Source organism: Natator depressus, chromosome 14, assembly GCF_965152275.1.
Source record: "Natator depressus isolate rNatDep1 chromosome 14, rNatDep2.hap1, whole genome shotgun sequence".
In the NCBI taxonomy this organism is placed as follows: domain Eukaryota; kingdom Metazoa; phylum Chordata; order Testudines; family Cheloniidae; genus Natator; species Natator depressus.
Window position 1 is genome coordinate 41,962,455 of NC_134247.1, and position 71,177 is coordinate 42,033,631.

Below are 71,177 nucleotides of genomic sequence, written 5' to 3' on the forward strand. Positions count from 1 at the left end.
GAGCTGCACACTGCGCTACAGATGAAGTGTAAGTTTCTTTGTTTACCCCTTTCTTCCTGTTGGTGGAAATCTCAGAGAATCCTTTAAGACTCAAAATCAGGGGAAGAAATTTACCCATTTTCTTCTCAAGTGGCTAAACCGGCTTCACTTCTTGCCTCATTATTCAGCTGTATTAGTTACAAAAGTTTTAGCATCATCATAGAAGAAAGAGAACGAAAGAGAAAACAACCTTCCCATCTAAAAATGATCTGGACCAAACCTAGAAAAAGCCGGGAAGTAATTTTACCAATAGATGGAAACGGGGCTATAAGATCTGAAGGTCCAACTGTGCTTTGAAGTTCATTGAGATTTCCCTGCCAACTCCAAGTGTCTGTGACACTTCCTTCTCCAGCCCTCCGGAGTTTGACTAAGATCATAGACATCAAAGCTGTGACTCCTAAGCATGGAGAGCCAGGGACAGGGTGGTATGTGACACCGCGGGAGATGGAGGGATAGAACGGAGGCAGGTTAAACTTTCCATGGCTGGGACAGAGGCTGCTGTGTGGAGAGAGGAGCGTGACAGTGAGAGGGGAAGGAGGGAATCTCTCGCACTCACCCCGTTGCCCTGAAATAGCACAGAAGCGAAAACTCCACATTTTACTGTCCCTTCTCCCACCTTTTTAGCATCTGGTTAATTCTGGCCCAGAAGGGATAAAATGTACAAACAGTAAATGCTTGACTATCTGGGAATGAGAGAACCTGGCCCCGAAGGGGGAACTCAGAGACTAGCAATCACTCTGCTAACGGGAGGTCGGGCGTCAGAAACTGTGTTCCCGGCAGGCTACGCAGCTGCACTGCAGGCTATGGAGGGCCGTGGAGGCAGGCAGGGAGAGGAGCCCCTCCCCAGGCTTGGCCCAGGTCCATTGGAGCTGCTGGGGAGAGGAACCCCTCCCTCAGCCCGGCCCAGGACCACAGGAGCCGCCGTGGCTGGGGAGAGCTGCTTCTGACCTGGCCCCAAACTCCTGTGGTGAGAGAGTGCTGGGGGAGTCCTCTCTCCACTGCAGTCTGAACCCCAAACCCCTCATCCCCAGTCCCAACCCCCACATGCCTAGCCAGAGCACTCACCCCTCCGCACCCCATCCCTCTGTCCCAGCCCTGAACCCCCTCTCACACGTCAACCTCCACATCCCCAGCCCCACCCCAGAGCCCGCACCTGAATCCAGAGCCCTCACCCCCCGCATCTCATCCCTGTCCCAGTCCTGAGCCAGTTCCCACACTCCGAATCCCTCGGCCCCACCCCCACCCCATGAATTTTGTTCTGTGCGCCAATATGGAGATGATGGGTCACATACTGGTGCGTAGAACCAAATTCATTCCGCACTTGGACGTAAAAACTGAGGGAACACTGGTCAGAACACATCAGATGCTGAGCGGGGTCCAGCAGAGCCCCCTGCCCCTGGGTGAAATACACAGCCACCTCCTCGAAGATCACCGGCATCTGAAACAACAAGAGTCCCCCGCTCACCACCTGCTGCCCCTGCCACAAGCCCACTAATCATGGCAAAGAAAGAAAAGAGTGAAGGGCCAGAGTAGCAGAATCCCACAGGCACCCTGCTCAGAGCACCCAGGAGGCTCCAGGGGCTGGGAGACGGTGAGAGCTCCTTGTCACCCCAGCACACGGAGAAGGGGAGGGTCTTCTCATTTCCCATACGCCTGCCAGCCACAGGCTGAGTCGGGAAGCAGAGCTCCGAGCTGGGGATGGGGACAGGAATCCCAACAGCTTCCCTTCATATTTCACAGCAACTGTTACGAATTATTCCAGTTAGGACACGCACATTCGTTTCTAGGCTGAGGCAACCAAATAAAGACAGACTGCAGAGTGTCTCAGCGTTTGTAGGTTTATTACGCTCGAGCGTGGCACCGTTCTCTTAAGCAGAGCGGGACCCCGATTACAGGTTACACAAAGATTATATACTGTTGGCAAAACATCCTGCCTGTGTGCCTCGGGGCCGGGGGGGAGGCCTAACCCAATAAACAGGCCTTCTCCTTATCTATCACCAATCCCCTGCAGCCACCTTCCCGCTGCAAAAACGCTGAATTAGCAGCTATTTCAGGCATGTCGGCTGGTTCCTGTCTCCTTTGTTTCCCTTATCTTGAAACTGTCCAGGTGTCCACTCTGAAGGATCCTCCTTCCTTGGTACGTGATGTGCTCACTTCTAGTTAATGGCCGACAGGAAACCCAAAATGGAGTCACATATGCTAACTAGGTTAATTTCCCCTAACAATTATGAACAGGAGACTGCCAGGCAACTTTCCTACAACTTTCCTATGACAAGATAACTGGTTCTGTGGATGAAGGGAAAGCAGTGGACGTGGTGTTCCTTGACTTTAGCAAAGCTTTTGACACTGTCTCCCACAGTCTTCTTGTCAGCAAGTTAAAGAAGTATGGGCTGGACGAATGCACTATAACGTGGGTAGAAAATTGGCTAGATTGTTGGGCTCGACGGGTAGTGATCAATGGCTCCATGTCTAGTTGGCAGCCAGTCTCAAGCGGAGTGCCCCAAGGGTCGGTCCTGGGGCCAGTTTTGTTCAATATCTTCATTAATGATCTGGAGGATGGTGTGGACTGCACCCTCAGCAAGTTTGCAGACGACACTAAACCGGGGGGAGTGGTAGATACGCTGGAGGGTAGTGATAGGATACAGAGGGACCTAGACAAATTGGCGGATTGGGCCAAAAGAAATCTGATGAGGTTCAACAAGGACAAGTGCAGAGTCCTGCACTTAGGACGGAAGAATGCAATGCACCGCTACAGACTAGGGTCCGAATGGCTAGGCAGCAGTTCTGCAGAAAAGGACCTAGGGGTTACAGTGGACGAGAAGCTGGATATGAGTCAACAGTGTGCCCTTGTAGCCAAGAAGGCCAATGGCATTTTGGGATGTATAAGTAGGGGCACTGCCAGCAGATCGAGGGACGTGATCGTTCCCCTCTATTCGACATTGGTGAGGCCTCATCTGGAGTACTGTGTCCAGTTTTGGGCCCCACACTACAAGAAGGATGTGGAAATATTGGAGAGAGTCCAGCGGAGGGCAACAAAAATGATTAGGGGACTGGAACACATGACTTACGAAGAGAGGCTGAGGGATCTGGGATTATTTAGTCTACAGAAGAGAAGAATGAGGGGAGATTTGATAGCTGCTTTCAACTACCTGACAGGTGGTTCCAAAGAGGATGGATCTAGACTATTCTCAGTGGTAGCGGATGACAGGACAAGGAGTAATGGTCTCAAGTTGCAGTGGGGGAGATTTAGGTTGGATATTAGGAAAAACTTTTTCACTAGGAGGGTGGTGAAACACTGGAATGCGTTACCTAGGGAGGTGGTGGAATCTCCTTCCTTAGAAGTTTGTAAGGTCAGGCTTGACAAAGCCCTCGCTGGGATGATGTAATTAGGGATCGGTCCTGCTTTGAGCAGGGGGTTGGACTAGATGACCTCCTGAGGTCCCTTCCAACCCTCATATTCTAGGATTCTATGATCTATTAAGATTATAAAAACCAAGAATGCGCTTTTCTGTAGAATACCATGATTAAATCGAGTCTTCCAGACGAGTGATTTAAATCATGATTTAAATCAAATCCACCCTGCTGCATCGCTGTGTGAACAACAAACCCCTCCACGCTCTGCTCACACACAGCCACTAGCATTCAAACTCACTCCTGGCTGCACTGTACTGAGTGTGACTAGCCAGACACTCATGAAGTTACTCAGCAACATCAGCCACTTTTCTACTCCCAGCCTTGCACCCCGGGAATCTGCATCTTGGACTGCTCAGTCTGTTCACTGTGCTGGACAAACTCAATAATTAGTGGGTCATCCCCCCACACAAAGGGGTCGGATTAGGTCATAGCCTTGTTCTCTCAAGTCTAATCCCCCAAACACTTCAAGGAAAACACACAGCTCCAGACAAAACACTAAAATCAGTTTATTAACTGGAACAAGGAGGTTTTCAGGGATCACAAGGGAGAAAGATGTGAAAGGTCAGAACTAGTTAAATCTATACAATTAAAACATGCATTTTAAATCCTAAATTTTACCAATCTAAGGAAAATGCGAAGCAAGCAGGTTTTCACACCCCGCCCGCTATTGCAAGCGGTTCACAGTTCTTCGTATCCGCCTTGGTGCGTCCTCCCCAGTCCAAGGCCTCTGTGGCCTTTCAAGGCATATCCTTGACTTCTGTAAAGATGGGAGAGGAGAGGTGAAAATGGAGGCAATTCTCCCTTCTGCTTTGGTACCATTCTCTTCTTTGAGATTCAAGCTCCAGCCAGGGGGCAGGCAACAATCAGTCTGTGGCCAAGGTGAGCATCCAGCCGTCCTTCTGGTGAATTGTAACTCTCTTGTTCACAGCTCCACAGCTGGTGAATGGCCAGCTAAGCAATTAATGGCCACTTAGCACCTAGCTGGTCTGCAGGTACCACTGTCTCTAAAGAGCTAGTCTGTGGGCGTTTTCCAGCTTTCCAGCATGTAACAAACATACAGCAAACTCTCAGAGCTCCATGGACAGCGCTGAGAGACACATTTTAACAGGACAATAATATTCAGCAGATGATAACTTTTCCTAGGATACTTCACAAGACATACTTTGGAGAAGATTTATCCTTCTCTAAACGTGGTGACCATAAGAGTGTAGACCAGTGGTTCTTAAAAGTGTTTCATTGGCCCCCCCTTCTTTGTGTGTGTGGTCATTTACGCCCCCGCCCTCACAAGCACATATATGGCCACCCAGCTCTAAAGGCAGAGTCGTTGCTGGCGATGCGCCCAGCTCTGAAGGCCTCCAGTAGCAGCACAGAAGTAAGGGTGACCAAGTGAAAAGTGATATTCCTCAATATCACTGTTCACAGCAGACTTATCACCCCATTGCCACCCTGACTTCTGCCCTGCTGCTCCACCTGGGTTTTGAGAGCCTGAGCATTTATCCCCACCTCCCAGATAGGCCAGTTCCTTCTTCAAGAGTCCCAGACAGAGGTCACGCCTCCCTTGACATATTCCTGTGCCTCCATTGGGAGGACGTGCCCCACAGTTTGAGAATTACTAGTGTAGACAGTCACCGTTGTGATCGGAACCCAAGATGGTAACAGCTGCTCCTTTTTGTCTGCGGGATCCCCAGAGAAAATGTCCGAGCAGGAGAGAGGAACAGATCTCACTGATATTAACCTTGCAAATCACATTTCGGTGATTTCTGCTATAAACATTCCCTCCATCCTTCAGCCCCTAACCCCAGTGATTTCAAGGAGAGGGAGCTGGAACTGGGCAGGTGACATGGGCGATGGGTATAATCTCTGAATACAGGAACCCTTTGCATAAATTGTTAAGCTCTAAAAAGATATAGCTAAACATAGACCAAGACAGTTACCCCTCTTCCAAGTCTTTAACATGTTTACATTTCAAACTCTAGCTTCATGAAGGTGGAAACACTTTTAAAATCTCATTCTAAAAGTTGAATCTGAGTCAATTACATACAAGTTGCTTAACCCTTTCTTACCATGTGTCACAGAAATTTACATCTTGTGTGGATTCTTCCATGTTTAACGAGGTCTGACGTCCGTATGAAACTTTTCCCACAGTCCAAGCACTTGTGGGGTCTCTCTCCTGTATGGATTTTCTGATGATAACCAAGGGCTGATTTCCAAGTGAAACTTTTCCCACAGTCCAAGCACTTGTGGGGTCTTTCTCCTGTGTGGATTGCCTGATGTTGAACAAGGTGTGACCTCTGTATGAAACTTTTCCCACAGTCCAAGCACTTTTGGGGTTTTTCTCCTTTGTGAATTGTTTTATGTTTAAGAAGGCTTGATTTCTGCATGAAACTTTTCCCACAGTCCAAGCACTTATGGGGCCTCTTTCCTGTGTGGACTGCCTGATGTTCAACAAGGGTTGACCTTAGTATGAAACTTTTCCCACAGTCCAAGCACTTGTGGGGTCTCTCTCCTGTGTGGCTTTTCTGATGATAACCAAGGTCTGACCTCTGCTTGAAACTTTTCCCACAGTGCAAGCACTTGTGGGGTCTCTCTCCTGTGTGGACTGCCTGATGACGAACAAGGCCTGATTTCCCCTTGAAACTTTTCCCACAGTCCAAGCACTTGTGGGGTCTCTCTCCTGTGTGGCTTTTCTGGTGATAACTAAGGGCTGATCTCGAAGTGAAACTTTTCCCACAGTCCAAGCACATGTGGGGTCTTTCTCCACTGTGGATTCTCTGATGATTAACAAGGTTTGACCTCACTGTGAAACTTTTCCCACACTCCAAACACTTATGGGACCTTTCTCCTTTGTGAATTGTTTTATGATTAAGAAGGTCTGATTTCCGCTTGAAACATTTCCCACAGTCCAAGCACTTGTGGGGTCTCTCTCCTGTGTGGCTTTTCTGGTGATAACTAAGGGCTGATCTCGAAGTGAAACTTTTCCCACAGTCCAAGCACTTGTGGGGTCTTTCTCCACTGTGGATTCTCTGATGATTAACAAGGTATGACCTCACTGTGAAACTTTTCCCGCACTCCAAACACTTATGGGATCTTTCTCCTTTGTGAATTGTTTTATGTTTAAGAAGGTTTGATTTCCCCTTGAAACATTTCCCACAGTCCAAGCACTTGTGGGGTCTCTCTCCTGTGTGGATTGCCTGATGTCTAACAAGGTCTGACCTGTGTATGAAACTTTTCCCACAATCCAAGCATTTATGGGGTCTCTCTCCTTTGTGGACTGCCTGATGTTTAACAAGGTCTGACCTGTGTATAAAACTTTTCCCACAATCCAAGCATTTATGGGGTTTCTCTCCTGTGTGGATTGCCTGATGATAAAAAAGGCCTGCTCTCCGTATGAAACTTTTCCCACACTCGAAGCATTTATGGGGTCTCTTTCCTGTGTGGACTGCCTGATGACGAAGAAGGTCTGATTTCTGCTTGAAACTTTTCCCACAGTCCAAGCACTTGTGGGGTCTCTCTCCTGTGTGCCTTTTCTCATGTGAATTTAGTGCTGACTTTGAACTGAAACATTTCCCGCATTCAATGCATTGAATGGGCTTGTCTACAGTGTGGCTTCTCCCATGGTCATTAAGATCTGTGCGCTTATTGAAGCTTTCCCCACTGTCCAAGCATTGAAATGGTTTCTCTCCCGTATGGACTGTCTGATGTGTAACAAGTTGTGATCTCACAATGAATCCTTTCCCACACTCAAGGCAGTACCAGGGTGTCTCTTCCTTGGGATTTTTCTGCTCCTCTCTGGGATTCTCGTCTCCTCCCCCACCGTTAGGAGATTCATCCACTTTCTTCCTGGGTTGGTTTATCGGAAGCCTCTCTGACCTGTGCCAATTTCCCCAGGCTTCTCCCTGATTCCAGCAATGGGAAAAATTCCCTTCAGCTCTTCCCAAAAAGGTCCGCTGTGGTTCCACTTCCCCAGGAACTTCCTCATGATGATTCCCCTCCTTGTTCTCACTTGCTCGCTCAGCACCTGCTGGGAGAGACACAATCCAGAGAGGAGTCATTGTGCTGGGGAGAAAGAGGAATAGCACTGAGGGAAAAGCCAACACAAAGACTGAGCAATTGGATTCTGCCTCCACATCCCACCCTAACACTTACAAGGAAGGAGAGACGGGAAGGGTGGAATGGCGTGAGCAATATCTGCTGACCATAGCCCTGCTCTCGGTGAGATGAAGAAGAACTGACGGTGTTACTCACATCATATTTTGGGATTCTCAACTTTTTCCTTCATTCCCTAGATGGTTTCTCTGTCAGGCCTCACCTGTGCTGGTGCATCTCCGAAGCCTTCTGTCCTTGAAATCCTGGAGATCAGACACCCACAGCTCTTCCCCTCGTTCCAGCCGGGCGATAAGCTCAGGTTTGGGAATGGGAAATCCTGTGCAGAAGGTGAAATGAGTCCGGATCAGGGTGCATGGAGCATTGGTGGAGGATCTGTCACAAAGGACATTCCGTGAGTGGAACCTGTCCCTGTACTCTGCTGGAGGAACGTGGAATCCAAGAGGATGGGAACAGGGTCACTGAGCCCCCTTGCGCAGAGGACGTTGTCTGGGGAGGTGAGTTGAATTATTACTACACCCTCACTAGATGTTCTCAGGATCTGTGCGCTCTGGGGGCCTTGCTGACTCACACACAGGTCTGCACTTAAGACCCTGCCTCTTTCTCAACCTGCAGAGCCCAGAGCTCTCCCCATGCCTGGAGCTATTCCCAAGGAGGGAGATGAACAGAGATTGTATGTGCAGCCAAGAAACAACACAGACAAGACAATGCGGATTTATGCCCCTTTGAAAGCTGGAGGGGTGGGGATGGTTTAGCTTGTCCATTGGGTTTTGACTCCCGTGTCCCAGTGGAGAGGGCACCGAAATGCATGTATTTCTCACATGGCAGCTCTGCATTCTGGAACCCATTCGCCTCTGCTCTAACTGACCACGGAAAAACCTGACCACATTAAGACACGTAGACCCCGTAGATTCTAATAACTGAGGGGACGGGAATCCCTTACCCAGCGAGGTCACCGTCTCGTAGTTCTCCTGCATGACGTCCCTGTAGAGGGCTCTCTGAGCGGGGTCCAGCAGAGCCCCCTGACCATGGGTGAAATAAATAGCCACCTCCTCGAAGGTCACCGGCATCTGAAACACCAAGAGTCCCCCACTCAGCACGTGCTGCCCCAGCCACTATCCCACTACTCATGGGAAAGGAAAAAAAAACTTGAAGCTGTGGGAGGGCCAGAGTAGCAGAATCCCACCCACACCCTGCTCAGAGCAGCCAGGAGGCTTCAGGGGGCGGAGGAGGTGAGAGCTCCCTCTCCGCTCCAGCACACGGAGCACGCCAGGATCTTCTCATTTCCCACATGCCTGCCAGCCACAGACTGGTACAGGAAGCACAGCTCTGAGCCGGGGAGAGGGACAGGAATCCCGACAGCTTCCCTTCGTATTTCACAGCAGCCCCGGGCAAGTGGGGTCAGGCTCCAGCACTGGGAGCCTGGAAAATGTTCCCAGCCCTGCCGAGGTGGTTATATCCTGCCTGAGAAATGGGGGAATGTGCCCTCCCCCTTTCCCTACCACAATGGGCCTACTTAGTAAATCAGTAGATTTATCAACCCCTGACTCCTCCCTCCCCCGCCCAGCAGCTCCCTGAAAATCCCCTACCTGAGCTGGCTCCATCACAGCCATTTCCCTTCTCTGTCCCCTGGAAGGCTGGCCGATCTTTAGTGAAACGTGGACCTGATTCCTCAGCCTGTCGGGGCGAGAGGGAGGTTACAGAAGGGGCTTCTGTCCATGTCACACCCCGATTCCCCCCAGACTCTTCAGACCCTCCCAGTAACAGCATCTCTGAGCCAAATGCTAAAAAAAGGCTAGAATCAAAAGGGCCACTTTGGGAGATTTCCACCCATTGCAGTGTAAACCCCTCTCCCTTAGCAATAGCTGGAGGCCTCTGGTGGCATCAGCTGAAGATTGAGCTGCCCTGGACTCCGCCGGCAGCCCCCAGGTACAGGCAGGAAGAGGCTGATCCCATTGGCCCATCCGCGCGCCCCCCTGCCTGAGCCAGCAGTGACTCCGGTCTGACTCTGGTGTGGCTGAGATCTAAACCCTACAGGGAAATCAGACCAGGGCCCTGGGCACCCCCCAACACTCAGGCCACACAGACCCCACCACCACAGGGGTGTCTGACAATAACACACTCAGAGCCGGGTGTGTGTCTCGTGGGGGGGCGGGGGGGTTGAGGGGGGGTTGGGTTTTTTTCCGTGTAGCTTCTGCACCCTGAGGGGTTAGTCCCCTGATCACTCCCAAAGCTGAGAAGAGCTTCTCTCCGCCCGCCTCCCCACATCCCCCCTTTCCCTCGCTGTGCCCCCCACTCACGTCTTCCCCCATTCCCGACCTCGCTCCCCTCAGCCCCACAGTCCCTCGATCCTCCTCCATTGCCCCATCTTCCCTTCAGTGCACCCCTGCCCCCATCCCAGCCTGCCCCCGGCATCCCCTGCACCCGCCTCCGGCCCCTCTTTATCCTCCTCCCCCTGCAGCCCAGATGTGACGAGGGGGGGCCCGCTGCAAGGGGGGGATGGGAGGGTCTCTCTTACCTTCCCTCCGAGCGGGGCCCCCGGGGCAGGGGCCGGGCCGGGAAGGGGCCCTGGCCGGGCTGGGGGCTCTGCCCTGGGAGAGGCTCCGGGGAAGCAGCGGGAAGGGACCGGCTGGAGATTCCCCTCTCCCGGCCGCAGCCCGGGCTCCGGGCTCCCAGCACCAGCCACCGGGGCTCGGGGATCTCGCCGGGAGCCTGGGAGCCTGAGTCCCCGCAGCGGCTGCGAGTCACTTTCTGGGCCGGGCCTGAGCCCCGCGATCGCTACCCCCAGAGCCGCCCCCCAGCCGCTCCTGGGTCCTAGCGATCAACTCAACTAAGGATCAGCATCCCTGTGCCCGGCCCCTGTTACACTCACAGGCTCCAAGGTCACAAGGGACCATCATGAGCATCTTGCCCAGGGGTTTTCACGACCAGATTTGGTGCCCTCAGAGTGTGGCCAGCAACTCTCGCTGGTGCCCGCTCTGACACTTGCCCCTATATTCCCAATTAACTTTACTAGAAACCAATAAATATGCACAGAGGTAAGAGGGGGGAACACTCCTCCTAGTGTGGGGAACTTTTTTGGCTTCTACCAAGCCCCAGAGGAACTGGCAAGCAAAAGGATCTGAGTCCTTTACCCAGAGGCCTGTATGACCTCGAGGACCCCTCCCCACCCGCTTCCACTCTGGAGCCCCGTAACCCTGAGGCTGGTCCCAGGGCTCCTGAGGCGCTCGACCCACAATCTTGTGATCACTCAGGACAGCTGTCCCCATTCTGGGGTGTTCTCTCCACTCTGGATGCTTCCTTCATCATTGCACAGAGTTAAGAACAAATGCAATTTATTAAACAGCAAGTAATATAAAAATAAAGAGAAAAGTGGGAAAGATGAAAGGAAAACATGTCACCCCGCTCTGTGGGGGGGAACCCCAAACAACCCTCTCTGGAATGCCAGGGCACTTCACAGTCTGTCCCTCCAACGTCCCAGGCCTCCTGCCCAGACCCTGACTGTGCTGCAATCATGCCCAGGGTTGGACACTAACTCTGGTGTTGGCCTCAGGCTCTAGGTAGTAGGACCCTTCTTCCTAGCGTCAGCTGCTTCCTGTCAGGGTTATGATCCCCCACCCAATCTGGCCTGCAAGGCCTCTTGGCTGAGGGCCTCTCCTTGCCCTGGGCCCTTTGCCCAGGGTCCCCTTCGCTCACTGCTCCCGGCTGCTCCAGTTTCCCTCTGCATCCAGCCCAGCCCAGCCCTCCTCTCTCCTTAGCCCCTCCTGCTCTGCTCTAGCCCAGCCAGCTCCAGCTGACACAAAGGAGAGGACCCCGGCTGCTGACTCCCCCATTGGCCTGCCTGCCCTGTCAATCAGGCTGACCTACAGCATTGCCCCCCCGCCCCTTGTCAGTGTTAGGGTCTTCATTTCTCATTGGCCCTTCCCCTTTCTTTTGGTGTTATGAGACCACCTAACTAATGGCCAACCCATTAAGTTTCAGTAAGGGCCCATTGGCCCTTCCCCTTACTCCTATAAACATGAAAATCATAATTTCTTTATTGGTAGTTAGTAAATCCGCTGCTGTGAAAAAGGGTATTTCTATGTTTGCTAAAATTTTTCACAACCTCTCAGCTAGCGACTCGGGTTGCCAATTTGGTAATATTTTAAAAATGGACACTCAAGTCGGAGTGCTGCAACCTCCCCTGCCCCGCCTCTTCCCCCCAAGGTCCCATCCTTGCCCCACCTCTTCCCTCCAAGGCCCTGCTCCGACTCCACCTCTTCCTCCAAGGGTCTACCCGCCTTCCACTTCTCTTTCCCCCTTCCCTGCCTAGGTCAGGAAGGGCTTGACTGTGGAGACGGGGCTGGGAGCTGCAGCTGCCCAGTGCAGGTAGGAGGCAGCCCCGGCTGAGTCGGCTCTGATGGGAGTGATGACCCAGTGCCTCCCCACCCGCAGTAACTCGACTTTGGCTGTCCGGTCAGTAGATGTGATCGGACACTGTCAGGTCCCCTTTTCCACTGGACTTCATGGTTGAAAACCGGGCACCTGGCCACCCTAACAGCACCCACAGTGCCAGAAGTGCTGGGAACGCGTCAGGGACAAGTTCTGCTTTCCGATGGTGGAGGAAGGAACCAGAGGGCAGGTGGGTTAGACTCATGTAACCCTTCTGCCCGTCAGAGTTGGCAGCAACAAGGGCCGGGTTCCATATCTAGGGGATCCATTCCAATAACACAATGCAAACCGGCTCGAGCCCCCACCCAGTGACCTGGGACAAATATATACCACCCCTGCTGGGCGCCTCCAAGAGGCAATACTTCCCCTCTCGCAAGCACATAGTCTGAGTGTAGCAAAAAGCCTTTTAATAACAGAGAGAAACAATGTGGCATTATGTTGGGGAAACACCACCAACAGGATTCATAACACAACCCATGAGCAAAAAAACCCACCCCAAGCAAATTGGGGCGTGCCCTTTCCCTTTTCTTCTTGAGTCCAGCAACCCCAAATCACCCAAAGTCCCAAAAGTCCAATGACCCAAAAGTCTCTATCCCTGGTCAGGGGAGCCCCAGAGTTCGAAAGTTTATCCGCAGAGCTTTACCTCCCAACCTGGGTGGAGATGGGCGCGCGGGTAAGAGGCACCTTACATGATCTGAAGCTGAGCGCCCCACAGCTCCATAGGCCTTCGCTCCGCTCCGCTCGCTTGCTGCCCCACGAACTGCTTCGCTCAGCTCCGCTCTGCGGCCCACCAGCAGCTCCCGCCGTCCCACGAACTGCTCCGCATCCCACCAGCAGCTCCCGCCGTCCTATGAACTGCTCCACCAGCCTGTCCACAAGGCACTCCAGCCGTCCCGCAAACTGCTCCACAATATAGCTTCAGGCTCCCCCACTACTTAACACAACACTCAGTGATTTCAGCTCTTAGTCAGTTCACCTCTTTGGCGAATTCAGCTTGTAGTAGGGGAGTCTCAGTGCTGGTGCACCATTAGCCCAAAGTGAGCTCAGCAGCCTGTAACTAGACTTCTAATGAAATCAAAATTAGCTCTGATATTCCACAGTGGAGCGAGGAGGAAGTGCAATTAGCATGTAAGGCCCTCACAAAGGAGCCCATACCACCAAGTATTAATACTTATCCCCAGCCTCTCTCAATTCACAGAGTTTTGGAACCCATGACCCTTGCCTCGTGAGTGCTACTTAGTTGATGGTGAGTCTCTCCATTAGGAGTCTGACTAAGATCATAGACATCAAAGCTGTGACTCCTAAGCATGGAGAGCCGGGGACAGGGTGGTACGTGACACCGTGGGAGATGGAGGGATAGAACGGAGGCAGGTTAAACTTTCCATGGCTGGGACAGAGGCTGCTGTGTGGAGAGAGGAGCGTGACAGTGAGAGGGGAAGGAGGGAATCTCTCGCACTCACCCCATTGCCGAGAAATAGCACAGAAGCGAAAACACCACATTTTACTGTCCCTTCTCCCACCTTTTTAGCATCTGGTTAATTCTGGCCCAGAAGGGATAAAATGTACAAACACTAAATGCTTGATTATCTGGGAATGAGACAACCTGGCCCCGAAGGGGGAACTCAGGGACTAGCAATCACTCTGCTAACGGGAGGTCGGGGGTCAGAAACTGTGTTCCCGGCAGGCTACGCAGCTGCACTGCAGGCTATGGAGAGCCGTGGAGGCAGGCAGGGAGAGGAGCCCTCCCCAGGCTTGGCCCAGGTCCACTGGAGCTGCTGGGGAGAGGAACCCCTCCCTCAGCCCGGCCCAGGACCACAGGAGCCGCCGTGGCTGGGGAGAGCTGCCTCTGACCTGGCCCCAAACTGCTGTGGTGAGAGAGGGCTGGGGGAGTCCTCTCTCCACTGCAGTCTGAACCCCAAACCCCTCATCCCCAGTCCCAACCCCCACATGCCTAGCCCGAGCACTCACCCCTCCGCACCCCATCCCTCTGTCCCAGCCCTGAACCCCCTCTCACACGTCAACCTCCACATCCCCAGCCCCACCCCAGAGCCCGCACCTGAATCCAGAGCCCTCACCCCCCGCACCTCATCCCTGTCCCAGTCCTGAGCCAGTTCCCACACTCCGAATCCCTCGGCCCCACCCCCACCCCATGAATTTTGTTGCGTGCACCAATATGGAGATGATGTGTCACATACTGGTGCGTAGAACCAAATTCATTCCGCACTTGGACGTAAAAACTGAGGGAACACTGGTCAGAACGCATCAGATGCTGAGCGGGGTCCAGTAGAGCCCTCTGCCCCTGGGTGAAATACACAGCCACCTCCTCGAAGGTCACCGGCATCTGAAACAAGAGTCCCCCGCTCAGCACCTGCTGCCCCTGCCACAATCCCACTAATCATGGCAAAGAAAGAAAAGAGTGAAGGGCCAGAGTAGCAGAATCCCACAGGCACCCTGCTCAGAGCGGCCAGGAGACTCCGGGGGCTCGGAGACGGTGAGAGCTCCTTGTCCCACCAGCACACAAAGAATGGGAGGGTCTTCTCATTTCCCACACGCCTGCCAGCCACAGGCTGAGTCGGGAAGCAGAGCTCTGAGCCGGCGACGGGGACAGGAATCCCGACAGCTTCCCTTCATATTTCACAGCAACTGTTACGAATTATTCCAGTTAGGACACGCACATTCGTTTCTAGGCTGAGCAACCAAATAAAGACAGACTGCAGAGTGTCTCAGCGTTTGTAGGTTTATTACGCTCGAGCGTGGTACCGTTCTCTTAAGCAGAGCGGGACCCCGATTAGAGGTTACACAAAGATTATATACTGTTGGCAAAACATCTTGCCTGTGTGCCTCGGGTGGGCGCCTAACTCAATAAACAGGCCGTCTCCTTATCTATCACCAATCCCCTGCAGCCACCTTCCCCCTGCAAAAACGCTGAATTAGCAGCTATTTCAGGCACCTCGGCTGGTTCCTGTCTCCTTTGTTTCCCTTCTCTTGAAACTGTCCAGCTGTCCACCCTGAAGGATCCTCCTCCCTTGGTACGTGATGTGCTCCCTTCTAGTTAATGGACGACAGGAAACCCAAAATGGAGTCACATATGCTAACTAGGTTGATTTCCCCTGACAGTCCTTCCTTTTGTTATGTACGTCAGTAAACTATATCGGGGTAGAATAACCTCGATGCAAGATTAAAATTTGCCGGCAGCACATACTACAGCATTGTAGGCATACAAAAAGTAATACAAAAAGAGAAACAGCCATAAGAATGAGGTACAAAATACGCCTTCCCCAAGCCCCCAAGTCTGGCAGCCAGGAGGTGAGCCAGCTCCAGGCCTCATGGAATCCGGTACTGGTGTCGTCAAGGGTGACACGGTGAAGTGAGGTGGCCTGCTGCATAAGGGTGTGGATATCGACTTCTACCCTGCTGTGTTGATTCACAAAGACACAACACCTTGAGTTAACAAGAGCACAAACCCCCCCCCTGGTTTGCAAGAAGATAGTCTAAGGCTAAGGGGTTCTGCAGTGTGGTCTGACATAACTGAGTCACCTCCATTTGAAGGGTAGACAAGGCGTCTGCAGTGGCATTTGCCCTTAATTCTAAGGCTGCAGAAATATTAACTGTAGCCTTTTCCAATTCACTCACCCCCACCCAGGGCAAAAACCAACGAACAAAGGAGTGAAAGCCTGTAGGCCGTTCAGAGAGAGGATTTAATGGGACATTTCCTCGGTTCCTCCATACCAGGTTCCCAATTTCCCCCTGGGCCAGGGTCTGGTGTACTGTAACAGCGGGTACTAAGGTGCATGGACCACACCAACCTGCCGGGAGGACCTTATAAGCCGTGTGCTTGCACAACCAGAACCAGCCTGATCCCTCAGGGACCGGCCACGGCGCCCTGGAATACCTGGGGGGACTTGCCGCACCAGAGCTAATGCGGGTGGTATCACTGGACCCTACAAAGCGACCCACAAAAACTGTATTTTCAAAATTCTTATGTCGTGACACACATAAAGCATAACTACCCTGGGCCACCATGTCAACAGACCAAGTTTGGATTGTAACACTCCAGTTAAATGGAGTGTCTGTCCATAATCCGACCAGGAGGGTTCGGTTGAGAGGGATAGGCTCCCTTACCAACGGGATTCCCTGACCTATGTACGTGGGGGTATGAATACAGACCCAACACCGCGTTCGGTTAACCCCCTGTGCTATAGCATGGGTTAAATCCAGGAAGCTGTTGCCTTCCCATTTGTGTACCGAACTCGAGAATAGAGAGGGGATTCCACAGGCCACCCATACCAGTATTTGCATCCTCCCGTGTACCACGCACAAAACAGGACAACAAATATAAGTCCAAGTAACAAGAAAACAAGAAGTCCTGATGGAGTCTTGAGACCCCAATAGTTGAATCCAGCAGAATCCGCTCGTATTTGTGGGCCCAGTGCGGAGAGAGCGCTTGCGTTGTATGCTGGTTTAAGAGAACCTCAACTTCGTGGGGGATCCAGACAGTCAAAGGGTGCCCCAGAACAATAGGGCGTGACCGTTCCACCATAAGGGCTGCAGCGGCAATGGACCGCACACAGGAGACCAACCCCCGAATGATCGGGTCTAATTGTACGGAATAGTAAGCGATGGGGCGTGGGCGATCCCCTAGGACACCACTGGCCGACTGGGGAATCAGTGTCAGGACAGTACTTGGATCAGGGACCACTTGGTGGGGGGTTATAACATAACTATTTATCGCACGCAGATCTTGAACGAACCGATAAACTGGGCGCCCATCTGGGCCCGGTTTTGGCTTTTTCACAGGAAGGATAGGAGCATTAGAATCATAGAATCATAGAATATCAGGGTTGGAAGGGACCTCAGGAGGTCAGCTAGTCCAACACCCTGCTCAAAGCAGGGCCGATCCCCAATTAAATCATTCCAGCCAGGGCTTTGTCAAGCCTTACCTTAAAAACTTCTAAGGAAGGAGATTCTACCACCTCCCTAGGTAACGCATTCCAGTGTTTCACCACCCTCCTAGTGAAAAAGTTTTTCCTAATATCCAACCTAAACCTCCCCCACTGCAACTTGAGACCATTACTCCTTGTCCTGTCATCTTCTACCACTGAGAATAGTCTAGAACCATCCTCTTTGGAACCACCTTTCAGGTAGTTGAAAGCACCTATCAAATCTCCCCTCATTCTTCTCTTCTGCAGACTAAATCCCAGTTCCCTCAGCCTCTCCCTCAGCCTCTCCTTCTTGTAGTGTGGGGCCCAAAACTGGACACAGTACTCCAGATGAGGCCTCACCAATGTCGAATAGAGGGGAACGATCACGTCCCTCGATCTGCTGGCTATGCCCCTACTTATACATCCCAAAATGCCATTGGCCTTCTTGGCAACAAGGGCACACTGCTGACTCATATCCAGCTTCTCGTCCACTGTCACCCCTAGGTCCTTTTCTGCAGAACTGCTGCCTAGCCATTCGGTCCCTAGTCTGTAGCGGTGCATTGGATTCTTCCGTCCTAAGTGCAGGACCCTGCACTTATCCTTGTTGAACCACATCAGATTTCTTTTGGCCCAATCCTCCAATTTATCTAGTTCCCTCTGTATCCTATCCCTACCTGCCACCGTATCTACCACTCCTCCTAGTTTAGTATCATCCGCAAATTTGCTGAGAGTGCAATCCACACCATCCTCCAGATCATTTATGAAGATATTGAACAAAACCGGCCCCAGGACTGACCCTTGGGGCACTCCGCTTGATACCGGCTGCCAACTAGACATGGAGCCATTGATCACTACCCGTTGAGCCCGACAATCTAGCCAACTTTCTACCCACCTTATAGTGCATTCATCCAGACCATACTTCTTTAACTTGATGACAAGAATACTGTGGGAGACAGTGTCAAAAGCTTTACTAAAGCCAAGGAACAATACATCTACTGCTTTCCCTTCATCCACAGAATCAGTAATCTCATCATAGAAGGCGATTAGATTAGTCATGCATGACCTTCCCTTGGTGAATCCATGCTGACTGTTCCTGATCACTTTCCTCTCGTCTAAGTGCTTCAGGATTGATTCCTTGAGGACCTGCTCCATGATTTTTCTGGGGACTGAGGTGAGGCTGACTGGCCTGTAGTTCCCAGGATCCTCCTTCTTCCCTTTTTTAAAGGTTGGCACTACATTAGCCTTTTTCCAGTGGTCCGGGACTTCCCCCGTTCGCCACAAGTTTTCAAAGATAATGGCCAATGGCTCTGCAATCACAGCCGCCAACTCCTTTAGCACTCTCGGATGCAATGATTCCGGCCCCATGGACTTGTGCACGTCCAGCTTTTCTAAATAGTCCCTAACCACTTCTTTCTCCACTGAGGGCTGGTCACCTCCTCCCCATGCTGTGTTGCCCAGGGCAAGGAGAACTGCATGGAACCAAGACCTCCTGGGTTAAGTAGCTAGAGATAAGAAGGGAAATACCTTCTTCCGCCTCCTTCGGCAAGGGATATTGTTTTACGGAGGGAGGCGGCCCATCCCTTACCTGCAGACTGACTGGAGTGGCTGATTTAAGGAGGCCCACGTCGGTGGAACTCACGCTCCACAAATTGGGTGGGACGCTGGACAATTCTGTGGGGAGATCGGGAATCGGGGTAACCGAGGCCATAAGAGAAGCAACCGCCGAGTCTGGGATGGACATCTGAAGCCCCTCGGGGCACAAAATATGTGGGCTCCCAGCTTGCTAAGCATGTCCCACCCAAGGTTAGCGGGGCCTTCTGGCATAACAACAAATCTGTGTGACAACTTTAAAGAACCCAGCTCCAGAGGGACGGGGCAGGATAGGGGAGCCGGCCACGGGTCGCCCTCAATATCCTGCACCCAGTCCTCGGTATTAGAAAGAGAGCCCGGAACAAAAGTTAAAGTGGAAAGGGTGGCTCCGGTATCCACCAAAAAGGGTACAAACCGTTCCCCAATTTACAAGGAAATATGCGACTGCAATCCAAGATTCCATTCCAACTCTCCCACGGCTCCCAAAATCTCTGCCTCTAGTCACTGGGGATTAGTGAAGTCCTGGGGAGCGTTGGGGGAAAGGAGGAACCAGTCGCCGGCTGATCCTGCCAAGGAGCCCCTCGTGGAAGCAGGGGGTATTCCCTCTTCCAGTGCCCCGGTTGCTTACAATAATTACAGTACCCGCTCCTTGTCCCACCACAGCCTCCTCCCCGTCCTGTCCCACGTCCGCGTCCCCTCCCCCTTCTATTCCCGTGTCCCTGCCAGTGCTGATTCCCGAAGGGAACCTGCAATGCGGCTGCCAACATACTTACTTCCTCCTTCTTTTGCTTACGTTTTTCCTTAGCTTTCTCCTCGTCCCTACTATTAAACACAAAAGTGGCCAAACTACTTTGCTTAGGGCTTTCCCTGGCCAATCGGGAACATGTTTAGTTAAATACTTCTTTATGTCCGGCGCCGCTTGATCGACAAAGTAAGAGACCATCATCATGCGGCTAACCTCGGCTTCTGGCTCCACCCCTCCCCCATACATTCTAACCTGCTTAAACAAGCGGGCCAAACATGCAGACGGATGCTCGTTTAGGTCTTGCTGGCACTCTCTAATTTTTGACCAATTTGCCGTCTTACTACCCGCCCTACGGATGCTCTCCAGGAGCCCTTCCCGGGCAGCTGAGAGGCTGGCCCGGCCATTGAGGTCCTTAGGATCCCAACCTGGATCGGCTTCGGGCCAAGGGGTGCGATTCTCAGCGTCCCCCGCCCAACGCCGATTGGCGTCTAGAATAGAATACTTCTCGTCAGGGGTAAATAGGGTTTGCAAAATAGCCTGGACGTCTGCCCAGTTAGGGTTAAACGCCGTAAAGACTGAACGGATAGTCTGTAGGACTCTTTCCGGATCGTCGCGCAACCTCGGCATCTGGGACTGCCAGGTGACCCGGTCCCCAGGCCCAAAAGGGCGGTGGACCGTGACCATAGTGACACGGTCATTGCTCGTCGCAACGGGTTGTTGTATCGGGCACTTGAAGCGCAACAGGGGGTAGGGTTAGAGACGGGTATAGAGGGGCAACAGGAGGAGGAGTAGCGGGAAGAGACGGAGGAGGGAAAGCAGCATAGGGCGGAGCGGAACCTGCAAGCGGCATGCAAACCTTAGATCTGGTACCAGAGCCCAAAGTCGAGGGGCGCCCTTATCTCGGGCGTATGCCCAATTATCCCATACATAGCAATAATCCATTTGAGCTGGATGCTTGTCCTCCAGCTGTTGTCTAAGGCAGGTTAATTCATCCTGTGCAAAAGTTCCGTCGGGTGGCCATCCAAAGGGCGTCTGAATAGTCAGCGCTGGCCACTCGACTTTACACAAAATTACAGCTCTCCTTTCACCTAACCCATGGGTGCCAGAAATATTTTTCCAATTCCCGAGAATCTCAGCCAAAGGGGTTCCCCTGCTCACACTCTGCCCAGAGCCCATTCCAGGGCTACCAAAAGAACGCCTAAGATGCCAGCCTATCGCCTAAACGACAGCCCATAAACCCGTTCCTCCGAGTTCTCGAAGGTGAACTCACCCGGTGCTGGCTGGAGTTATCCGAGGAAAGGAATGTGGCTTCGCTTACGAGGGTGAGCCTAGAGTCCCAAACTGTTACGAATTATTCCAGTTAGGACATGTACAGTTCGTTTCTAGGCTGAGGCAACCAAATAAAGACAGACTGCAGAGTGTCTTAAAGTTTGTAGGTTTATTACGCTCGAACGTCGTACCGCTCCGTTAACCAGAGCGGGACCCCGATTACAGGTTACACAAAGATTCTATGCTGTTGGCAAAACATCCTCCCTGTGTGCCTCGGGGGGCCTAAGCCGATAAACAGGCCTTCTCCTTATCTATCACCAATCCCCTGCAGCCACCTTCCCGCTGCAAAAACGCTGAATTAGCAGCTATTTCAGGCATGTCGGCTGGTTCCTGTCTCCTTTGTTTCCCTTCTCTTGAAACTGTCCAGCTGTCCACCCTGAAGGATCCTTCCTTCCTTCCTTCCTTGGTACGTGATGTGCTCGCTTCTAGTTAATGGCCGAGAGGAAACCCAAAATGGAGTCACATATGCTAACTAGGTTAATTTCCCCTAACAATTATGAACAGGAGGCTGCCACGCACCTTTCCTACAACTTTCCTATGAGGAGATAACTGGTTCTGTGGATGAAGGGAAAGCAGTGGACGTGGTGTTCCTTGGCTTTAGCAAAGCTTTTGACACTGTCTCCCACAGTATTCTTGTCAGCAAGTTCAAGAAGTTTGGGCTGGACGAATGCACTATAACGTGGGTAGAAAATTGGCTAGATTGTCGGGCTCAACGGGTACTGATCAATGGCTCCATGTCTAGTTGGCAGACAGTATCAAGTGGAGTGCCCCAAGAGTCGGTCCTCGGGCCAGTTTTGTTCAATATCTTCATTAATAATCTGGAGGATGGTGTGGATTGCACCCTCAGCAAGTTTTCAGACGATACTAAACTGGGAGGAGTGGTAGATACACTGGAGGGTAGCGATAGGATACAGAGGGACCTAGACCAATTGGAGGATTGGGCCAAAAGAAATCTAATGAGGTTCAGCAAGGACAAGTGCAGAGTCCTGCACTTAGGACGGAAGAATGCAATGCACCGCTACAGACTAGGGACCGAATGGCTAGGCAGCAGTTCTGCAGAAAAGGACCTAGGGGTTACAGTGGACGAGAAGCTGGATATGAGTCAACAGTGTGCCCTTGTAGCCAAGAAGGCCAATGGCATTTTGGGATGTATAAGTAGGGGCACTGCCAGCAGATCAAGGGACGTGATCGTTCACCTGTATTCGACATTGGTGAGGCCTCATCTGGAGTACTGTGTCCAGTTTTGGGCCCCACACTACAAGAAGGATGTGGAAATATTGGAGAGAGTTCAGCGGAGGGCAACAAAAATGATTAGGGGACTGGAACACATGACTTACGAAGAGAGGCTGAGGGATCTGGGATTATTTAGTCTACAGAAGAGAAGAATGAGGGGAGATTTGATAGCTGCTTTCAACTACCTGAAAGGTGGTTCCAAAGAGGATGGATCTAGACTATTCTCAGTGGTAGCGGATGACAGGACAAAGAGTAATGGTCTCAAGTTGCAGTGGGGGAGGTTTAGGTTGGATATTGGGAAAAACTTTTTCACTAGGAGGGTGGTAAAACACTGGAATGCGTTACCTAGGGAGGTGGTGGAATCTCCTTCCTTAGAAGTTTGTAAGGTCAGGCTTGACAAAGCCCTCGCTGGGATGATTTAATTGGGGATCTGTCCTGCTTTGAGCAGGGGGTTGCACTAGATGACTTCCTGAGGTCCCTTCCAACCCTCATATTCTAGGATTCTACCACATTCTAAAGGCCACTGTCCTCCAATCCCACTGAGGAGAACCAAAAGAAACTATAGCAAATGCTCAAGAAACTCCCTGCTACAGCACAGGAACTAATCTACTCAGACACACCCCTAGAGCCCCGACCAGGGTATTCTATCTGCTATCCAAGATCCATAAACCTGGAAATCCTGGACGCCCCATCATCTCAGGCATCGGCACTCTTACAGCAGGATTATCTGGCGATCTGGACTCTCTCCTCACACCCTATACTACCAGCACTCCCAGCTATCTTCAAGACACCACCGACTTCCTGAGGAAACTACAACGTATTGGTGATCTTCCTGAAAACACCATCCTGGCCACCACGGACGTAGAAGCTCTTTACACCAATATTCCACATGAGGATGGGCTACAAGCTGTCAGGAACATTATCCCTGATGAGGCCACGGCACACCTGGTGGCTGAGCTTTGTGACTTTGTCCTCACCCTCAACCATTTCAGATCTGGGGACAATTTATACTTTCAAGTCAGAGGGACTGCTATGGGTACCCGCATGGCCCCACAGCATGCCAACATCTTTATGGCTGACTTAGAACAACATTTCCTCAGCTCTCGTCCCCTAGCGCCCTCTCCTCTATTTGCGCTACATTGATGACATCTTCATCATATGGACCCATGGGAAGGAGGCCCTTGAAGAATTCCACCTGGATTTCAACAATTTCCACCCCAGCATCGACCTCAGCCTGCACCAGTCCACACAAGAGATCCGGGACACTATAGTGCAAATAAGGGATGGTCACATAAATACCACCCTATACTGGAAACCTACTGACCTCTATACTTACCTACATGCCTCCAGCTTCCATCCAGGACACATCACACGATCCATTGTCTACAGCGATGCCCCAAGATACAACCGCATTTGCTCCAATCCCTCAGGCAGAGACACACACCTACAAGATTTTTATCAAGTATTCTTAAAACTACAATACGCACCTGGGGAAGTGAGGAAACAGACTGACAAAGCAAGATGGAGACCCAGAAGTCACCTTCTACAGGACAGGCCCAACAAGGGAAATAACAGAACACCACTGGCCATCATGTACAGTCCCCAGCTAAAACCTCTCCAGCACATCATCAACGATCTACAACCTATCCTGGAAAACGATTCCTCGTTCTCACAGACCATGGGAGGCAGGCCAGTCCTTGCTTACAGACAGCTCCCAATCTGAAGCAAATACTCACCAGCACCACACCACAGAAACACTAACCCAGGAACCAATCCCTGCAACAAATCCCATTGCCAAATTGGTCCCCATATCTACTCTAGCAACACCATCATAGGACCTAACCATATCAGCCACGCCATCAGGGGCACATTCACGTGCACATCTACCAATGTGATCTATGCCACCATGGGCCAGCAATGCCCCTCTGCCATGTACACTGGCCAAACCAGACAGTCTCTATGTCACAGAATAAATGGACACAAATCTGACATCAGGAATGGTAACATACAAAAGCCAGTAGCAGGACATTTCACTCTCCCAGGACATTCAGTAACAGATGTAAAAGTAGCCATCCTTCAACCAAAAAACTTCAAACACAGACTTCAGAGAGAAACTGCAGAGCTACAATTCATTTGCAAACTTAACACCATCAATTTGGGCCTGAATAGGGACTGGGAGTGGCGGGCTCACTACAAAAGCAATTTTCCCTCTCTTGGTATTGACCCTTCCTCATCAGTCATTGAGAGTGGACCACGTCCATCCTCTGTGGAGTCTCCCATTTTTAAATGAGGTATGATCTCTGTCTGAAACTTTTCCCACAGTCTAAGCACTTGTGGGGGTCTCTCTCTTGTGTAGATTCTTCCATGTTGAATGAGATCTGATCTCCATGTGAAACTTTTCACACAGTCCAAGCACTTATAGAGTCACTCTCCTGTGTGGATTCTCTGATGTTCAACCAGCGCTGATCTCCGAGTGAAACTTTTCCCACAGTCAAAGCACTTGTGAGGTCTCTCTTCTGTGTGGACTGCCCGATGTTTTACAAGGTATGACCTCTGCTTGAAACTTCTCCCACAATCGAAGCACTTGTAGGGTCTCTCTTCTGTGTGGATTGCCTGATGACGAACAAGGTGTGACTTTGTTATGAAACTTTTCCCACAATCCAAGCATTTGTGGGGTCTCTCTCCTGTGTGGATTGCCTGATGTTGAACAAGGTGTGACTTTGTTATGAAACTTTTCCCACAATCCAAGCATTTGTGGGGTCTCTCTCGTGTGTGGAATGCCTGATGTTCAACAAGGTGTGACCTCTGCATGAAACTTTTCCCACAGTCAAAGCACTTGTGGGGTCTCTCTCCTTTGTGGGTTGCCTGATGTTTAAGAAGGTGTGAACTCTGCTTGAAACTTTTCCCACAGTCAAAGCACTTGTGGGGTCTCTCTTCTGTGTGGACTACCCGATGTTTTACAAGGTATGACCTCTGTTTGAAACTTTTCCCACAGTCAAAGCACTTGTGGGGTCTCTCTTCTGTGTGGACTGCCCGATGTTTCACAAGGTCTGACCTCTGCTTGAAACTTTTCCCACAGTCAAAGCACTTGTGGGGTCTCTCTTCTGTGTGGACTGCCTGATGACGAACAAGGCGTGACCTTCGTATGAAACTTTTCCCACAGTCCAAGCACTTGTGCGGTCTCTCTCCTCTGTGGATTGCCTGATGACGAAAAAGGACTGATTTCCGCTTGAAACTTTTCCCACAGTCAAAGCACTTGTCGGGTCCTGCTCCTGTGTGGTTTGCCTGATGAACAACAAGGTCTGACCTCCATCTGAAACTTTTCCTACAGTCCAAACATTTATGGGGTCTCTCTCCTGTGTGCCTTTTCTCATGTGAATTTAGTGCTGACTTTGAACTGAAACATTTCCCGCGTTCAACGCATTGAATGGGCTTGTCTACAGTGTGGCTTCTCCCATGGTTATCAAGATCTGTGCGCTTATTGACGCTTTCCCCACTGTCCAAGCATTGCAATGGTTTCTCTCCCGTATGGACTGTCTGATGTGTAACAAGTTGTGATCTCACAATGAATCCTTTCCCACACTCAAGGCAGTGCCAGGGTGTCTCTTCCTTGGGATTTGTCTGCTGCTCTCTGGGATTCTCGTCTCCTCCCCCACCATTAATAGATTCATCCACTTTCTTCCTGGGTTGGTTTATCAGAAGCCTCTCTGACCTGTGCCAATTTCCCCAGGCTTCTCCCTGATTCCAGCAATGGGAAAAATTCCCTTCAGCTCTTTCCAAAAGGGTCCCCTGTGGTTCCACTTCCCCAGGAGCTGCCTCATGATGATTCCCCTCCTTCTTCTCACTCCCTCGCTCAGCACCTGCTGGGAAAAACACAATCCAGAGAGGAGTCATTGTGCTGGGGAGAAAGAGGAATAGCACTGAGGGAAAAGCCAACACAAAGACTGAGCAATTGGATTCTGCCTCCACATCCCACCCTAACATTTACAAGGAAGGAGAGACGGGAAGGGTGGAATGGCGTGAGCAATATCTGCTGACCATAGCCCTGCTCTCGGTGAGATGAAGAAGAACTGAGGGCGTTACTCACATCACATTTTGGGATTCTCAACTTTTTCCTTCATTCCCTAGATGGTTTCTCTGTCAGGCCTCACCTGTGCTGGTAAATCTCACAAGCCTTCTGTCCTTGAAATCCTGGAGATCGGACACCCACAGCTCTTCCCCTCGTTCCAGCCGGGCGATAAGCTCAGGTTTGGGAATGGGAAATCCTGTGCAGAAGGTGAAATGAGTCCGGATCAGGGTGCATGGAGCATTGGTGGAGGATCTGTCACAAAGGACATTCCGTGAGTGGAACCTGTCCCTGTACTCTGCTGGAGGAACGTGGAATCCAAGAGGATGGGAACAGGGTCACTGAGCCCCCTTGTGCAGAGGATATTGTCTGGGGAGGTGACTTGAATTATTACTACACCCTCACTAGGCGTTCCCAGGATCTGTGCGCTCTGGGGACCTTGCTGACTCACACACAGACCCTGCACTTAAGACCCTGCCTCTTTCTAAACCTGCAGAGCCCAGAGCTCTCCCCATGGCTGGAGCTATTCCCAAGGAGGGAGATGAACAGAGATTGTATGTGCAGCCAAGAAACAACACAGACAAGACAATGCAGATTTATGCCCCTTTGAAAGCTGGAGGGGTGGGGATGGCTTAGCTTGTCCATTGGGTTTTGACTCCCATGTCCCAGTGGAGAGGGCACCGAAATGCATGTATTTCTCACATGGCAGCTGTGCATTATGGAACCCATTCACCTCTGCTCTAAGTGACCAGGGAAGAACCTGACCACATTAAGACACGCAGACCCCACAGCTTCTAATAAGTGAGGGGACGGGAATCCCTTACCCAGCGAGGTCACCGTCTCGTAGTTCTCCTGCATGACGTCCCTGTAGAGGGCTCTCTGAGCGGGGTCCAGCAGAGCCCCCTGACCCTGGGTGAAATAAATAGCCACCTCCTCGAAGGTCACCGGCATCTGAAACACCAAGAGTCCCCCACTCAGCACCTGCTGCCCCAGCCACAATCCCACTACTCATGGGAAAGGGAAAAAAAACGTGAAGCTGTGGGAGGCCAGAGTAGCAGAATCCCACCCCCACCCTGCTCAGAGCAGCCAGGAGGCTTCAGGGGGTGGAGAAGGTGAGAGCTCCCTCTCCGCCCCAGCACACGGAGCACGCCAGAATCTTCTCATTTCCCACATGCCTGCCAGCCACAGACTGGTACAGGAAGCAGAGCTCTGAGCTGGGGACAGGGACAGGAATCCCGACAGCTTCCCTTCGTATTTCACAGCAGCTCCGGGGAAGTGGGGTCAGGCTCCAGCACTGGGAGCCTGAAAAACGTTCCCAGCCCTGCCAAGGTGGTTATATCCTGCCTGAGAAATGGGGGAATGTCCCCTCCCCCTTTCCCTGCCACAATGGGCCTACTTAGTAAATCAGTAGGTTTATCAAACCCTGACTCCTCCCTCCCCCGCCCACGAGCTCCCTGAGAATCTCCTACCTGAGCTGGCTTCATCACAGCCATTTCCCTTCTCTGTCCTGGAAAACTGGCTGATCTTTAGTGAAACGTGGACCTGATTCCTCAGCCTGTCGGGGCGAGAGGGAGGTTACAGAAGGGGCTTCTGTCCATGTCACACCCCGATTCCCCCCAGACTCTTCAGACCCTCCCAGTAACAGCATCTCTGAGCCAAATGCAAAAAAAGGGGAAGAACCAAAAGGGGCACTTTGGGAGATTTCCCCCCATTGCAGTGTAAACCCCTCTCCCTTACCAATAGCTGGAGGCCTCTGGTGGCATCAGCTGAAGATTGAGCTGCCCTGGACTCCCCCGGCAGCCCCCAGGGACAGGCAGAGAGAGGCTGATCCCATTGGCCCATCCGCGCACCCCCCTCCCTGAGCCAGCAGTGACTCTGGTCTGACTCTGGTGTGGCTGAGATCTGAACCCTACAGGAAAATCAGACCAGGGCCCTGGGCAGCCCCCAACACTCAGGGCACACAGACCGCACCACTACAGGGGTGTCTGACAATAACACACTCAGAGCCAGGTCTGCGGGGGGGGGGGGGGGGGGCTGGGTTTTTTCCGTGTAGCTTCTGCACCCTGAGGGGTTAGTCCCCTGATCACTCCGAAACCTGAGAAAAGCTTCTCTCCGCCCCTCCCACCTCGTGTCCCGTGGGGCGGAGAAGCTGCCTCGGCATCTCCCCCCGCCCGCCTCCCCACACCCCCCCTTTCCCTCGCTGTGCCCCCCACTCACGTCTTCCCCCATTCCCGACCTCGCTCCCCTCAGCCCCACAGTCCCGCGATCCCCCTCCATTGCCCCATCTTCCCTCCAGTGCACCCCTGCCCCCATCCCAGCCTGCCCCCGGCATCCCCTGCACCCGCCTCCGGCCCCTCTTTATCCTCCTCCCCCTGCAGCCCAGATGTGACGGGGGGGGGGCCCGCTCCAAGGGGGGGATGGGAGGGTCTCTCTTACCTTCCCTCCGATCGGGGCGCCCCGGGGCAGGGGCCGGGCCGGGAAGGGGCCCTGGCCGGGCTGGGGGCTCTGCCCTGGGAGAGGCTCCCGGGGAGCAGCGGGCAGGGCCCGGCTGGAGGTTCCCCTCTCCCGGCTGCAGCCCGGGCTCCGGGCTCCCAGCACCAGCCGCCGGGGCTCGGGGATCTCGCCGGGAGCCTGGGAGCCAGAGTCCCCGCAGCGGCTGCGAGTCACTTCCTGGGCCGGGCCTGAGCCCCGCGATCGCTCCCCCCAGAGCCGCCCCGCAGCCGCTCCTGGGTCCTAGCGGTCAACCCACCGCTCTCCAGCCCCCTGCCCAGCCGCTGCCCCTGGGGGCCCAACCGCCCCTGGGCTCGCGGAGCTTCTCCCAGCAATAAGGGGTCATCCCGCCTAGAAACTTCTCCTGTCAGCATCCAGTCTCGCTTGCAGCCTCCCTGCAGGACTAACCGGGTACGGGCCGCTGGCTGATCAGCCCGTCTGCGGCAAACTTCTCTCCATGTCGGGCTGGCAGAGGCCTTGCTCTCACCTGCCTCTCTGGTCACAGGCTACTGGCCAAAACCTCTGGTTGTTTGAGCTGACTGGGCCAGATTTGCAGGGGGGAGAGAGAAGGCAAAAGGAGAGAGAGCAGAAGTGGGGGGTGGCATAATTGTTTAGAGCACTGGCAGAGGTGAAAGTAAGCCGGTCTGATCCAGTCTGGCGTACCCGGCAAGAGCCGGGACACGCTGACTGCACCGGCAGGGGGCAGCTTCCCCAGGCTGGTGATGTGAAGGGCTCCGGCCCCCGCTACCGCAGCGGAGCCCTGGGCCCTTTAAATCGCCGCTGGAGCCCCGGGGGTCCCGGCTGCCGCTGCAGCTACTGCTCCTGCCCTGATTTCAAGGGCCCGAAGCTCCCAGCAGCTGCTCACATACCAGGGGGAGTTCAGGATTTAGCCAAAATCAAAGTCAGTGGAATTGAGGATGTCAGCTGGCTCCCCTTCTCTGGTTTCCCCTGCTTAGCTTGTCTTTCAAGATCAGGATGATGAAAGCCCAACAGTACCATGCTGGGGCCCAGGAGACAGCGGGTGTGAGACATACCCCAGGGTACAATCTGGACCGTTGAACTGCTTAATTCTCCATCCCAGGGCATGTTTTACACTGCTTCCCAGGGTGGATAAAAATCAATGAGTTAAACAAAAATCAGTGTTTTTATTTAAATTGGATTTTTTTTTTGATAAAATGCGTTTTGAGGAAAAAACTTATCTAAAGATCCTTTTAATTCAGATACATTATAGCTCAAAGACATCTCATCATGAAATAGGGATTGTAAATTCTAATTCTATAGTATGAGACAATATATTCACGTAATATTTAAGAAAAGTTTTCTACATGAGTTCCAATAGTTGATGGATTAGGGACCCAATTTTATGGGGTTCCACAGGCTTCTGTATAGATTATTTAGGCTAATCTTTCCATCTACCCCATGGGACTCAGTGCTCAGTCTAGAAGATCCCATCAGAGATGCTTAGTTTCCCAGTTCTCAAACTGTGGCTTTGTGTCTCCAGAAGTAACATGCTTGTGAACAGCCAAAATGTTTTAAAATAAATTAATATACAGAGGTGAGAAATAACAGACCTCACCTCTATTGTCCCTCTGCAAATTTGTGTACACAGAGTCAATCCCTTACTTCTCTCCAAAAGTGCAAAGTTTCAAAAAGTTGAATGAATAGAAGACGGTTGGAGGCGGAATAGATCTGGACAAGGAGAAGAAGTCTGGAGATAAATGTGAGAAACGATGGACATATGCTTTTCTGTTAATATATTATATCTTTGCTGTTAAATAAAAAAATCCAATTAACTTACCGTAGTTGTTTTAGTGAAATAAAACAATTTAAACGTCTGTCTGGTGATGTTCTCCTCCACAGGGTGGCATGAATGAAATAACCAAACAATGAAATAACCAAATGCAAATAAATGAAATGAAATAACCAAACAATCATTCACTGTCTGATATAGCTGTCAAACTAATCTGAAGTTTCCAAAATAAATCACTGTTTTAAAATGTATAGTGTGTACCGTCTAAAAATGCAACCTACATCTATCTCTGAGTTGTGTAGAATATCTATTAAGATTATAAAACCCAAGAATGCACTTTTCTGTAGAATACCATGATTAAATCGAGTCTTCCGGACTAGTGATTTAAATCATGATTTAAATCAAATCCACCCCGCTGCATCGTTGTGTAAACAACAAACCCCTCCGCGCTCTGCTCACACACAGCCACTAGCATTCAAACTCACTCCTGGCTGCACTGTACTGAGTGTGACTAGCCAGACACTCATGAAGATACTAAATGACTCAGCAACATCAGCCACTTTTCTACTCCCAGCCTTGCACCCCGGGAATCTGCATCTTGGACTGCACAGTCTGTTCACTGTGCTGGACAAACTCAATAATTAGTGGGTCATCCCCCCACACAAAGGGGTCGGATTAGGTCATAGCCTTGTTCTCTCAAGTCAAATCCACCAAACACTTCAAGGAAAACACACAGGTCCAGACAAAACACTAAAATCAGTTTATTAACTGGAACAAGGAGGTTTTCAGGGATCACAAGGGAGAAAGATGTGAAAGGTCAGAACTAGTTAAATCTATACAATTAAAACATGCATTTTAAATCCTAAATTTTACCAATCTAAGGAAAATGCGAAGCAAGCAGGTTTTCGCACCCGCCCGCTATTGCAAGCGGTTCACAGTTCTTCGTACCCAGGACGGATTTCCTTCCCGCCTTGGTGCGTCCTCCCCAGTCCAAGGCCTCTGTGGCCTTTCAAGGCATATCCTTGACTTCTGTAAAGATGGGAGAAGAGTGGTAAAAATGGAGGCAATTCTCCCTTCTGCTTTTATACCATTCTCCTCTTTGAGGTTCAAGCTCCAGCCAGGGGGCAGGCAACAATCAGTCTGTGGCCAAAGTGAGCGTCCAGCCGTCCTTCTGGTGAATTGTAACTCTCTTGTTCACAGCTCCACAGCTGGTGAATAGCCAGCTAAGCAATTAATGGCCACTTAGCACCTAGCTGGTCTGCAGGTACCATTGTCTCTAAAGAGCTAGTCTGTGGGCGTTTTCCAGCTTTCCAGCATGTAACAAACATACAGCAAACTCTCAGAGCTCCATGGAGAGCGCTGACAGACACATTTTAACAGGACAATAATATTCAGCAGATGATAACTTTTCCTAGGATACTTCACAAGACATACTTTGGAGAAGATTTATCCTTCTGTAAACGTGGTGACCATAAGAGTGTAGACCAGTGGTTCTCAAAAGTGTTTCATTGGCCCCCCCTTCTTTGTGTGTGTGGTCATTTACGCCCCCGCCCTCACAAGCACATATATGGCCACCCAGCTCTAAAGGCAGAGTAGTTGCTGGCGATGCGCCCAGCTCTGAAGGCCTCCAGTAGCAGCACAGAAGTAAGGGTGACCAAGTGAAAAGTGATATTCCTCAATATCACTGTTCACAGCAGACTTATCACCCCATTGCCACCCTGACTTCTGCCCTGCTGCTCCACCTGGGTTTTGAGAGCCTGAGCATTTATCCCCACCTCCCAGATACGCCAGTTCCTTCTTCAAGAGTCCAGCCAGAGGTCATGCCTCCCTTGACATATTCCTGTGCCTCCATTGGGAGGACGTGCCCCACAGTTTGAGAATTACTCGTGTAGACAGTCACCGTTGGGATCGGAACCCAAGATGGTAACACCTGCTCATTTCTGTCTGCGGGATCCCCAGAAAAAATGTCCGAGCAGGAGAGAGGAATAGATCTCACTGATATTAACCTCGCAAAACACATTTCGGTGATTTCAGCTATAAACATTCACTCCATCCTTCAGCCCCTAACCTCAGTGATTTCAAGGAGAGTGAGCTGGAATTGGGCAGGTGACATGGGTGATGGGTATAATCTCTGAATTAGCAGAATACAGGAACCCTTTGCATAAATTGTTAAGCTCTAAAAAGATATAGCTAAACATAGACCAAGACAGTTACGCCTCTTCCAAGTCTTTAACATGTTTACATTTCAAACTCTAGCTTCATGAAGGTGGAAACACTTTTAAAATCTCTCTCTAAAAGTTGAATCTGAGTCAATTACATACAAGTTGCTTAACCCTTTCTTGCCATGCATCACAGAAGTTTACATCTTGTGTGGATTCTTCCATGTTTAACGAGGTCTGACGTCCGTATGAAACTTTTCCCACAGTCCAAGCACTTGTGGGGTCTCTCTCCTGTATGGATTTTCTGATGATAACCAAGGGCTGATCTCCAAGTGAAACTTTTCCCACAGTCCAAGCACTTGTGGGGTCTTTCTCCTGTGTGGATTGCCTGATGTTGAACAAGGTGTGACCTCTGTATGAAACTTTTCCCACAGTCCAAGCATTTATGGGGTCTCTTTCCTGTGTGGATTGCCTGATGATTAACAAGGTCTGACCTCCATGTGAAACTTTTCCCACAGTCCAAGCACTTGTGGGGTCTCTCTCCTGTGTGGATTGCCTGATGACTAACAAGGTCTGACTTCCGCTTGAAACTTTTCCCACAGTTCAAGCACTTATGGGATCTTTCTCCTTTGTGAATTGTTTTATGTTTAACAAGGTTTGACCTCTGTATGAAACTTTTCCCACAGTCCAAGCACTTGTGGGGTCTCTCTCCTGTGTGGATTGCCTGATGATTAAGAAGGTGTGACCTCTCTATGAAACTTTTTCCACAGTGCAAGCACTTGTGGGGTCTTGCTCCTGTGTGGATTCCCTGATGTTTAACAAGATGTGACCTCTGAATGAAACTTTTCCCACAATCCAAGCATTTATGGGGTCTCTCTCCTGTGTGGATTGCCTGATGAATAACAAGGTCTGACCTCCATGTGAAACTTTTCCCACAGTCCAAGCACTTATGGGGTCTCTCTCCTGTGTGGATTGCCTGATGATTAACAAGGTCTGACTTCCTCTTGAAACTTTTCCCACAGTCCAAGCACTTATGGGGTCTCTCTCCTGTGTGGATTCTCTGATGATTAAAAAGGCCTGCTCTCCATGTGAAACTTTTCCCACACTCCAAGCACTTATGGGGTCTCTTTCCAGTGTGGATTGCCTGATGATTAACAAGGTCTGACTTCCGCTTGAAACTTTTCCCACAGTCCAAACATTTGTGGGGTCTCTCTCCTGTGTGGATTGCCTGATGTTTAACAAGGGTTGACCGCTGTATGAAATTTTTCCCACAGTCCAAACACTTGTGGGGTCTCTCCCCTGTGTGGATTGCCTGATGTTGAACAAGGTTTGACCTTCGTACGAAACTTTTCCCACAGTCAAAGCACTTGTGGGGTCTCTCTCCTGTGTGGATTGCCTGATGATTAGCAAGATATGACTTGCATATGAAACTTTTCCCACAGTCGAAGCACTTATGGGGTCTCTCTCCTGTGTGGATTGCCTGATGATTAACAAGCGCTGACCTCCATGTGAAAGTTTTTCCACAGTCCAAACATTTATGGGGTCTCTCTCTTGTGTGGCTTTTCTCATGTGAATTTAGTGCTGACTTTGAACTGAAACATTTCCCGCATTCAACGCATTGAAGGGGCTTGTCTACAGTGTGGCTTCTCCCATGGTTACTAAGATCTTTGCGCTTATTGACGCTTTCCCCACTGTCCAAGCATTGAAATGGTTTCTCTCCCATATGGACTGTCTGATGTGTAACAAGTTGTGATCTCACAATGAATCCTTTCCCACACTCAAGGCAGTGCCAGGGTGTCTCTTCCTTGGGATTTGTCTGCTGCTCTCTGGGATTCTCGTCTCCTCCCCCACCATTAATAGATTCATCCACTTTCTTCCTGGGTTGGTTTATCAGAAGCCTCTCTGACCTGTGCCAATTTCCCCAGGCTTCTCCTTGATTCCAGCAATGGGAAAAATTCCCTTCAGCTCTTTCCAAAAAGGTGCCCTGTGGTTCCACTTCCCCAGGAACTTCCTCATGATGATTCCCCTCCTTGTTCTCACTCCCTCGCTCAGCACCTGCTGGGAAAGACACAATCCAGAGAGGAATCATTGTGCTGGGGAGAAAGAGGAATAGCACTGAGGGAAAAGCCAACACAAAGACTGAGCAATTGGATTCTGCCTCCACATCCCACCCTAACATTTACAAGGAAAGAGAGACAGGAAGGGTGGAATGGCGTGAGCAATATCTGCTGACCATAGCCCTGCTCTCGGTGAGATGAAGAAGAACTGAGGGCGTTACTCACATCATATGTTGGGATTCTCAACTTTTTCCTTCATTCCCTAGATGGTTTCTCTGTCAGGCCTCACCTGTGCTGGTAAATCTCACAAGCCTTCTGTCCTTGAAATCCTGGAGATCGGACACCCACAGCTCTTCCCCTCGTTCCAGCCGGGCGATAAGCTCAGGTTTGGGAATGGGAAATCCTGTGCAGAAGGTGAAATGAGTCCGGATCAGGGTGCATGGAGCATTGGTGGAGGATCTGTCACAAAGGACATTCCGTGAGTGGAACCTGTCCCTGTACTCTGCTGGAGGAACGTGGAATCCAAGAGGATGGGAACAGGGTCACTGAGCCCCCTTGTGCAGAGGATATTGTCTGGGGAGGTGACTTGAATTATTACTACACCCTCACTAGGCGTTCCCAGGATCTGTGCGCTCTGGGGACCTTGCTGACTCACACACAGACCCTGCACTTAAGACCCTGCCTCTTTCTAAACCTGCAGAGCCCAGAGCTCTCCCCATGGCTGGAGCTATTCCCAAGGAGGGAGATGAACAGAGATTGTATGTGCAGCCAAGAAACAACACAGACAAGATAATGCGGATTTATGCTCCTTTGAAAGATGGAGGGGTGGGGATGGTTTCGCTTGTCCGTTGGGTTTTGACTCCCATGTCCCAGTGGAGAGGGCACCGAAATGCATGTAATTCTCACATGGCAGCTGTGCATTATGGAACCCATTCGCCTCTGATCTAACTGACCAGGGAAGAACCTGACCACATTAAGACACGCAGACCCCACAGCTTCTAATAAGTGAGGGGACGGGAATCCCTTACCCAGCGAGGTCACCGTCTCGTAGTTCTCCTGCATGACGTCCCTGTAGAGGGCTCTCTGAGCGGGGTCCAGCAGAGCCCCCTGCCCCTGGGTGAAATAAATAGCCACCTCCTCGAAGGTCACCGGCATCTGAAACACCAAGAGTCCCCCACTCAGCACCTGCTGCCCCAGCCACAATCCCACTACTCATGGGAAAGGAAAAAAAAACGTGAAGCTGTGGGAGGGATAGAGTAGCTGAATCCCACCCCCACCCTGCTCAGAGCAGCCAGGAGGCTTCAGGGGGTGGAGAAGGGGAGAGCTCCCTGTCCGCCCCAGCACACGGAGCACGCCAGGATCTTCTCATTTGCAACACGCCTGCCAGCCACAGACTGGTACAGGAAGCAGAGCTCTGAGCCGGGGACAGGGACAGGAATCCCGACAGCTTCCCTTCGTATTTCACAGCAGCCCCGGGGAAGTGGGGTCAGGCTCCAGCACTGGGAGCCTGGAAAAGGTTCCCAGCCCTGCCAAGGTGGTTATATCCTGCCTGAGAAATGGGGGAACGACCCCTTCCTCTTTCCCTGCCACAATGGGCCTATTTAGTAAATCAGTAGGTTTATCAAACCCTGACTCCTCCCTCCCCCGCCCAGCAGCTCCCTGAAAATCCCCTACCTGAGCTGGCTCCATCATAGCCATTTCCCTTCTCTGTTCCCTGGAAGACTGGCCAATCTTTAGTGAAACGTGTATCTGATTCCTCAGCCTGTCGGGGCGAGAGGGAGGTTACAAAAGGGGGTTCTGTCCATGTCACACCCCGATTCCCCCCAGACTCTTCAGACCCTCCCAGTAACAGCATCTCTGAGCCAAATGCTAAAAAAAGGGACGAATCAAAAGGGCCACTTTGGGAGATTTCCCCCCATTGCAGTGTAAATCCCTCTCCCTTAGCAATAGCTGGAGCCCTCTGGTGGCATCACCTGAAGGTTGAGCTGCCCTGGACTCCCCAGGCAGCCCCCAGGGACAGCCAGGAAGAGGCTGATCCCATTGGCCCATCCGCGCACCCCCTTCCCTGAGCCAGCAGTGACTCCGGTCTGACTCTGGTGTGGCTGAGATCTGAACCCTGGAGGGAAATCAGACCAGGGCCCTGGGCAGCCCCCACCACTCAGGGCACACAGACCCCACCACCATAGGGGTGTCTGACAATAACAGACTGAGAGCCGGGTGGGTGTGTGTGGGGGCGGGGTAGGGGGGCTGGGTTTTTTCCTTGTAGCTTCTGCGCCCTGAGGGTTTAGTCCCCTGATCTCTCCCAAAGCTGGTTTGACCAGTTCCAGGAGAAGAGCTTCTCTCCGCCCCTCCCACCTCGTGTCTCACGGGGCAGAGAGGGTGCCTTGGCATCTCCCCCCCGCCCTCCGCTAGCCTCCCCACATCCCCCCTTTCCCTCGCAGTGCCCCCCACTCACATCTTCCCCAATTCCAGCCATCAGCCCCACAATCTCCCTGCATCGCCCCATCTTCCCTTCAGTGCATCCCTGCCCCCATCCCAGCCTGCCCCCGGCATCCCCAGCACCCGCCTCCGGCCCCCACCCCCCTGCACCTCTTTATTCTCCTCCCCCTGCAGCCCAGATGTGACGGGGGGGGGGCCCGCTCCAAGGGGGGGATGGGAGGGTCTCTCACCTTCCCTCCGAGCGGGGCCCCCCCGGGGCAGGGGCCGGGCCGGGAAGGGGCCCTGGCCGGGCTGGGGGCTCTGCCCTGGGAGAGGCTCCCGGGGAGCAGCGGGAAGGGCCCGTCTGGAGCTTCCCCTCTCCCGCCTGCAGCCCGGGCTCCGGGCTCCCAGCACCAGCCGCCGGGGCTCGGGGATCTCGCCGGGAGCCTGGGAGCCGGAGTCCCCGCAGCGGCCGCGAGTCACTTCCTGCTGCCGGGGGAATGAGGGACTTCAGCGATCGCTCCCACCCAGCTCCTCCTGGGTCCTAGCGATAAACCCAATACCTGCGCTTGGCCTCTCTCTGTCTGGCATCTGTTCGACTCACAGGCTCTAAGGTCAGACGGGGACCATCATGAGCATCTAGCTCAGGGGTTCTCACCACCAAATTTGGTGGCCTCACAGTGTGGCCAGCAACTCTCGCTGGTGCCCGCTCTGACACTTCCTCCTATAATCCTAATTAACTTTACCAGAAACCAATAAATAGGCACAGAGGTAAGGGGGGCGGGGGGAACACTCCTGGTATTGTGGGGAACTTTATTGTCTTATACACCTCCCCAATGGAATCAAATAGCAGAAGGATCTGAGTCCTGGCTCCCACTCCCTTTACCCGAGGCCTGCCTGACCTCAAGGACTCCCCTTCCACGCTAGTCCCTGAAACGCCAACAAGGCTGGGCCCAGGATTCCTGAGGGACCTTCACCCCCAATCTTGTTGCGATCACTCAGACCAGAGGCTAGGGTGTCGTATCCCCAGTCTGGGGTGCTCTCTTCACTCCAGACACTTCCCTGATTGTATAGAGTTCAGAACAAATACAATTTATTAAATAGTGGGTAATAAAAATTAAGGAAAAAATGGGAAAGGAAAACATGATGTCATCCCACACTGCCCAGGGTCCCCCCTCGCACTCCTCAGCTGCTCACTGCACCCAGCTCCGGACTGCTCCAGCTTCCCTCTGACTCAGCACTGCTGCTGCTCTCCTTCCAGAAGCAGTGAAAGGCAAAAAGGCATCCTTTCAAAAGTGGAAGATAAATCCTAATGAGGAAAATAGAAGAGAGCATAAACTCTGGCAAATGAAGTGTAAAAATATAATGAGAAAGACCAAAAAGAAAAAAAAAATTTGAAGAACAGCTATCCAAAGACTCCAAAAGTAATAAACATATCAGAAGCAGAAAGCCTGCTAAATAACCAGTGGGGCCACTGGACTATCGAGATGCTAAAGGAGCACTCAAAGATGACAAGTCCATTGTGGCAAAACTAAATGAATTCTTTGCATCGGTCTTCACGGTTGAGGAGGTGAGGGAGATTCCCAAACCATTCTTTTTGGGTGACAGATCTGAGGAACTATCCCAAATTGAGGTGTCATTAGAGGAGGTTTTGGAACAAATTGATCAACTAAACAGTAATAAGTCACCAGGACCTGATGGTATTCACCCAAGAGTTCTGAAGGAACTCAAATGTGAAGTTGCAGGACTACTAACTGTCATCTGTAACCTATCATTTAAATCAGCTTCTGTACCAAATGACTGGAGGATAGCTAATGAGATGCCAATTTTTAAAAAGGGCTCCAGAGGTAACCCTGGCAACTACAGGTCAGTAAGCCTCACTTCAGTACTGGGCAAACTGGTTGAAACTATCGTAAAGAACAAAATTTTCAGACACATAGATTAACATAATTTGTTGGGAAATAGTCAACATGGTTTTTGTATAGGAAATCATGCCTCACCAAACTACTAGAATTCTTTGTGGGGGTCAACAAGCATGCGGACAAAGGAGATCCAGTGGATATAGCATATTTAGATTTTCAGAAAGCCTTTGACAAGGTCCCTCACTAAAGGCTCTTAAGCAAAATAAGGAGTCATGGGATAAGAGGGAATGTTCTCTCATGGATTGGTAACTGGTTAAAAGATAGGAAACAAAGGGGAGGTATAAATAGTCAGTTTTCAGAATGGAGAGTGGTAAATAGTGGTGTTCCCTAGGGATTTGTTCTGGGACCAGTCCTATTTAACATATTCATAAACAATCTGGAAATAGGGGTAAACAGTGAGGTGGCAAAATTTGCCTATGATACAAAACTACTCAAGATAGTTCAGTCCCAGGCAGACTGCGAAGAGCTACAAAAGGATCTCACAAAACTGGGTGACTGGGCAACAAAATGGCAGATGAAATTTAATGTTGATAAATGCAAAGTAATGAACATTGGAAAACATAATCCTAACTGTACCTATACAATGATGGGGTCTAAATTAGCTGTTACCACTCAAGAAAGAGATCTGGGAGTCATTGTGGAGAGTTCTCTGAAATCATCCACTCAGTGTGCTGCGGCAGTGAAAAAAGCCAACAGAATGTTGGGAATCATCAAGAAAGGGATAGATAAAATACCATATTGCCACTTTATAAACCCATGGTACGCCCACACCTTGAATACTGAGTGCAGATGTGGTCGTCCCATCTCAAAAAAGATATATTGGAATTGGAAAAGGTTCAGAAAAGGGCAACAAAAACGATTAGGGGTATGGAACGGTTTTGTATGAGGAGAGATTAATAAGACTGGGACTTTTCAGCTTGGAAAAGAGGCGACTAAGGGGAGATATGATGGAGGTCTATAAAATCATGAGTGGTGTAGAGAAAGTAAATAAGGAAGTGTTATTTACTCCTTCTCATACCACAAGAACATGGGGCCACCAAATGAAATTAATAGGTAGCAGGTTTAAAACAAACACAAGAAAGTATTTTTGCACGCAACACACTGTCAACCTCTGGAATTCCTTACCAGAGAGTATTGTGAAGGTCAATACTATAATGGGATTCAAAAGGGAGCTAGATAGATTCATGGAGGATAGGTCCATCAATGGCTATTAGCCAGGATGGGCAGGAATGGTGTCCCTAGCCTGTGTTTGCCAGAAACTGGGATTGGGTGACAGGGCATGGACCACTTGATGATATCCTGTCTGTTCATTCCCTTTGGGACACCTGTCATTGGCCACTGTCAGAGAACAGGATACTGGGCTTGTTGGACCTTTGGTCTGACCCAGTATGGCCGTTCTTACATTCTTATGAATTATAAATTTCTTTGTTTCTTTGTTTACCCCCTTCTTCCCGTTGGTAATGGATAGCCAGATAAGAGTTTTCTAACACCAACGGTAGGTCCTTTGTCGTCTCTGAGGAGTTTGAGTGGGACAATCCCCAGAACTGTGACATATTTCAGTAACAAAAAGCATTGCCATATGTCTGGGTTTTTCTGGACAGATCCTCTCCTTTAAGCCTGCTGAGCGGGGTTTTCCCATAACAGCAAATGTCCAGGGGGATGGGGGGAGGGGGGTGGTCCTGCAGAGCAGAAGCACTGCAGCTCAGAAACAGCCCTGATTTGTCAGCTTCCCGATTAGTCCATTCACTTGTATCCACAGCTAATTCGTCTATTCTCCTGCATCTGCAGCTGATTGATTGCTACAGGATCCCCCCCAGCCAGGCCCAGGCTCCCAACCCAGGGGAGGGGTCTGCAGGTCGGCGCTGACTGAAAGCTGTTGCCAGCCCCCTTTCACTAAGACAGCATGCCTTCACCTCATGAGTACCCCCACCTCACCCCCTCCAGCACCCCTAACTCAACACCCCCCTTCTACCAGCTCCCACCCCCAATCAGTGTCCTCTTTTGGGACACCTGGAAGATGGTCACCCTAGAAACAAACATACATTAAAATCTCACCATTCTACATGCACTGGTGTTACATGCATTTCAATGGCACAATATTCAGCAGATCTTGAGTTTTCCAACGATCCCTCACCAGGCACACTTTGTACACAACATATCCAAACCCTACGCAGTGGTGAACATGGGGAGCAGGGGTTAGTCACAAGAGGGATGCAGTGATGGGCAAGTGGGGCAAAGAAACTCTCTGTCATGCTAACACAGGACACGGCGGGACATGAGGAGGGTGTGACCAGCTGGGCTGTCAGGTTCCTCATCTCCGTCTGGCCTCAGTGATGGGGATCGGCCTGGCTTCAAACTGCCCAGGTCTCCTAACATCCCCGGCTCCCTTCTTGCCTGTGCCCAACCTCAGCATCTTAGCAATAGGGAGATGCTGCCCACTCCTCCCATCATTTCTCTTGGGCCTTTAGATTTCAGGTCCAGCTTCACATGACACAGGTCAAGTCTAGTCGCTCTCTGGCACTGGTGCAGCAAGTACACAGTTCTCAGCCTCAGCCTTTTGGCTCTGAGGAGCAAACCCAGCAGTTGCCCAGCTCTGTTCCCCTTCACCTTCTCCCTGTCCCAAGGGTATCTCACATCACTGCACGGATCAGGCAGTAACTTCATTTCCATTTCAGTCTCTGCCTCTTGGAGTGTGGATCTAGTTTGCACCATCAGTGTTCCTGCTGAGAGATACTGATCACTGTCATTGTACAAACCACACAAAAGAATCTCATGACAAAGAATTAGATAAAGCTTGAAATAAAATAAAATCTAAAAAAGGACTATTCTGTCAAATGATCATTTGTCTCGTGAAGTCCTCAATAAATCTGAGCTACATCCTGTCAAACTAAATTAATATCAAAGTATGTGACCTAACAGCCTTCACGAAAAGAGAAAAACCCACAGTCCAGGGTGGGCTATAAAAACCCTTCACATTCATAAAGAGAAATCTCAGAGAATCCTTCAAGACTCAAAAAATCAGGAAAATAAACACCCATTTTCTTCTGAAGTGGCCAAACCGGTTTCATTTCTCACTTCATTATTCAGTTGTATTAGTTGCAAAAGTTTTAGCATCATTATAATAAAAGAAGAAGAAAGAGAAACTTTCCCATCTACAAATGATCTGTACTAAGCCTAGATAAAGCCGGGAAGCAATTTTACCAATAGGTGGAAACAGGGCTCTGAGATCTGAAAGGTCAAACTGTGCTTTGAGGTTCATCGGGATTTCCCCACCCACTCCGAGGTCTATGACACTTTCTTCTCCAGCCCTCCGGAGTCTGACTTAGGATCCTAGACATCAAAACTGTGATTCTTTAGCATGGAGAACCAGGGACCCAGTGGTAAGTTACATCTTGGGAGGTGGAGCGGTAGAACAGGGATGGGATAAATCTCTCCATCGCTTGGACAGATGTTACAGTGTCAAGAGTGGAGGATGACGGTGAGGGGGGAAGGAGGGAATCCCTCAGACTCACCGCATTGACCTGAAATAGCACAGAAGCCCAAACACCACATTCTACTGTCCCTGCTCCCCATTTATTTAGCATCTAGTTAATGCTGGCCCATAAAGGGAAAAATGTACAAACAGTAAATGCTTTTCAGCATGGCCTGGAAAAACGTGAAACTATCTGAGAACGAGACAATCCGGCCCCAAAGGGGGAAGTCAGGGACTAGCAATCACTGTGCTAATGAGAGAGGGTCAGAACACATAAGTAAGGCTACAATTTTGCTATGGAGCTCGCAGAAGTCATGGAATCTGTGACTTCCAGAGACCTCGGTGGCTTGAGACCATGGCAGGAAGGAGGTGCAGGGTCCCCCTGCCAACTGTTGCAGCCAAGAGCTGCCCACCAGAGCGCTGAGCTGTTGCAGGCCATAGGGGTCCTGCAGTTCCTAGCTGTCACGAGTGGTGTTGGGGGCCTCTGAGGCTCTCAGCCATGGGGCCTCTGCAGCTCTCTACCAGACCCTCACAGCTGCCCAGATACCATGGGACTCCAGAGCCACAGCAGCCATGGGTGCTGGAGCCTTCTCCCGCCCCATTTTGTCATGGATATCATTAGTATATGTCACAGACAGGCCACAGGCTTCTGCAAATTTAGCTTTATTGCCTGTGACCCGTCCCTGATTTTACTAAAAACATCCAGGATAATCTCTTAGCCTTACACATAAAATGCTCACGGTGCATTTATACTCAGACACCCAGTGCAGGGTCACAGAGATGCGCCGGCTAAACCCGACCACGATTCCTACCATAGACAGGCGCTCGGAGACTGATGCTGCGGAGGCAGAGGTGGGATCTCCAGGCCTCCCAAAATAGGCCCTGTGGGAATCAGCCCCTCTCAGTGGAGCTGTCTGAATGCAGAGGGGGCAGGGGGAAGGGGGCCGAGGGGGTGAGTGAGGAGAGACAGTACCTCTCTACCCCGGGGCTCTCCCTCACCTCTTATCCCATGATCTCCAAACACTTGATACCCCAGCACCCAGCTTCCCAGCTCCACCAGCCCCAGCCATTCAATCCCCAGCGTCCTCCCCAGAACCCAAAGCCCTGGTCAGTGAACGTTTGATCCCCCAGAGCCCAGCACCCTGGGGGATTCAGGGAGGGGAGGCGGTACCAGCCCCCAGGGACACTCCCCCTGCAAGGAACAGCTCCAGGTAAGTGGGGGAGGTCAGCCTAGGGGCTGGTGGGAGATGTGGGGTGGGGACAGCTGTCTAGAGTGAAGGTGGGGCCTGGCCCAAGTGTCCTTCTCCTCATCGCCATGGCAGGGGGATCCCGGCTGGGAGGGGAAAGGAGAGGGGGGGAAATTCAGCCAGGCAGAGGGAGCAGCTGGAGGAGTTTCTCTCTCTCCCTTCCCCCACCTGTGGCCCATTTGCTCAGTAGCTAGGGCTGCAGTAGGGAGGAGGGGCTGATTGAGGCTTCTCCTCCTCTGCCTGGGGTTTGCTTAGACTAGGCAGAGCCAGAGGGTCACTGACCAGCTGCTGCTCGGCTGCTGCTGAGTCTTCACCCCAGCAATGGGCTTCTGGATCCCTGAGAGCCAAATGCCCCTGATGTGGGCGGGAATGAGGAAACGGGTTCGTCAACATGGCCAGCCCTAGTCAGGGCCCTGAGAGAATTTCCCGGCTGTGAGACGGGGTCTCTGATGTCCCACATGGTGTTAGCTTCACTTGGAGCATTTTCCACACTGAGAACATCTCAGAGGTTTCTTCCCTGTGCGGATTTGCGGATGCACATGGACATGGACATGCATGTCTGGTGGGCGTTGCTGGCCCAGACATGGTTGAGCAATACCCCTCCTGTGGCCTTATGCAGGTGAGTCATTGAATTGTAACTCCTTTGCTGGACAATGGCTGGTCATATCTATTTAATACCCACTGGGGTATTGGTTACCTCTCATGTCATTATCTCTGGAGAGCTAGCATCTGGGCGCTTCCCAGATTTACAGCATGTATTGCTGACAAGCATACAACACAATTCTCACAACTTCACCTGCATTCATGGTACATATATTTAGATAGAACAGTGACTTTCAGCAGATCATAGCCTTTCCCCTGATATCTCACATGGCCTGCTTTACATGCAATATCACAGTGATGAATAAATGAGGAATACAGGGGTTACAGGGTGACCCCCCAAGGTATAGAATGTCACAACCACATTTTTCTGTCCCAGTTCCCACCTTTTTTAGCATCTGTTTAATTCTGGCCCATAAAGGAGAAAACGTACAAACACTCAATGCTTTTCAGCAGGGCCTGGAGTAATGTGAGAATATCTGGGAATTAGACAACCGGCCCCAAAGGGGGAACTCAGGGACTAATGCTCACTCTTGTAATGGGGGGTGATCAGAATAGTTAAGGTGTTGCAGGTTGGTTTGTCACGCTGTCTGGCGCAGCTCGCAACTGTGAGTGCTGATCTCCGGGCAGACTGGCAGAAAACCAGGCAGACAACCCAAGCTGGTTTGTTCTGTAATTAGATTTCACCAAGCCAGTGATAAATGTGAACTCCTGGATCATTATCCCAGTCTTACCCTAGACTCACAGACAGTCCCCTTAGACTCTCCAGTCTGTCTTGCCAGCCAGCCAAACTGGACTTTGTGATGAAAGGTCACTTACACCAAAAATCACATCCCAACATGTCACTCCCAGTCCCAAGAGACCAGTCACTTACCCCAGAGCAATTGGTACCCTAGATCTTACACGAAAGACAATGCAGGTAGCCAATTCTATAGTAAATTAACTAAAGGTTCATTAGCTAAGAAAAGGAAGTGAGAGTTATGGAGAGGTTAGAGCAGGTTAAATATAGGCACAGGTGAATCACAGTGTGTAATTCCAAAGGGTGGCAGTGATGTAATAAACTGCCAGTTTCCCAAAAGTCTTTTCAGGGTATCCAGATTGTCCCTAGGGATCTCCACTTTGTATCAGGTAAATATCCCTGTAAGAGTGCAGACAGCTCGGAGATGAACAAGCTTTCTCTGAATCCATACTTACGGCTTCCTCTCACAGAAAACAGGCTGACAGGGTCACTACCCACTTGAGCTTTTCCTTTGATAATGGAGAGTAAGGAATGCATTTTGAGTCTTTGATCTCCAATCCTCACGCACAATGCCCACTTGCTTTGAAATAGCACATTTCTGTTAAAGTTCTTCATTTGCATTCCACAAGGCTTCTTCCTCGTTTGATGGGTTATTTAGTTACAGGGTATACAGATTGGAAATGTTCACTACTACATTATAACAGGATATAGATAAGTGAAAACAATGCTAGTAACATTCCATTAATTGTCATGAAGTTTAAACATCAAATACACTCGGGTACATTTAACAATAACTTTGATCTACCCTAATACAGAAATGATACAGCTACTATAAGGTGGGCGAACAACTGATTGGATAACCATTCCCAGAGAGTAAAAAGAAAAGGAGTACTTGTGGCACCTTAGAGACTAACCAATTTATTTGAGCATAAGCTTTCGTGAGCTACAGCTCACTTCATCGGATGCGTACTGTGGAAAGTACAGATTTTTTATACACACAAACCATGAAAAAATGGGTGTTTACCACTACAAAACACCCATTTTTTCATGGTTTGTGTGTATAAAAAGATCTTCTGTACTTTCCACAGTATGCATCGATGAAGTGAGCTGTAGCTCACGAAAGCTTATGCTCAAATAAATTGGTTAGTCTCTAAGGTGCCACAAGTCCTCCTTTTCTTTTTGCGAATACAGACTAACACGGCTGTTACTCTGAAACCTCCCAGAGAGTAGTTATCAATCGTCATGCTGGAAGGGCATAACGAGTGGTGTTCCGCGGGGATCAGTTCTGTGTCCAGTTCTTTTCAATGTCTTCATCAACAATTTAGATCATGGCATAGAGAGTACACTTATAAGGTTTGCGGATGATACGAAGCTGGGTGGGGTTGCAAGACCTTTGGAGGATAGGATGAAAATTCAAAATGATCTGGACAAACTGGAGAAATGGTCTGAGGTAATTAGGATGAAATTCAATAAGGACAAATGCAAAGTACTCCATTTAGGAAGGAACAATCAGACGCACACATACAAAATGGGAAATGACTGCCTAGGAAGGAGTAGTGCGGAAAGGGATCTAGGGGTCATAGTGGACCACAAGTTAAATATGAGTCAACAGTGTAACACTGTTGCAAAAAAAGCAAACATCCTTCTGGGATGTATTAGTAGGAGTCTTGTAAGCAGGACATGAGAAGTAATTCTTCCACTCTACACTACGCTGATTAGGCCTCAACTGGAGTATTGTGTCCAGTTCTGGTGCCACATTTCAGGAAGGATTTGGAGAAAGTCCAGAGAAGAGCAACAAAAATGATTAAAAGTCCAGAAAACACAACCTCCAAGGGAAGATTGAAAGAACTGGGTTTGTTTAGTCCGGAAAAGAGAAGACTGAGAGGGGACAAGATAACCGTTTTCAAGTACCTAAAAGGTTGCTGTAAGGAGGAGGGAGAAAAATTTTAACCTCTGATGATAGGACAAGAAGCAATGGACTTAAATTTCAGCAAGAGAGGTTTAGGTTGGACATTAGGAAAAAAATTCCTATCAGGGTGGTTAGGCACTGGAATAAATTGCCTAGGGAGATTGTGGAATCTCCATCATTGGAGATTTTTAAGAGCAGGTTAGACAAGCACCTGTCAGGGATATTCTGGATGGTGCTGGTCCTGCTATGAGTGCAGGGGACTGGATGTGATGACCTCTCGAGGTCCCTTCCAGTCCTATGATTCTATGAATTGGCCTAGGGTTCTGGCATGAGCTGGCACCTGGTCTGTCAGCGTCACACAGTTTACACCAGAAAAAACTGGTGGACTGTTAAAGAGAAGGGCTAGCTAATCTCAACCACATACCAGAGAACCTTCAGAGGCTGATGCTGCATAGGCAGACATGGGATCTCCAGGCCTCCCACAAAAGGCCCTGTGGGAATCAGCCCCTCTCAGTGGTGCTGGCTGACTGCAGAAGGGCCAGAGAGAAAGGGTGGAGGAGGCGAGTGAGGAGAGGCAGCACCGCTCTACCCCTGTGCACTCCCTCTCCTCTTATCCCATGATCCCCAAACATTCAATAGTCCCAGCTCCCCAGCCCCATCCATTAAATCCCTGGTGTCCTCCCCATAACCCATCACCCTGGTCCCTCAATATTTCAACCCCCAGAACCCAGCGCCCTGGGGGATTCAGGGAGAGGAATAAACAGCACCCAGGGACACTCCCCCTGCAGGGAACAGTTCCAGGTAAGTGGGGGAGCCCAGACCAGTGGCTGGTGGAAGATGGGGGGTGGAGTGAAGGTGGGGCCTGGCCCAAGTGTCCTTCTCCTCATCGCCATGGCAGGGGGATCCCGGCTGGGAGGGAAAGGGTGGCGGCGGGGGTCGGGGAGAGAAACTTCAGCCAGGCAGAGGGAGCTTCTGGAGGAGTTTCTCTCTCTCCCTTCCCCCACCTGTGGCCCATCAGCTCAGCAGCCAGGGCTGCAGCAGGGAGGAGGGGCTGATGGGGGCTCCTCCTCCTCTGCCTGGGGTTTGCTTAGACCAGGCAGAGCCAGAGGGTCACTGACCAGCTGATGCTCAGCTGCTGCTGGATCCTCACCCCAGTGATGGGCAGCTGGATCCTTGGGAGCCAAATGCCCCTGATATGTGTGGGAATGAGGAAATGGGTTTGTCATTATGGCCTGGTCAGGGTCCTGAGAGAATTTCCCTGCTGTGGGGAGGAGTCTCTGATGGAGATTTCAATTATCCCCATATTGACTAGGTACAATGTCAGCTCAAGACGGGATGCAGAGATCAAGTTTCTTGACACCTTAAATGACTGCTTCTTGGAGCAGCTGGTCCTGGAACCCACCAGAGGAGAGGCAATTCTTGATTTAGTCCTAAGTGGAGCATAAGATCTGGTCCAAGAGGTGAATGTAGCTGGACCACTTGGTAATAGTAACCATTATATAATTAAATTTAATATCCCTGTGGCAGGAAAAATACAACAGCCACCCAACACTGTAGCATTTAATTTCAGAAAGGGTAACGATAAAAAAATGAGGAGATTAGTTAAACAGAAATTAACGGGTACAGTGCCAAAAGTGAAATCTCTGCAAGGTGCACGGAAACTTTTTAAAGACACCATAGTAGAAGCTCAACTTAAATGTATACCCCAAATTAAAAAACATAAAAAGAGAACCAAACAAGAGCCACCGTGGCTAAACAACAAAGTAAAAGAAGCAGTGAGAGGCAAAAAGGCATCCTTTAAAACGTGGAAGTTAAATCCTAGTGAGGAAAACAGAAAGCAACATAAACACTGGCAAATGAAGTGTAAAAATACATGAGGCAGACCAAAAAAGAATTTGAGGAACAGTTACCCAAAGACTCAAAAAGTAATAGCAAAACATTTTTTAAATACATCAGAAACAGAAAGCCTGCTAAACAACCAGTGGGGTCACTGGACAATCAAGGTGCTAAAGAAGCACTCAAGGACGATAAGGACATTGCAGAGAAACTAAATGAATTCTTTGCATCAGTCTTCACGGCTGAGGATGTGAGGGAGATTCCCAAACCTGAGCCATTCTTTTTAGGTGACAGATCTGAGGAACTGTCCCAGATTGAGGTATCATTAGAGGAGATTTTGGAACAAATTGATAAATTAAACAGCAATAAGTCACCAGGACCAGATGGATTCACCCAAGAGTTCTGAAGGAACTCAAATGTGAAATTGCAGGACTACTAACTGTAGTCTGCAACCTATCATTTAAATTAGCTTCTGTACCAGATGACTGGAGGATAGCTAATGTGATGCCAATTTTTAAAAAGGGCTCCAGAGGTGATCCCGGCAATTACAGGCCTGTAAACCTGACTTCAGTACTGGGCAAACTGGTTGAAACTATAATAAAGAACAATATTGTCAGACATATAGAAGAAGAGTCAACATGGTTTTAGGAAAGGGAAATCATGCCTCACCAATCTACTAGAATTCTTTGAGGGGATCAACAAGCATGTGGACAAAGGGGATCCAGTGGATATAGTGCACTTAGATTTTCAGAAAGCCTTTGACAAGGTCCCTCACCAAAGGCTCTTAAGCAAACTAAGCTGCCACGGGATAAGAGGGAAGGTTCTCTCTTGGATTGGTAACTGGTTAAAAGATAGGAAACAGAGAGTAGGTATAAATGGTCAATTTTCGGAATAGAGAGAGGTAAATAGCGGTGTCCCCCGGGGTCTGTTCTGGGACCAGTCCTAGTCAACATATTCATAAAAGATCTGGAAAAAAGGGTAATCAGTGATGGAGCAAAATCTGCAGATGATGCAAAATTACTAAAGATAGTTAAGACCCAGGCAGACTGCGAAGAGCTACAAAAGGATCTCTCAAAACTGGATGACTGGGCAACAAAATGGCAGATGAAATTTAATGTTGATAAATGCAAAGTAATGCACATTGGAAAACATAATCCCTACTATACATATAAAATGAGGGGGTCTAAATTAGCTGTTACCACTCAAGAAAGAGATCTCACCGTCATTGTGGATAGTTCTCTGAAAACATCCACTCAATGTGCAGCGGCAGTCAAAAAAGCAAACAGAATGCTGGGAATAATTAAGCAAAGGATAGATAATAGGACAGAAAATATCATGTTGCCTCTATACAAATCCATGTTACGCCCACATCTTGAATACTGCAGGCAGATGTGGTCGCCCCGTCTCAAAAAAAGACAGATTGGAATTGGACAAGGTTCAGAAAAGGGCAACAAAAATGATTAGGGGTATGGAACAGCTTCCGTATGAGGAGAGATTAATAAGACTGGGATTTTGCAGCTTGGAAAAGAGATGGCTAAGGGGAAATTTGATTGAGATCTAGAAAATCATGACTGGTGTGGAGAAAACAGATAAGGAAGTGTTGTTTACTACTTCTCATAACACAAGAACTAGGGGTCACCAAATGAAATTAATAGGCAGCAGGTTTAAAACAAATGAAAGGAAGTATTTCTTCACACGACGCACAGTCAACCTGTGGAACTCCTTGCCAGAGGATGTTTTGAATGACAAGACTATAACAGGGTTCAAATAAGAACTAGATAAATTCATGGAGGATATTTCCATCAATGGCTATTAGCCAGGACGGGCAGGGATGGTGTCCGTAGCCTCTGTTTCTCAGAAGCTGGGAATGAGCGACAGGGGATGGATCACTTGACGATTACCTGTTCTGTTCATTCCCTCTGGGGCACCTGGCACTGGCCACTGTTGGCAGACAGGATACTGGGCTAGATGGACCTTTGGTCTGACCCACTATGGCCATTCTTATGTTGTTATGATGTCCAACATGGAGTTAGCTCCACTTGCAGCATTTTCCAAACTGAGAACATCTAAGACGTTACTTCCCTGGGCAAATTTCCTGATGCTTGATACCACTGGAGCAGCAAATGAAGCTTCCACCACATTCAAGGTCTCTCTGTTGTGTGGATCACTGATCTTTGAGCTGGGCCTACTGTGTGGATCACTGATGTGTGAGCTTGTATTGAATCTTTTGCTGCAGTCAGCCTGTTCCTAGGGTCTCTCAAACCTTTGTGGATTCTCTGATGTTTAATGAGGTGCGGTCACTGAATGAAACCTTCCCCACAGGCAAGGCATTTATGAAGTTGTGACCAGGGTCCCGGGAGGTGAGGGGCACACTGAGATTGCTCAATTAGGACAAATTGCAAAGAATGGGCTGACAATCCTCAACACTGGTGGCTACTCAAATACTTAGATTCACCAAGCCACCAAAAAACAGCTTCTGCAATACCTTACTGGCTACACAGAGGCCAAAGCACAGTTCTCTTGAAGCAAGCCAACCTTCGGCTTCCTCCCAGACAGCGCAGTTAAACATGACGGGGATTACTGAGAATCTTCTTCATCATATAAAACTTTCTACCAATCCCAAAGGATCAGATACATTACCCAGCAAGTTAATGAATTATTTAGTTCTGACCGAAATAAACACTTACAGCCGGTTCTTATTAACTAAACTAAGATTTCTTACAACAAGAAAAGAGAATGTATGGGTTAAGAGATCATGCAGAGATGAATAGAGTCTTTAGGTCAGTTTCACTGTAGAGATGGTGTATTAGAATTGCAAAGAGTCTGTTTCAGAATCATTTAATCAGGTATAGTCCAATGTCCAAATGTTCGATATCAGGGCGGTCCAGCTGGGACTGGAGATCTCCGTCTTATAACTCAAACTCAGCCCAAATAAAGCTTAAGCACAACTGAGATAAAAGGATCATGTCCCAGATCATATCCCATATTCAGATTTTTGCAGTCTTTTGACAGCACACAGCCCTTGGGTGAACAATAGGATTTTGAAGTTACCTTCTCTTACCTAAATCTCAGTGAAAATTAATTACATGGATTAACATAAGGTAATTATTCATAAAGCAATTCATAGACAATTTACCACAAACTTTACAGAGACATATAGACAACGATATTATTACACCCAAGATTTATCTATATGTTAATATTTCCTATTCATCTCAGATTTAACAAAATACAGTTGTAGACAGAAAACTTTTGGTGACTTTGTTACAGTATATTCTAACAAGATGCAAATAAACATAGGCTACTACAATGACTGTCTTCTTCCAGTTCTTTAACCATACAAGTTTACATTTCAAAGCTCTAGTTTATCTAATGTGGAATGGCCCTAATTACCATTTACACACATTTCTAACACAGCGCTAAAAGTAGAATCTGGGTCAATTATTCTGCAAGTTAACACTTTCAGACCATGTGTCACCGAAGTTTAGATCCTGTGTGGATTCTCCCATGTTTAATGAGGTGTGATCTCTGTTTGAAACCTTTCCCACAGTCCAAGCATTTATGTGGTCTCTCTCCTGTGTGGATTCTCTGATGTAAAACAAAGGCTGATCTGTTTGTGAAACTTTTCCCACAGTCCAAGCACTTATGGGGTTTTTCTCCTGTGTGGATCCTCTGATGTATTATAAGATGTGATCGCTGTGTGAAACTTTTTCCACATTCTAAGCATTTGTGGCATCTCTCTCCTGTGTGGATTGCCTGATGTTTAACTAGGTCTGATTTCCGTAGGAAACTTTTCCCACACTCTAAGCACTTATGGGATCTCTGTCCTGTGTGGAATGCCTGATGTTTAACAAGGTCTGACCTCCATATGAAACTTTTTCCACAGTCTAAGCACTTATGGGGTCTCTCTCCTGTGTGGACTGCCTGATGTTTAACAAGGTCCGACCTCTGTATGAAACGTTTCCCACAGTCTAAGCACTTATGGGGTCTCTCTCCTGTGTGGATTGCCTGATGTTTAAGAAGGTCTGACCTCTGTATGAAACTTTTCCCACAGTCTAAGCACTTATGGGGTCTCTCTCCTGTGTGGATTGCCTGATGTTTAAGAAGGTCTGACCTCTGTATGAAACTTTTCCCACAGTCTAAGCACTTATGGGGTCTCTCTCCTGTGTGGATTGCCTGATGTTTAGCAAGGTCTGACCTCCGTATGAAACATTTTCCACAGTCTAAGCACTTGTGCGGTCTCTCTCCTGTATAAATCGCCTGATGTTTAACAAGGTCTGACCTACGTATGAAACTTTTCCCACAGTCTAAGCACTCATGGGATCTCTCTCCTGTGTGGATTACCTGATGTTTAACAAGGTCTGACCTCCATATGAAACTTTTCCCACAGTCTAAGCACTTATGGGGTTTCTCTCCTGTGTGGATTGCCTGATGTTTAAGAAGGGCTGACCTGTTTCTGAAACTTTTCTGACAGTCCAAGCACTTACGGGATCTCTCTCTTGTGTGGACTGCCTGATGTTTAAGAAGGCCTGACTTCTGTATGAAGCTTTTTCCACACTCTAAGCACTTATGGACTCTGTCTCCTGTGTGGATTGCCTGATGTGTAATCAGTGCTGACTTCCAATTTAAACAGTTCCCGCACTCAGGGCATTGATAGAGTTTCTCTTCCATGTGGCTTCTCCCATGGTTATTAAGGTCTGAGTGGTTATTGAAGCTCTCCCCATGGTCAAAGCATTGAAGGGATTTCTCTCCAGTATGGATTTTCTGATTTGTATCAAACTGTGATATCAGAATGAATCCTTTTCCACATCTGGAGCAGTGGCAGGGTTTCTCTTTCTTGGGATTTGTCTGCTGGGCTGTGGGATCCTTGTCTCCTCCCCCACAGTTAATAGATTCATCCACTTTCTGCCTTGGGTGGTTTCCCAGCAGCCTCTCTGACCTCTGCCAATTTCCACAGGCTTCTCCCTGTTCCACGCACTGGGAAAAACTCCCTTCAGCTCTTCCCACAAAGGTCCCCTGTGGTTCCACTTCCTCAGGAACTTTCTGATCTTGATTCCCTTCATCCTTCTCACTCACTCTCTCATCACCTGATGGGAGAAAGACAATCTAGACAGGAGTCATTGTGCTGGGGAGAAAGAGGAATAGCACTGAGGGAAAACCAAACACAAAGACTGAGTAATTGGATTCTTCCTCCACATTCCACCCAAACTTTCACAGGGAAGGAAAGTTGGGAAGAAAACTTCTGCAGCTAACGGGCTGGGTGGAAAGCCATGAGACATATCTGCTGACTACAGCCCTGCCCTGCGTGAGATGGGGAAGAACTGGGGGAACTCACTCACACTACATTTTTGGGATTCTCAACCTTTTCCTTCATTCCCCGGATGGTTTCTGTGTTAGTCCTCACCTGTGCGGGGGCCTCTCGGGATCTCTCTTTCCTCGCAGGCCTGGAGATCAGGCATCCACGGCTCTTCCCCTTGTTCCATCAGGGCGATCAGGTCAGGTTTGGGAATGGGAAACCCTGCGCAGGGGGTGAAATCAGACCAGATCAGGGTGCATGGAGGATTGAGAGAGTATTTGTCACAGAGAAAAGAATGAGGAGTACCTGTGGCACCTTAGAGACAAACAAATTTATTGAACCATAAGCAAGGCAAGGCAGTGCATTTACCAGTATGAAATGGAAATCCATCAAATTCATGAAAAAACTTGTACAGATACAGACAGACACCATCTTCCTTTCCAAATGCAAACAGGTGGACATCATACCAAAAGGTCCGAAGGTAAAAAATCCATTACAATCTACATATCACACAGATTATGCTGACAGCTTGTGCCACATGCTCTCAAAGAAACTGTGAAATCACCTGATCAACATCCTATACAGCAAACAGGGAAAGATTAAGAATGAGCTCTCAAAACTGGAGACTGTCATAAAAAACCAACCTTCCACACAAAGTTCCTCGTGGCTGGACTTTACAAAAACTAGACAAGCCATTTACAACACACACTTTGCTTCTCTACAAAGGAAAAAGGACACTAAACGATCTAAACTACTACATGCCACAAGGGGCTATAACAGTGGTTCCCTTAACCCACCCAACAATATTGTTAACCTATCCAGCTATACTCTTAGCCCAGCAGAAGAATCGGGGCCTCTCCTTCTGCCCCTCCACCCCCACGAACATGATACAGTTCTGTCGTGACCTAGAATCCTACTTTCAACATCTCCGACTCAAGGAATATTTCAAACACACCTCTGAACAGCATACTAACCCACAGAAACCTTGCTACCAACACTACAAAAAGAAGGATTCTGTGTGGACTCCCCTTAAAGGTCGAAACAACAGACTGGACTTCTACAGAGAGTGCTACCGCCGACATGCACGGGCTGAAATTGTTGAAAAGCAGCATCACTTGCCCCGTAACCTCAACCGTGCAGAACACAACGCCATCCACAGCCTCAGAAACAACTCTCACATCATAATCAAAAAGGCTGACGAAGAAGGTGCTGTCGTCATCATGAATAGGTTGGAATATGAACAAGAGTCTGCTAGACAACTCTCTAACACCATATTCTACAGGTCATTACCCTCTGATCCCACTGAGGGTTACCAAAAGAAACTACACCATCTGTTCAAGAAACTCCATGAAAAAGCACAAGAACAAATCTACACAGAAACACTCCTAGAGCCCCGAACAGGGGTATTCTATCTGCTACCCAAGATCCATAAACCTGGAAATCTTGGACGCCCCATCATCTCAGGCATTGGCACCCTGACAGCAGGATTATCTGGCTATGTAGACTCTCTCCTCAGGCCCTACACTCCAGTAGCTATCCTAGCTATCTTCGAGACATCACTAACTTCCTGAGGAAACTACAATCCATTGGTGATCTTCCAGAAAACACCATCCTGGCCACTATGGATGTAGAAGCTCTTTACACCAACATTCCACACAAAGATGGACTACAAGCCGTCAGGAACAGTATCCCCGATAATGTCACGGCAAATCTGGTGGCTGAACTCTGCCACTTTGTCCTCACCGACAACTATTTCACATTTGGGGACAATGTATACCTTCAAGTCACCAGCACTGCTATGGGTATCCGCATGGCCCCACAGTATGCCAACATTTTTATGGCTGACTTAGAACAACACTTCCTCAGCTCTCATCCCCTAACATCCCTACTCTACTTGTGCTATATTGATGACATCTTCATCATCTGGACCCATGGAAAAGAAGCCCTTGAGAAATTCCACCATGATTTCAACAATTTCCATCCCACCATCAACCTCAGCCTGGACCAGTCCACACAAGAGATCCTGGACATTACAGTGCTAATAAGCGATGGTCACATAAATACCACCCTATACTGGAAACCTACTGACCGCTATTCCTACCTACATGCCTCCAGCTTTCACCCAGACCACACCACACAATCCATTGTCTACAGCCAAACTCTAAGATGCAACCGTATTTGCTCCAACCCCTCAGACAGAGACAAACACCTACAAGATCTCTATCAAGCATTCTTAAAACTACAATACCCACCTGCTGAAGTGAAGAAACAGATTGACAGAGCCCGAAGAGTACCCAGAAGTCACCTATTACAGGACAGGCCCAACAAAGAAAGTAACAGAACGCCACTAGCCATCACCTTCAGCCCTCAACTAAAACATCTCCAGCACATCATCAAGGATCTACAACCTATCCTGAAGGACAATCCCTCACTCTCACTGATCTTGGGAGACAGGTCAGTCCTCGTTTACAGACAGCCCCCCAACCTGAAGCAAATATTCACCAGCAACCACACACCACACAACAAAAACACAAACCCAGGAACCTACCCTTGCAACAAAGCCCGCTGCCAACTCTGTCTACACATCTATTCAAGGGACACCATCATAGGACCTAATCACATCAGCCACGCTATCAGAGGCTCGTTCCCCTGCACATCTACTAATGTGATATATGTCATCATGTGCCAGCAATGCCGCTCTGCCACGGACATTGGCCAAACCAGACAGTCTCTACGTAAAAGATTAAATGGATACAAATCGGACGTCAAGAATTATAACATGCAAAAAACAGTCGGAGAACACTTCAACCTTCCTGGACACTCAATTACAGACCTAAGAGTCGCAATTATTCAACAAAAAAACTTCAAGAACAGACTCCAAAGAGAAACTGCAGAACTGGAATTAATTTGCAAACTGGACACCATTATATTAGGCTTGAATAAAGACTGGGAGTGGATGAGTCATTACACAAACTAAAAACTATTTCCCCATGCTAATCTTCCCCCTACTGTTACTCACACCTTCTTGTCAACTGTTTGAAATGGGCCATCCTGATTATCACTACAAAAGTTTTTTTCTCCTGCTGATAATAGCCCACCTTAATCGATAGTCTTGTTAGAGTTGGTATGGCAACCCCCATTTTTTCATGTTCTCTGTATTTATCTATCTGCCGACTGTATTTTCCACTCCATGCATCTGATGAAGTGGGCTTTAGTCCATGAAAGCTTATGCTCAGATAAATTTGTTAGTCTCTAAGGTGTCACACGTACTCCTCGTTCTTTTTGCTGATACAGACTAACATGGCTACCACTCTGAAATTTGTCACAGAGGACATTCTGTGAGTGGAACCTGTCCCCGTGCTCTTCTGGAGCTACTTGGAACCCAAGGGGTTCGGAACTTGGTCACTGGGAGAGGCAGATGTCTGGGGATGTGAAGGGAATTGTTACGCCCTCGTCAGGAGTTCCCAGGAACTGTGCACTCTGGGGGACTTGCTGACTCACACATAGCTCTGGAGTTAAACCTCTGCTTATTTCTAAACCTGCAGAGCCCAGAGCCCTTCCCATGACTGGAGCTATTCCCAAGAAGAGAAGTAAATAAGGATTGTGTCTGTGACTGGGAATCAATAGAGACAGGACAATGAATGAATTCTGCCCCTTTGAAAGCTGGAGGGGTGGGGATGGTTTAACTTGTCCATGGGATTTTGACACCCACTTCCCACTGGAGAGAGCATGGAGATGCAAGGCTCTTTCACATGGCAGCTGTGCATTATGGAACCCATTCAGCTCTGATCTAACTGACCAGGGAAAAACCTGACCAGATTCAGACACGCAGACACCCCACAGCTTCTAATAACCAAGGGGACGGGAATCCCTTACCCAGCGAGGTCACCGTCTCGTAATTCTCCTGCATGACGTCCCTGTAGAGGGCTCTCTGAGCGGGGTCCAGCAGAGCCCCCTGCCCCTGGGTGAAATACACAGTCACCTCCTCGAAGGTCACCGGCATCTGAAACAACAAGAGTCCCCCACTCAGCACCTGCTGCCCCAGCCACAATCCTACTAATCATGGGAAAGGGGAAAAAAAGTGAAGCTGTGGGAGGGCCAGAGTAGCAGAATCCCACCCCCACCCTGCTCAGAGCAGCCAGGAGGCTTCAGGGGGTGGGGAGAAGGTAAGAGCTCCTTGTCCCCCTCAGCACACGGAGCAGGGCAGGGTCTTCTCATTTCCCACACGCCTGCCAGCCATAGGCTGAGACGGGAAGCAGAGCTCTGAGCCAGGGGCAGGGACAGGAATCCCAACAGCTTCCCTTCGTATTTCACAGCAGCCTCTGGCCAGTGGGGTCAGGCTCCAGCCCTGGGAGTCTGGAAAATGTTCCCAGCCATGGACAAGGGGGTTGTGTCCTGTTTGACAAATATGGGAATGTCGCCTCCTTCCCTGCCACCAATGGACCTACTCAGAAAATCAGCAGGTTTGTCACACCCAGTTTCCTCCCTGCCTCTCCCTCCCCCCGGCCAGCAGCTCCCTGAATATCCCCACCTGAGCTGGCTCCATCACAGCCTTTTCCCTTCCCCGTCTCCTGGAAGACGGGATGATCTGGAGAGACACGTGGACCTGATTCCTCAGCCTGTGGGGGCGAGAGGGGCAATGGGGGAGGTTACAGAAGGGACTGGAGTTCATGTCACATCCCCATTCCCGTTGGGATCTTTACGTAACAGTAACAGTATCTCTGAGCCAAGTGCAAGAATCAAAGGAGCCACTTTGAAGGATTCCCTCGACATTGTAGTGTAACCCCCCCTAGATCTCCCCCTTCTCCCTAAGTTGTGCAGTGTTCAGCAGAGTCAGCAACTGGCTTGTCTTCTCTCAGCTCCTCGCCTTGTTCCCAGGAGAGTCTGTGCGCCCCGGGGATGCAGGGAGCGGACCCAGGCAGGGCTGGGAGCTGGGAATCTCCCTCTGCACTTCTTGCTCCTGCTGCCCACTCCAGTCTCTTCTCTCTCCCTTTTCTATCATCTTCCCTCTCCCTGGGAGAACGGGTGACTGCCCCGTTGATTTTAGCCTTTGCTCTCGTCAGGCAGCTCAGCCACTGACTCTGCTAACAGGGGGTTGAACCAGGCTGTGTCACTGAGGGCAGCAGCTCGGGGACTCGCTGACACAGGGAGCCCCTCTCAGCACCACCTCTAATGATGGAGGATAGGGTCCAGAGTGACCTAGACAGATTGGAGGATTGGGCCAAAAGAAATCTGATGAGGTTCACCAAGGACAAGGACAGAGTCCTGGACTCAGGATGGAAGAATCCCATGCACTGCTACAGACTAGGGACCGACAGGCTAAGCGGCAGTTCTGCAGAAAAGGACCCGGGGATTACAGTGGACGAGAAGCTGGGTATGAGTCAACAGTGTTGCCAAGAAGGCCAACGGCATATTGGACTGTATTAGTAGGAGCATGCCCAGCAGACCGATGATTATTCCCCTCTATTTGGCAGTGGTGAGGCCACATCTGGAGTATTGCGTCCTGTTTTGGTCCCTCCACTACAGAAAGGATGTGGACAAATTGAAGAGTCCAGCGGAGGGCAACGAAAATGATTAGGGGGTTGGGGCACATGACTTACGAGGAGAGGCTGAGGAAACTGGGCTCATTTAATCTGCAGAAGAGAAGGGTGGGTGGGGGGGATTTGATAGGAGCCTTCAACCCTTCAACTACCTGAAGGGGGGTTCCAAAGAGGATGGAGCTCGGCTGTTCTTCGTGGTGGTAGATGACAGAACAAGGAGCAAGGGTCTCAAATTGCAATGGGGAAGGTCTAGGTTGGATATTAGGAAACACTATTTCATTAGGAGGGCGGTGAAGCACTGGAATGGGTTACCTAGGGAGGTGGTGGAATCTCCATCATTAGTGGTTTTTAAGGCCCAGCTTGACCAAGCCCTGGCTGGGATAATTTATTTGGGGTTGGTCCTGCTTTGAGCAGGGGATTGGACTGGATGACCTCTTGAGGTCTCCTCCATCCCTAATCTTCTAGGATTCTTTGATCTCATTGGCCCATCCACACTCACACCTGGCCAGAGCCAGCAGTGACTCCGGTCTGACTCCGGTGTGGTTGAGATCTGAATCCTGAAAGGAAATCAGACCAGGGCCTTGGGCAGACCCCAAACACTCAGAAGCCAGCCCCCGGAGATCATGGCTGTGCTTTCTTTTTTTTTACTTTTAAATCAAATAATAGGTTGGGAGCAGGGTTTGTGCCCAGGAGGGACAGGGGTTGCCTGTGGGTATTTGCCTTGTGGCTTCTGAGCCCTGAGGGGTTAGACCCCTCTCACCTCTCTATGCTTACTTGATTAGTTCAAAGAATAAAGTTCCCCTCTGGCTGCTGGGTGGGGCAGCTCCTCCCCATCTCCTAACCCATGGGGCGGGGGAGCTACTCTTCTATCTTTCCCCACCCCTCTGCCTTCTCCCTCGTTCTCCCCACCCCAGCCAGCTTCTTCTTGCTCTTACCTTCTCCCTCCAGCCTCCCTATCCCACATCCTCCCTTTCCCTTGCAGTATCCCCGCCTCAGAGTTTCCATCTATTCCATCCTGGTTCCCTTCAGTCCCATAATTCTCTCCCTGCAACCTGACTCCCCTGCATTGCCCCATCCTCCCTGCCCCTATCCCATCCTGTCCCCTGCATCCTCCTTCACCCACCTTCTGCCCCCACACATCCCTGTTCCCCCTCTTGCTCACACATCCCCCTGCTCCTCTTTAGCCTCCTCCCCTGCAGCCAGTTTATAACCGGGAGGCACCACTCCTTGGAGGAAGGTGGGGGGAAGGTCTCTCTTCTCTGCCCTCCAAGCAGTGCCTGGGAACTGAGAGGCTGGGATCTAGGAAGGGGGGTCCTGGCCAGACTGGGGGCTCTGCCCTGGGAGAGGCTCCTAGGGAGCAGTGAGAACGTTCCTGCCTTACAATATAAACCTCTCCTGTCTGCAGCCAGGGCTCTGGGATTTTGCAAGAAACGGGGATTCCGCACAGCCGTGACCAGTGACTGCAGCGAGTGCGATTCCCTTCCCGCTGCTGGGAATGAGGGACTCCACTGATTGCTCCTGTATGGTCAGGCTTTTTCCCGTAGCCATATTGTGAGGCCTAAGGCCTTTGTCAGCAGCCATATTAGGAGAGCAGCAGCCATGAGCTAAGAAGGAGGAAGTCACATCCTCACATTCCATCTAAATTACATTAAAACACTGTAATACCAGGCTGTTAAGAAGGAGACACCGTCCTAATAGCCCCCACTATCACCAGATGAAGAAACAGATCTTAAGATGGTTAAAGAAAACTTAGTTTGATGGCATCCTGTCTGGCAAGAGATCACTTCTCAGCAGTTCTGGCTGGGATATCCTAATTTATCGTTTTGTCTTTATGGTCCCCACTTCTCTTCCGTTTGTCTGGATGAGCTCTGTCTGGTTCTTTGATTGTTTCTGTCTGATAAACAGTTAATTTTGCGAGGTGGAAATTAATTAAAGGGGAGGGGGATGATTGGTTAGAGAATTTTGTTACAATATCTTAGGACTGGTTAGTAAAATGATTGGTTAAGGTCTAGCTAAGCAGGACTCAAGTTTCACTGTAGAAACTGGGGTCCAAGAAGGAGAAAGAACAAAAGAATATAGAAGACTTGGAAGAAGACGATGAAGAAGAAAAACTCACCTCTAAGACACAGCCTAAGATCAAAGCTGCTAAGAACCCTCCGCACGACCCTGACGTGCTGCAACCAGAATCCAGACCAGAGCAGACTGACCTTGCCTGGCCAACAGGGAAAGTTCGCCTTGGATTGGAGAGTATAGCACTGTATGCTTAGCACGTGTATTCTGCCTGGTAATCGTCAATAAAGAGAGAATAAGGATGTTACTCTGTAAGGCTGGTAAAAGGTCCTGCAAAGAGTACACCCTGAGCCCGAGGAATTGGGTAAAGGTGGGTGCCCCTAAAGTGCGCAGGTAACACTCCCACACCACTCCAGATCCTTTTGTGCCCTAGCAAAAAACCCATTGCACTGAAACCTCCCTGCCGCAAACCTTGCCCCTCAGATCCTCCACATCCCCTGGCCACAGCACTATGGGGGCATCATCCAGAAAAGCCACCGAGTCAATGGGAGGACAGAAAGGAGACATCCAGATCCTGGGGACGGGGGAGAAGGGGCATTTCTATAGAGCTCCCTGATTGTTCCAGAGAGTCCCCAATACCAACAGGGATTCAGGAGTGAGGGGGTCCCGGTCCTAGAGAGAACAGCAGGGGACACATTTTGCGGTGATACTGACTCTGTGCGTGATTTGCTCTGGTAAGACATTGGATCAGGCAGGAGTTTGGCAGACAAGGTGTCTTGTCTCCACACCAGGCTCGCTGGTTACTAGCCCTGGGCCTGGTCATGGAGGTGTCACTTGTCAGTGCTTTGCCACCGGGTTCCCTCTGGTGATTTGCAGGGTCCGATTAACCCGACACGGGTCTCTAGACAAAGTCTCCTTATGTCCGCCCCAGCCAGGCTTCCGTGCATGGAATTGTCCCTGTTAATCACTGCGGTTATTTCTCAGGCAACGTTAACCCACCACTGGGTTGCTGGCAAAACCTCTCACGTCCTCCTTATCCCTGGGGCTCTCCACTGGCATCACATCCCAAACGGCCACCAGCACAATTTCCTAATGGTAGCCGTGACCGATCTCTAGGTCCAGATGACCCGGAGAAGGCAGCAGGGCACATGCTCAGAGGCAGAAACTAAGGCTCCCCAGGGAACTTTTACCCTGAAAACATAGCTACTGCTGAGTGAGCTTTGGCATCTGTGGGGTTTGTCAGGAATTTTGTATGTTTCCGTGGAGCCTAAATTGGGATTTTGGCACCTAATGCCAGATTTATGTGCTTAGCCTGGGGTTTGGGTGCCTGTGTGCCACTGTGAATCTAGCCCTCAGTTAGGGTGACCAGATGTCCCGATTTTATAGCGACAGTCCCACTATTTACGGCTTTGTCCTATATAGGTACCTATTACCCCCCACCTTCTGTCCCGATTTTTCACCCTTTCTGTCTGGTCACCCTACCCGCAGTCTCTGTAACATGGCCACATGAAGCAGAAGAACCCAGGTCCTTCGGATGTGAAGAACATCTGGGTCTCCTTCCTTTCAAAACACTTCTCAGCATCGTCAGCAAACCCTTCCCACACAGCAGAGACGAGCATGCTCTTGCACCAAGCAGCCCACTGATATGCCAGGGTGTGAGGAAGAGGGAGTGTTCTTAATGTTTTCTCTGAATACGGTGTGTGTGCCTCAGTTTCTCATATCAAGCTGGAGGGATAAGGATGTGTGATCATTGTGGAGACCCCTAGAGGGCAGGGGTGGCTGCAGACTGGCTGCCTGGGCATAGAGAATGGCTGACACTCTGTATCCTGGCAAGTGATGGATGGAGCCTGTCCCCTACAAGGAGCCAGCCGAAGGTGTTGGAGAACAGCAGGAGAGGGGGTGGCCAGCTGACCTGTTTGCTCAGGAAAGAGGCAAAACACAGGGGAGGGTAACTAGGCTTGACTGAGGCTGGGCGTTTGGAAGCTGGTCAGTCTCCAGTCTGGGGACTCAGCAGGGAGAGCCCAAAGCTGGATTCCCCCCAAGATGGACTTTTCTGCATCTTCCTGAATTCCGTGCTAACAATATCTGTTCTACACTGTGCTCCCAGTGACTAAAAAACCCTTCTGTTTTCCAAACTGGCTGAAAGTCATGGCTGATGGGGGAAGTAGGCTGGAAGGCCCGTGAGGGGCATCTCAGAACTTCCCCAAGTGTCCCATCCAGGTGGACTCCCTGCGGGGAGCTCACGGTGTGAACAGGGGAGCTGAACACTATGAGGTCAGACCCAGGAAGCTTCTTGCCCTGGTGAGAGTGTGCCCCAAGGGGGGAAGACACTGCACCAGAGCCTTGCCTGGCTCCATTCTTTCAGAGCGGACCCCGGGCATGGAGACTGTGACTCTTTGACGTGTGGCTGTCGTAAACACCTATCTCCCCTCCAAGCTCTAATTGCCTCCGCTCTCAGGTGAGTATGTCTGGTAACTGCCCCACCCGGTTTCTGATGCTTCTGTACCAGGAGATTGGCTCTGAGCTCTGCACATGTGCTGAGACACAACATGACAATGTGTGAAGTGAGTTTAGTATATTTTTGTTACACCTGCCAGACTGTGCCTCACACCTTTGTGAGCATCACAGTCAGTCTCACTGACATGACCATCCTCAAGTACGACAGACAATGCTGCCTTTGTAAGTTACATTTTCCTGGCAGTGCCTAGTTAGTAAGAGATATAGTTTAACTACCCTGTGGTTAGCGAGCATGGAGAGGCTGAGATCAAAGAAGTCTTTAGAGTTTAAAGCACCAAAACTGTGGATCAATCAGGTCATTCTCATGGGACAAGAGTGGCCCCACTTGGTCTGTGTTGCTTATAAAAGGGATCCCTGTATAGCACAGCAGGATCTGCCATGAAACTATCCGGCCTTTGCTCTCCTGCTCATGAAGGATGTCCTCTCCTTTGCAGGAGAGAGAGGTGGAGCGAGATCACCTTACATTTCAACCTGAACCCCTTTAATGAAATTTTGACAAAGCTGTGAAATATCGTCATGCCGTTTCTACACAAGGCAAAACTCAGGGAAGATGAGATGAGCGCCCTGCTGCTTCGCGCCTTCTCTTTGGACTTGAAAAATTGCATGTGGGTTACACCAGGACGATATGAAACTTTAAAAATGTTTAAGAAGAGATCAAAGACGAGATCAAAGACCTGATGACTTCCAGCGCTGAGGGGAAGGTCTCCTGCACTTGTCTGTGGCTGCCCTGACTGCCACCCTCAAAATTAAGGCCACCTGACTTCTGAAGGAAAGTGTCCACAGAGGCTTTTTAAGCGTTGGAATTTATGTGCATTAACTTCACACCTTTAGCATCAGACCACGCAGAAAAGTCCTGAAGAAGTAAAGGGAAGGGAACATGGGAGATAGGTGGCAGTGGGGAGAAGTCTCTGCTACTTCCTTTAGTTTTACATGTTTTAATTTTATTTCCATGATGCCCCCACAAATGGGCACAGACATGCAGATGCAGTGCCTGGCACAGGAGCAGAAGCAGGAGACACACAATCAGTATCACAGTTTTCAGCCCATGAACAATAATGGGTCATTTAACATCAGAGTCAGCAGCATTATCTGTGTCTATAAGAAAATGGGTGTTTTTCCCATGGGGTAACTAACCTGCATTAGCTATTCCACTGCAGAAACATAAATGAAGGGGTGAGGTCAGCACAGTGTGTCCCCCGGCCTGACCAATGCAAAGGAAAAACTGAACAATTCAGTTTAAAAATTCTTTAACTTTGGCCGTACAAATCAGTACATGTGCCAGAAGGAACAATAGCCCTGAAATGCATCACAACAAAAACGTAGCATCCATAAAAGGCTGTGAACTTAAAACAGGGAATTAAAAGTATAAATGATGTGCTAGAAAAATCCACATCGATCCACACAATAAATGAAGTTATAGAAAAGTCAAGTGGGCACTTCCGAGTGTGCAGGATGGGGGGTTACTTACGGAAATAAGGTTTTAAAATCAATTTTCAATTGCAAGGCTGTGGTGGGGAATCACATGTTCCCAGAAGTGTAAAATGGCATCGAACGTTATAGGATTGTACAACCTTTCTAGGTATATGGATCCCTTGGAAGTGGTAGCAGTAAAACTGTAAAGCGAGTGCACCCCAAAGGCTCAGACACAAAAAGGTAATAAAAGAAACAAAATTTATTGATTTCCTTATTTATAGACTTTTGGGTCCATAACTCTTGAGGTTTGAATTCTTGGGGTTGCCAATCGATCTCAGGGTTGTAAATCTATCCTTAGTAAAAAATACCATAGAGCAGTAATCACACAAGCAGGGAGAGACACACACACCTGCCTCCTCCTCTCCCTTTGCCAGACCCGGAGCCCTCTGATAGCAGCAGCTAATGTCTGAGCCTCCCTGTCCTGTCCCTGCAGCCCCCAGGGACAGGCAGGCAGAGGCGGATCCCACTGGCCCATCCGCGCTCACCCTCTGCCAGAGCCAGCAGTGACTCCGGTCTGACTCCGGTGTGGCTGAGATCTGGATCCTGCAGGGAAATCAGAGCAGGGCCCTGGGCACCCTCCAACACTCACGAGACACGGACCCCACCAGCACGGGTGTATCTGACGATAATACACTGGAAGGGGGGGAGGGGGGCGTGGCAGGGGTCTGGATATTTGCCAAATAGTTTCTGAGCCCTGAGACATTATAGGCTGCTTAACCAGCTACAGGGAAAAAAATTCCCAGCTGGCTGCTGGACTGGGCAGTCCCTCACCCTCCCTTACCCCATGGGGCGGGGGAGCTGCCTTGTGTCGTCGTCCCCCCCCGTTCTCCCCACAGCCCTCCCTCCCCACATCCCCCCTTTCCCTCACATTGCCCCCCACTCACATCTTCCCCCCATTCCAGCCTCGTTCCTCAGGCCCACAATCTTTCCCCCCGACCCCTGATCCCCCTGCATCGCCCCAACCTCCCTGCCCCCCATCCCATCACCCACCTTCTGTCCCCTAAAGCATCCCCGTTCCCCCTCAATCCCCTAATGTCCCCCCCACCGCCTCCCCCTCTCTGCCCCCCCCACCCCACCCCACCCCGTGCGTGTCCCAGTCCCCTCTCTGCCCCCCGCACACACCGGGAGCTGCGGCAGCTTTCCTGGGCCCGGGGCAGGGAATCGCAGCCAGCTCCGCGGGGAGCAGCCTGGGGCCAAACCCGCCCCCTGCAGCCCGCGGGTGACGGCTGGGGGGTCGGATCTCTCTTACCTTCCCTCCGAGCGGGGCCCCCCGGGGCAGGGGCCGGCCGGGAAGGGGCCCTGGCCGGGCTGGGGGCTCTGCCCTGGGAGAGGCTCCCGGGGAGCAGCGGGAAGGGCCCGGCTGGAGGTTCCCCTCTCCCGGCCGCAGCCCGGGCTCCGGGCTCCCAGCACCAGCCGCCGGGGCTCGGGGATCTCGCCGGGAGCCTGGGAGCCGGAGTCCCCGCAGCGGCTGCGAGTCACTTCCTGGGCCGGGCCTGAGCCCCGCGATCCTCCCACCGAGCCGCCCCCCAGCCGCTCCTGGGTCCTAGCGATGAACGCACCGCCTTGCACTCCGGAAAATGACACCCTGGCAACCTTGCATTTAGTGCCCTCCATTGGCTCCCCACTAACCCCTGCCCCCTCCTGTACCCCCAACCCCTGGTGAAGGGCAATGCACAGTGCAGCGCTTGGGGAATGCAGGCTGCATTCCCCTCTTGTGCACCCTCCCCGCACCGTGCATTGCCCTTCACCCCAACCCCTGCCCCCTCCTGCACCCCAACTCCCTCTCTGTCCCTTCCCCCTTCACCCCAGTCCCTGCACTCCCTTCCTGTGCCCCTAACCCCTATACAATCGCCCCTTTACCCCAACCCCTGCTCCTGCCCCCTAATGTAGCCCTCAACCCTGTACCGTGCCCCCGTCACCCCAACCCCTGCTCTGTGCATGCCCCCTTCACCCCAAGCCCTCCCCTCTCCTGCTAACCTCTGCACTTTTCCCCCTCCACCCCAACGCCTGTACCCCTCCTGCACCCCTAATCCCTCCACTGTGCGTGCCCCTCACCCCAGTCCCTGCATTCCCCTCTTGCATCCCTAACCCCTGCACTCTGCGTCTCCCCTCACCCTAACCCCACATCCCCCTCCTGCCGCCACGTGGGGAAACTGCCCTGGATGCGTAAGGCAGGTGGCATCGCTGCTCGCTGACCTGCTGCTCCTCCACCCTGTGAGGCCGGGGAGTCAGGAGCCCCGTCAGGGCTCCCTGCCTCCAGGTCACTTTCCCCAGAGGGCAGGAGAGCAACAGCTGCTGTTGCCTCATAGCACAGCCCAGGTGGGAAGTAACCTGGAGGCAGGGAGCCCCGGGGTTGTGTTGCGGGGGCAGCCTGTGTGTGCCTGAGTGAGTGTAGGAGTGCACTGTCTCTCTAAGAAACCAGTCAGAGTTAGGAGGACTTGTGGCACCTTAGAGACTAACAAATTTATTTGAGCATAAGCTTTCGTGAGCTACAGCTCACTTCAGACTAACACGGCTGCTACTCTGAAACCAGTCAGAGTTAGGAACCTGAAGGCCCCTTCAGACCCAAGCAGCTGCCAGCAGCACCAGACCCAGGGAGGCTGCAGCACCCACAGATCCCCCCTGTGCCGTCACCCCAGCTCATTGGAGACCAGTACCCAGGTGGGGGGTGATACCCTGACTTCAAACGCACAGCAGAGAGGAGGCGCTCCCAGTCCAGAGTGGCCGGGGGCTCCAGGGACGAAGGGGTGGGGGAGCAGGAGCAGTTGAGCAGGGGAGGGGCGGAGTGGGGCACCCTTGCTCCAGATGAATCACCTGGCTCAGCTCCTCTTCCAACAGCCCCCTGCAGCTGGGGTCTCCCCCCTTCTCCAGACACTGCTGCTCACCTACCTTCCCCCGACCTCAGCCCAGCCGGCTCTCAGCAGGACAGGTGAGAATCAGGCAAACCCAGCGGAGAGTGTCCTCTTTCATGGGCCGCCTGCCTGTACTGTCCACCCCAAAGGCCACCCTGAACCTGCCCCAGATCCTGCTCCTTGGAGCTCCACCTCCCCTGGATTTTGGCAGTGTGATGATATTTCATTAAAATATGACCATATAGATCACTGTTGCAACCACTGTTATATACTTTCCACAAATTTTGTACAACGTGTGGCATGTGAGACGTCTATGGAAAGGGTACCATTTGCTGAATACGATGATGCTATTTGTACGCAAGTATCATTTCTGTATCTGAAGATATAAATATTAGCCACGCACCTGTATTTCAAATATTGGCCCCTGTGGTAAGACCCATGAGGTATTTAGCCAGCACATTGTGAAGGGACTATTCAAGTTGAAAGGTCCATCAAGGTACACTTAGCTCAGAAGGGACCATGGAAAACACCCCACTGCACCTCACGGACTTCTGCTTCTGCTGTAATTAAGCAAAATTATGCACTGACGTGGGACTCCATACTCCCTCTTTACCTGTCACATCCCACTGTAAGAACTATGGGATTCCCTCCACATGGCAGAAGCTATAAAAGGCCAGGGAATTTTGTGAATCACCTCCATCTGGCCACTTTCCTGCTCCGGCCTCTTTCCTGCTCAAACCTCTGGATTATGAACTTTTATGAAGGGGAGCGTTCTAAGCGGGGAACGGAGGACCTTCCAAAGATTTGGAAGCAACCAGAGACTTGACTTAGGCCAGTGGTTTATTCCATCACTTCTGCAAACCTGAACCAAGAATTTTGCAATTATTGTATGTATTTGATTCCTTTAACCAATTTTAACTCTCACCTTTTTCTTTCTTTCCATGGCCGATCCTAGCGGGATATGGGACCTGGGACGAACCTCCCCTCACCTCCAGCCCAAGCCCCACCCCTACCCTGCCTCTTCCCACCCCTGCTCTGCCCCCTCTGTGCCCCCTTCCACACCTTCCCCCAAACCCCCTTCCCCGAGCGACGTGGCTGGGACTTTTAGGTCTGTAATTGAGTATCCAGGAAGGTTGAAGTGTTCTGCAACGTTTTTTGAATGTTATAATTCTTGACGTCTGATTTGTGTCCATTTATTCTTTTGCACAGAGACTGTCCGGTTTGGCCAATGTCCATGGCAGAGGGGCATTGCTGGCACATGATGGCATATATCACATTGGTAGATGTGCAGGTGAACGAGCCTCTGATAGTGTGGCTGATGTGATTAGGTCCTATGATGGTGTCCCTTGACTAGATGTGTAGACAGAGTTTGTTGCAAGGATAGGTTCCTGGGTTAGTGTTTTTGTTGTGTGGTGTGTGTGGTTGCTGGTGAGTATTTGCTTCAGGTTAGGGAGCTGTCTGTAAGCAAGGACTGGCCTGTCTCCCAAGTTTACTGTTGCGGCTGGTTTGGTATATCTTTTGGGAGAAAAACAACAGCATTTTGGGGTGTATTTCCTCTGTTTCTCAGCAGTGTGACCTGAATTTGGTATTCTCAGTTGTGACCCACAAAGACACGGTTAAAGGTGGGCAGCTTTTCTCAGCATTACGGGTGCATCCTGCATACAAACTTCTGCTACCAGGGCTCAGTCTCACTTGCAGCGTCCCTGCAGGAGAATCCCGGGCACGGCCCGCCGGCTGATCAGCCCCTGTGAGACTTGAAAAACTTCTCTCCGTGTTGGGCTGCTCAAGGCTTTGCTTTGAGCTGCCTCTCCAGTCACAGGCAAGCTGAACTGTTGCAAAACGTGGTGCTGTCTCGACTGGCTAAGGCAGACTTGTAGGAGCCAGAAGGCAACAGGAGAGAGACAAGCAACGTGAGGAAAGAGAATGAGGCCTGAGGGGAAGGGTGACTGCAGAGCCCCAGTCTCCTATCCCAGGGGGTGTTTAGCATTTAGCCAAAGCCAGTGCAGTTGAGGATGTTGGCTGGTTCCCTCTCTCCGACTAGCCCTGTTCTCATGCTGAAAGATGAGCTGAATGACGAAAGATCAGTGTGGCCATGCTGGGTCCCAGGACATGGTGGGTGAAACATACCCCAGGGTACAGTGCAGACTGTTGAACTGCTTAATTCTCCGTCCCAGGACATGTTTTACACTGCTTCGCTGTGTGAATAACAGACCCCTCCACGCTCTGCTCACACCCAGCCAGCCAGCAGATTCAGTCACACCCAGCTATGCAGCAATGAGTGCGACTAGCCAGCCAGTGATGAATTAAAGCCCATAGCAACACCAGCCAGTTCTCTACTCCCAGCCTTGCACCCCGGCTGAGCGTCTTCTACTGTCCAGTCCGTACGCTGTGGGGTGCAAGCTCATTAGCTCCTCATCCCAACGAAGGATGGTGATTAGGAAACAGCCTCAAGTGAAATCCCCTGAACACTTCAATGAAAACACACCGGTTGGAATAAAAACAAGTCCATTAACTAGAGCCAGGTAGGTTTTAAGGGATCACAAGTGAGAAAGGCGTAAAAGGTCTGAATTGGTTACAACAAAAAATAAAAGGTAAACACACATTTTAAATCCCAAACTTTACCAAGCTAAGGAAGATTGGAAGGAACCAGCTTTTCTCACCCCACCCGCTGTTGCAGGCAGTTCACAGTTCTTAGGACCCAGGCTGGATTTCCTTTCCTCCTTGGTCCATCCTCCCAACTCGCCTTTCAAGCCATCTTGTTGCCTTCTGTAAAGATGGGCGAGGAGAGGTAAAAATGGAGGCAATTCTCCCTTGTGCTTTGATACCACTCTCCTCTTTGAGGTTCACCTCACAGCTGGGGGGCATGCGACAACCAGTCTGTGGCCTAAGTGAGTGTCCAGCCGTCCTTCCGGTGAATTGTAACTCTCTTGTTCACAGCTCCACAGCTGGTGAATGGCCGGCTAAGCAATAAATGGCCACTTAGCACCTAGCTGGTGTGTCAGTACCATTCCCTCTGG

General features: G+C 50.3%; 3 protein-coding genes across 4 annotated transcripts in view; all 3 read right to left on the reverse strand.

Annotated features, from left to right (window-relative positions):
* Positions 1-1,912: 1,912 nt before the first annotated feature.
* LOC141998947 (uncharacterized) lies at positions 1,913-37,014 on the reverse strand. Its single transcript, XM_074971943.1, is given in 10 exon segments — positions 1,913-7,220; positions 24,060-24,146; positions 24,148-25,431; positions 27,045-27,080; positions 27,675-27,697; positions 32,477-34,330; positions 34,619-34,732; positions 35,358-35,484; positions 36,004-36,091; positions 36,999-37,014. Coding segments are annotated over 9 exon segments (5,247 nt in total). The 5' UTR covers positions 36,028-36,091; positions 36,999-37,014; the 3' UTR covers positions 1,913-5,522.
* Positions 37,015-51,146: 14,132 nt separating this feature from the next.
* The window catches only part of LOC141998579 (uncharacterized), a 42,595-nt gene continuing 22,564 nt past the window's right edge, over positions 51,147-71,177 (reverse strand). Inside the window, exon 6 of the mRNA XM_074971450.1 lies at positions 51,147-53,309. Coding sequence (XP_074827551.1) covers positions 51,947-53,309 — 1,363 coding nt within the window. The 3' untranslated portion in view covers positions 51,147-51,946. The remainder of the gene's footprint in view (positions 53,310-71,177) is intronic.
* Positions 53,445-61,589, reverse strand: LOC141998571 (zinc finger protein 707-like). Of its 2 annotated transcripts, none has more exons than XM_074971442.1 (5): positions 61,425-61,589; positions 58,300-58,387; positions 57,645-57,771; positions 53,877-53,990; positions 53,445-53,578 (listed from the first exon to the last, which is right to left on the reverse strand). In XM_074971442.1, exons 2-5 carry the CDS (start codon positions 58,312-58,314, stop codon positions 53,556-53,558), a joined length of 279 nt encoding a protein of 92 aa, XP_074827543.1. In that variant the 5' UTR covers positions 58,315-58,387; positions 61,425-61,589; the 3' UTR covers positions 53,445-53,555. The 2 variants fall into 2 exon arrangements, with proteins under 2 accessions (XP_074827543.1, XP_074827544.1); XM_074971443.1 differs by having other exon boundaries at positions 53,462-53,597.

Bases quoted from the DNA above. Each gene is read 5' to 3' on its own strand.
- LOC141998571 (XM_074971442.1), bottom strand. The intron at 53,991-57,644 runs GTAAGGGATTCC...CCCCCTGCGCAG, and splicing joins CGAGACGGTGACCTCGCTGG to GGTTTCCCATTCCCAAACCT. The intron at 53,579-53,876 runs GTGAGGACTAAC...ACTCCTGTCTAG, and splicing joins CCCGAGAGGCCCCCGCACAG to ATTGTCTTTCTCCCATCAGG.